Source organism: Pristiophorus japonicus, chromosome 2 (genome assembly GCF_044704955.1).
Source record: "Pristiophorus japonicus isolate sPriJap1 chromosome 2, sPriJap1.hap1, whole genome shotgun sequence".
Classification (NCBI taxonomy): Eukaryota; Metazoa; Chordata; class Chondrichthyes; family Pristiophoridae; genus Pristiophorus; species Pristiophorus japonicus.
This window is the reverse complement of record NC_091978.1, coordinates 6,608,082-6,679,933: the sequence shown is the minus strand read 5'-3', so window position 1 is coordinate 6,679,933 and position 71,852 is coordinate 6,608,082. Positions and strand designations below refer to the sequence as shown.

General features: G+C 47.6%; 1 protein-coding gene across 1 annotated transcript; it reads right to left on the bottom strand.

Moving 5' to 3' along the window:
- Positions 1 to 16,222: 16,222 nt before the first annotated feature.
- Positions 16,223 to 58,790, bottom strand: emx1 (empty spiracles homeobox 1). Its single transcript, XM_070861046.1, has 3 exons — positions 58,445 to 58,790; positions 50,481 to 50,665; positions 16,223 to 16,390 (listed from the first exon to the last, which is right to left on the bottom strand). Exons 1-3 carry the CDS (start codon positions 58,788 to 58,790, stop codon positions 16,223 to 16,225), a joined length of 699 nt encoding a protein of 232 aa, XP_070717147.1.
- Positions 58,791 to 71,852: the final 13,062 nt, after the last annotated feature.

Genomic DNA, 71,852 nt, shown 5'->3' with positions numbered 1-71,852 from the left:
GTCTCTGGGTACGGTGTGGGAGCAGTGATCAGTCTCTGGGTATGGTATGGGAGCAGTGATCAGTCTCTGGGTATGGTGTGGGAGCAGTGATCAGTCTCTGGGTATGGTGTGGGAGCAGTGATCAGTCTCTGGGTATGGTGTGGGAGCAGTGATCAGTCTCTGGGCATGGTGTGGGAGCAGTGATCAGTCTCTGGACATGGTGTGGGAGCAGTGATCAGTCTCTGGGTATGGTGTGGGAGCAGTGATCAGTCTCTGGGCATGGTGTGGGAGCAGTGATCAGTCTCTGGGTATGGTGTGGGAGCAGTGATCAGTCTCATGGTTTTGGAACAGTGAGCAGCCTTTTGGGTATGGTGTGGGAGCAGTGATCAGCCTCTGGGTACGGTGTGGGAGCAGTGATCAGCCTCATGGTGTGGGAGCAGTGATCAGTCTCTGGGTATGGTGTGGGAGCAGTGATCAGCCTCTGGGTATGGTGTGGGAGCAGTGATCAGCCTCTGGGCATGGTGTGGGAGCAGTGATCAGCCTCTGGGCATGGTGTGGGAGCAGTGATCAGTCTCATGGTGTGGGAGCAGTGATCAGTCTCTGGGTATGGTGTGGGAGCAGTGATCAGTCTCTGGGTATGGTGTGGGAGCAGTGATCAGCCTCTGGGCATGGTGTGGGAGCAGTGATCAGCCTCTGGGCATGGTGTGGGAGCAGTGATCAGTCTCATGGCGTGGGAGCAGTGACAAGCCTCATGGTGTGGGAGCAGTGATCAGTCTCTGGGTATGGTGTGGGAGCAGTCATCAGTCTCTGGGCATGGTGTGGGAGCAGTGATCAGTCTCTGGACATGGTGTGGGAGCAGTGATCAGTCTCTGGGTACGGTGTGGGAGCAGTGATCAGTCTCTGGGTATGGTGTGGGAGCAGTGATCAGGCTCTGGACATGGTGTGGGAGCAGTGATCAGTCTCATGGTGTGGGAGCAGTGATCAGTCTCTGGGCATGGTGTGGGAGCAGTGATCAGTCTCTGGGTATGGTGTGGGAGCAGTGATCAGGCTCTGGACATGGTGTGGGAGCAGTGATCAGTCTCTGGGTATGGTGTGGGAGCAGTGATCAGTCTCTGGGTATGGTGTGGGAGCAGTGATCAGTCTCTGGGTATAGTGTGGGAGCAGTGATCAGTCTCTGGGTATGGTGTGGGAGCAGTGATCAATGTCTGGGCATGGTGTGGGAGCAGTGATCAGTCTCTGGGTATAGTGTGGGAGCAGTGATCAGTCTCTGGGCATGGTGTAGGAGCAGTGATCAGTCTCTGGGTACGGTGTGGGAGCAGTGATTTGTCTCTGGGCATGGTGTGGGAGCAGTGATCAGTCTCTGGGTATAGTGTGGGAGCAGTGATCAGTCTCTGGGTATGGTGTGGGAGCAGTGATCAGTCTCTGGGTATGGTGTGGGAGCAGTGATCAGTCTCTGGATATGGTGTAGCAGCAGTGATCAGTCTCTGGGTATGGTGTAGGAGCAGTGATCAGTCTCTGGGTATGGTGTGGGAGCAGTGATCAGTCTCTGGGTATGGTGTGGGAGCAGTGATCAATCTCTGGGTATGGTGTTGCAGCAGTGATCAGTCTCTGGGCATGGTGTGGGAGCAGTGATCAGTCTCATGGTGTGGGAGCAGTGATCAGTCTCATGGTGAGGGAGCAGTGATCAGTCTCATGGTGTGGGAGCAGTGATCAGCCTGATGGTGTGGGAGCAATGATCAGCCTCATTGTGTGGGAGCAGTGATCAGTCTCTGGGCATGGTGTGGGAGCAGTGATCAGTCTCTGGGTATGGTGTGGGAGCAGTGATCATTCTCTGGGTATGGTGTGGGAGCAGTGATCAGTCTCATGGTGTGGGAGCAGTGATCAGCCTCATGGTGTGGGATCAGTGATCAGTCTCTGGGTATGGTGTGGGAGCAGTGATCAGTCTCTGGGCATGGTGTGGGAGCAGTGATCAGTCTCTGGGTATGGTGTGGGAGCAGTGATCAGTCTCTGGGTATGGTGTGGGAGCAGTGATCAGTCTCTGGGTATGGTGTGGGAGCAGTGATCAGCCTCTGGACATGGTGTGGGAGCAGTGATCAGCCTCTGGACATGGTGTGGGAGCAGTGATCAGCCTCTGGGTATGGTGTGGGAGCAGTGAACAGTCTCTGGACATGGTGTGGGAGCAGTGATCAGTCTCTGGGTATGGTGTGGGAGCAGTGATCAGCCTCTGGGTATGGTGTGGGAGCAGTGATCAGTCTCTGGGTATGGTGTGGGAGCAATGATCAGTCTCTGGGCACGGTGTGGGAGCAGTGATCAGCCTCTGGGTATGGTGTAGGAGCAGTGATCAGTCTCTGGGTATGGTATGGGAGCAGTGATCAGCCTCTCGACATGGTGTGGGAGCAGTGATCAGTCTCTGGGTATGGTGTGGGAGCAGGGAGCAGCCTCTGGGTATGGTGTGGGAGCAGTGATCAGTCTCTGGGTATGGTGTGGGAGCAGTGATCAGTCTCTGGGTATGGTGTGGGAGCAGTGATCAGTCTCTGGGTATGGTGTGGGAGCAGTGATCAGTCTCATGGTGTGGGAGCAGTGATCAGTCTCTGGGTACGGTGTGGGAGCAGTGATCAGTCTCTGGGTATGGTGTGGGAGCAGTGATCAGCCTCTGAGTACGGTGTGGGAGCAGTGATCAGTCTCTGGGTACGGTGTGGGAGCAGTGATCAGCCTCTGGGTATGGTGTGGGAGCAGTGATCAGTCTCTGGGTGTGGTGTGGGAGCAGTGATCAGTCTCATGGTGTGGGAGCAGTGATCAGTCTCTGGGTACGGTGTGGGAGCAGTGATCAGTCTCTGGGTATGGTGTGGGAGCAGTGATCAGCCTCTGAGTACGGTGTGGGAGCAGTGATCAGTCTCTGGGTACGGTGTGGGAGCAGTGATCAGCCTCTGGGTATGGTGTGGGAGCAGTGATCAGTCTCTGGGTATGGTGTGGGAGCAGTGATCAGTCTCTGGGTATGGTGTGGGAGCAGTGATCAGCCTCTGTGTATGGTGTGGGAGCAGTGATCATTGTCATGGTGTGGGAGCAGTGGTCAGTCTCAGGGTGTGGTGTGGGAGCAGTGATCAGTCTCTGGGTATGGTGTGGGAGCAGTGATCAGTCTCTGGGTATGGTGAGGGAGCAGTGATCAGTCTCTGGGTATGGTGTGCGAGCAGTGATCAGTCTCTGGGTATGGTGTGGGAGCAGTGATCAGTCTCTGGGTATGGTGTGGGAGCAGTGATCAGCCTCTGGGTACGGTGTGGGAGCAGTGATCAGTCTCTGGGTATGGTGTGGGAGCAGTGATCAGTCTCTGGGTATAGTGTGGGAGCAGTGATCAGTCTCATGGTGTGGGAGCAGTGATCAGTCTCTGGGTATGGTGTGGGAGCAGTGATCAGTCTCTGGGTATGGTATGGGAGCAGTGATCAGTCTCTGGGTATAGTGTGGGAGCAGTGATCAGTCTCTGGGTATGGTGTGGGAGCAGTGATCAGTCTCTGGGCATGGTGTGGGAGCAGTGATCAGTCTCTGTGTATGGTATGGGAGCAATGATCAGTCTCTGGGTATGGTGTGGGAGCAGTGATCAGTCTCTGGGTATGGTGTGGGAGCAGTGATCAGTCTCTGGGCATGGTGTGGGAGCAGTGATCAGTCTCTGGGCATGGTGTGGGAGCAGTGATCAGTCTCTGGGTATGGTGTGGGAGCAGTGATCAGTCTCTGGGTATGGTGTGGGAGCAGTGATCAGTCTCTGGGTATGGTATGGGAGCAGTGATCAGTCTCTGGGTACGGTGTGGGAGCAGTGATCAGTCTCTGGGCATGGTGTGGGAGCAGTGATCAGTCTCTGGGTATGGTATGGGAGCAGTGATCAGTCTCTGGGTATAGTGTGTGCGCAGTGATCAGTCTCTGGGTATGGTGTGGGAGCAGTGATCCGTCTCTGGGTATGGTGTGGGAGCAGTGATCAGTCTCTGGGTATGGTGTGGGAGCAGTGATCAGTCTCTGGGTATGGTGTGGGAGCAGTGATCAGTCTCTGGGTATGGTATGGGAGCAGTGATCAGTCTCTGGGTACGGTGTGGGAGCAGTGATCAGTCTCTGGGTATGGTATGGGAGCAGTGATCAGTCTCTGGGTATAGTGTGGGAGCAGTGATCAGTCTCTGGGTATGGTGTGGGAGCAGTGATCGGTCTCTGGGTACGGTGTGGGAGCAGTGATCAGTCTCTGGGTACGGTGTGGGAGCAGTGATCAGTCTCATGGTGTGGGAGCAGTGATCAGTCTCATGGTGTGGGAGCAGTGATCAGTCTCATGGTGTGGGAGCAGTGATCAGCCTCTGGACATGGTGTGGGAGCAGTGATCAGTCTCTGGGTATGGTGTGGGAGCAGTGATCAGTCTCTGGGCATGGTGTGGGAGCAGTGATCATTCTCATGGTGTGGGAGTAGTGATCAGTCTCATGGTGTGGGAGCAGTGATCAGCCTCTGGACATGGTGTGGGAGCAGTGATCAGTCTCTGGGTATGGTGTAGGAGCAGTGATCAGTCTCTGGGTACGGTGTGGGAGCAGTGATCAGTCTCTGGGTATGGTGTGGGAGCAGTGATCAGTCTGTGGGTATGGTGTGGTTCAGTGATCAGTCTCTGGATATGGTGTAGGAGCAGTGATCAGTCTCTGGGTATGGTGTAGGAGCAGTGATCAGTCTCTGGGTATGGTGTGGGAGCAGTGATCAGTCTCTGGGTATGGTGTAGGAGCAGTGATCAGTCTCTGGGTACGGTGTGGGAGCAGTGATCAGTCTCTGGGTACGGTGTGGGAGCAGTGATCAGTCTCTGGGTATGGTGTGGGAGCAGTAATCAGTCTCTGGGTATGGTGTGGGAGCAGTGATCAGTCTCATGGTGTGGGAGCAGTGATCAGTCTCTGGGTATGGTATGGGAGCAGTGATCAGCCTCTCGACATGGTGTGGGAGCAGTGATCAGTCTCTGGGTATGGTGTGGGAGCAGGGAGCAGGCTCTGGGTATGGTGTGGGAGCAGTGATCAGTCTCTGGGTATGGTGTGGGAGCAGCGATCAGTCTCTGGGTATGGTGTGGGAGCAGTGATCAGTCTCTGGGTATGGTGTGGGAGCAGTGATCAGTCTCATGGTGTGGGAGCAGTGATCAGTCTCTGGGTACGGTGTGGGAGCAGTGATCAGTCTCTGGGTATGGTGTGGGAGCAGTGATCAGCCTCTGAGTACGGCGTGGGAGCAGTGATCAGTCTCTGGGTACGGTGTGGGAGCAGTGATCAGCCTCTGGGTATGGTGTGGGAGCAGTGATCAGTCTCTGGGTATGGTGTGGGAGCAGTGATCAGTCTCTGGGTATGGTGTGGGAGCAGTGATCAGCCTCTGTGTATGGTGTGGGAGCAGTGATCAGCCTCATGGTGTGGGAGCAGTGGTCAGTCTCTGGGTATGGTGTGGGAGCAGTGATCAGTCTCTGGGTATGGTGTGGGAGCAGTGATCAGTCTCTGGGTATGGTGAGGGAGCAGTGATCAGTCTCTGGGTATGGTGTGGGAGCAGTGATCAGTCTCTGGGTATGGTGTGGGAGCAGTGATCAGTCTCTGGGTATGGTGAGGGAGCAGTGATCAGTCTCTGGGTATGGTATGGGAGCAGTGATCAGTCTCTGGGTATAGTGTGGGAGCAGTGATCAGTCTCTGGGTATGGTGTGGGAGCAGTGATCAGTCTCTGGGCATGGTGTGGGAGCAGTGATCAGTCTCTGTGTATGGTATGGGAGCAGTGATCAGTCTCTGGGTATAGTGTGGGAGCAGTGATCAGTCTCTGGGTATGGTGTGGGAGCAGTGATCAGTCTCTGGGTATGGTGTGGGAGCAGTGATCAGTCTCTGGGCATGGTGTGGGAGCAGTGATCAGTTTCTGGGTATGGTATGGGAGCAGTGATCAGTCTCTGGGTACGGTGTGGGAGCAGTGATCAGTCTCTGGGCATGGTGTGGGAGCAGTGATCAGTCTCTGGGTATGGTATGGGAGCAGTGATCAGTCTCTGGGTATAGTGTGGGAGCAGTGATCCGTCTCTGGGTATGGTGTGGGAGCAGTGATCAGTCTCTGGGTATGGTGTGGGAGCAGTGATCAGTCTCTGGGTATGGTGTGGGAGCAGTGATCAGTCTCTGGGTATGGTATGGGAGCAGTGATCAGTTTCTGGGTACGGTGTGGGAGCAGTGATCAGTCTCTGGGTATGGTATGGGAGCAGTGATCAGTCTCTGGGTATAGTGTGGGAGCAGTGATCAGTCTCTGGGTATGGTGTGGGAGCAGTGATCAGTCTCTGGGTACGGTGTGGGAGCAGTGATCAGTCTCTGGGTACGGTGTGGGAGCAGTGATCAGTCTCATGGTGTGGGAGCAGTGATCAGTCTCATGGTGTGGGAGCAGTGATCAGCCTCTGGACATGGTGTGGGAGCAGTGATCAGTCTCTGGGTATGGTGTGGGAGCAGTGATCAGTCTCTGGGCATGGTGTGGGAGCAGTGATCATTCTCATGGTGTGGGAGTAGTGATCAGTCTCATGGTGTGGGAGCAGTGATCAGCCTCTGGACATGGTGTGGGAGCAGTGATCAGTCTCTGGGTATGGTGTAGGAGCAGTGATCAGTCTCTGGGTACGGTGTGGGAGCAGTGATCAGTCTCTGGGTATGGTGTGGGAGCAGTGATCAGTCTCTGGGTATGGTGTGGTTCAGTGATCAGTCTCTGGATATGGTGTAGGAGCAGTGATCAGTCTCTGGGTATGGTGTAGGAGCAGTGATCAGTCTCTGGGTATGGTGTGGGAGCAGTGATCAGTCTCTGGGTAAGTTGTGGGAGCAGTGATCAGTCTCTGGGTATGGTGTGGGAGCAGTGATCAGTCTCTGGGCATGGTCTGGGAGCAGTGATCAGTCTCATGGTGTGGGAGCAGTGATCAGTCTCTGGGTATGGTCTGGGAGCAGTGATCAGTCTCATGGTGTGGGAGCAGTGATCAGTCTCTGGGTACGGTGTGGGAGCAGTGATCAGTCTCTGGGTATGGTGTGGGAGCAGTGATCAGTCTCTGGGTACGGTGTGGGAGCAGTGATCAGTCTCTGGGTATGGTGTGGGAGCAGTGATCAGTCTCTGGGCATGGTGTGGGAGCAGTGATCAGTCTCTGGGTATGGTGTGGGAGCAGTGATCAGTCTCTGGGCATGGTGTGGGAGCAGTGATAAGTCTCTGGGTACGATGTGGGAGCAGTGATCAGTCTCTGGGCATGGTGTGGGAGCAGTGATCAGTCTCTGAGTACGGTGTGGGAGCAGTGATCAGTCTCTGAGTATGGTGTGGGAGCAGTGATCAGTCTCTGGGTATGGTGTGGGAGCAGTGATCAGTCTCTGGACATGGTGTGGGAGCAGTGATCAGTCTCTGGGTATGGTGTGGGAGCAGTGATCAGTCTCTGGGCATGGTGTGGGAGCAGTGATCAGTCTCTGAGTATGGTGTGGGAGCAGTGATCTGTCTCTGGACATGGTGTGGGAGCAGTGATCAGCCTCATGGTGAGGGAGCAGTGATCATTCTCTGGGTATGGTGTGGGAGCAGTGATCAGTCTCATGGTGTGGGAGCAGTGATCAGCCTCATGGTGTGGGAGCAGTGATCAGCCTCATGGTGTGGGAGCAGTGATCAGTCTCTGGGTATGATGTGGGAGCAGTGATCAGTCTCTGGGTATGGTGTGGGAGCAGTGATCAGTCTCTGGGCATGGTGTGGGAGCAGTGATCAGTCTCTGGGTATGGTGTGGGAGCAGTGATCAGCCTCATGGTGTGGGAGCAGTGATCAGTCTCTGGGAATGGTGAGGGAGCAGTGATCAGTATCTGGGTATGGTGTGGGAACAGTGTTCAGTCTCTGGGTATGGTGTGGGAGCAGTGATCAGTCTCTGGGTATGGTGTGGGAGCAGTGATCAGCCTCATGGTGTGGGAACAGTGATCAGTCTCTGGGCATGGTGTGGGAGCAGTGATCAGCCTCATGGTGTGGGAGCAGTGATCAGTCTCATGGTGTGGGAACAGTGATCAGTTTCTGGACACAGTGTGGGAGCAGTGATCAGTCTCTGGACACAGTGTGGGAGCAGTGATCAGTCTCTGGACATGGTGTGGGAGCAGTGATCAGTCTCTGGGTATGGTGTGGGAGCAGTGATCAGTCTCTGGGCATGGTGCGGGAGCAGTGATCAGTCTCTGGGTATGGTGTGGGAGCAGGGATCAGTCTCTGGGTATGGTGTGGGAGCAGTGATCAGTCTCTGGGTATGGTGTGGGAACAGTGATCAATCTCTGGGTATGGTGTGGGAGCAGTGATCAGTCTCTGGGTATGGTGTGGGAGCAGTGATCAGTCTCTGGGTATGGTGTGGGAGCAGTGATCAGTCTCTGGGTATGGTGTGGGAGCAGTGATCAGTCTCTGGGTATGGTGTGGGAGCAGTGATCAGCCTCATGGTGTGGGAGCAGTGATCAGTCTCTGGGTATGGTGTGGGAGCAGTGATCAGCCTCTGGGCATGGTGTGGGAGCAGTGATCAGTCTCTGGGTATGGTGTGGGAGCAGTGATCAGTCTCTGGGCATGGTGTGGGAGCAGTGATCAGTCTCTGGGTATGGTGTGGGAGCAGTGATCAGTCTCTGGGTATGGTGTGGGAGCAGTGATCAGTCTCTGGGCATGGTGTGGGAGCAGTGATCAGTCTCTGGGTATGGTGTGGGAGCAGTGATCAGTCTCATGGTGTGGGAGCAGTGATCAGTCTCTGGGTACGGTGTGGGAGCAGTGATCAGTCTCTGGGTATGGTGTGGGAGCAGTGATCAGTCTCTGGGTACGGTGTGGGAGCAGTGATCAGTCTCTGGGTATGGTGTGGGAGCAGTGATCAGTCTCTCGGCATGGTGTGGGAGCAGTGATCAGTCTCTGGGTATGGTGTGGGAGCAGTGATCAGTCTCTGGGCATGGTGTGGGAGCAGTGATCAGTCTCTGGGTACGATGTGGGAGCAGTGATCAGTCTGTGGGCATGGTGTGGGAGCAGTGATCAGTCTCTGAGTACGGTGTGGGAGCAGTGATCAGTCTCTGAGTATGGTGTGGGAGCAGTGATCTGTCTCTGGACATGGTGTGGGAGCAGTGATCAGCCTCATGGTGAGGGAGCAGTGATCATTCTCTGGGTATGGTGTGGGAGCAGTGATCAGCCTCATGGTGTGGGAGCAGTGATCAGCCTCATGGTGTGGGAGCAGTTATCAGTCTCTGGGTATGGTGTGGGAGCAGTGATCAGTCTCTGGGTATGGTGTGGGAGCAGTGATCAGTCTCTGGGCATGGTGTGGGAGCAGTGATCAGTCTCTGGGTATGGTGTGGGAGCAGTGATCAGCCTCATGGTGTGGGAGCAGTGATCAGTCTCTGGGAATGGTGTGGGAGCAGTGATCAGTATCTGGGTATGGTGTGGGAGCAGTGATCAGTCTCTGGGTATGGTGTGGGAGCAGTGATCAGTCTCTGGGTATGGTGTGGGAGCAGTGATCAGCCTCATGGTGTGGGGACAGTGATCAGTCTCTGGGCATGGTGTTGGAGCAGTGATCAGCCTCATGGTGTGGGAGCAGTGATCAGTCTCATGGTGTGGGAACAGTGATCAGTTTCTGGACACAGTGTGGGAGCAGTGATCAGTCTCTGGACACAGTGTGGGAGCAGTGATCAGTCTCTGGACATGGTGTGGGAGCAGTGATCAGTCTCTGGGTATGGTGTGGGAACAGTGATCAGTCTCTGGGTATGGTGTGGGAGCAGTGATCAGTCTCTGGGTATGGTGTGGGAGCAGTGATCAGTCTCTGGGTATGGTGTGGGAGCAGTGATCAGTCTCTGGGTATGGTGTGGGAGCAGTGATCAGTCTCTGGGTATGGTGTGGGAGCAGTGATCAGTCTCTGGGTATGGTGTGGGAGCAGTGATCAGTCTCTGGGTATGGTGTGGGAGCAGTGATCAGCCTCATGGTGTGGGAGCAGTGATCAGTCTCTGGGTATGGTGTGGGAGCAGTGATCAGCCTCTGGACATGGTGTGGGAGCAGTGATCAGCCTCATGGTGTGGGAGCAGTGATCAGCCATGTTATGAATGATGGGCAGGAAAGACTGGTTGTCTTTGCATCGCGTACGCTCAACAAAAGTGAACAAAATAAAGGTCAGATTGAGAAAGAGGTTTTGGTAATTATATTTGGTATTAAAAAATTTCACCAGTTTCTTTTGGGACGCCTATTCACGCTCCTTACAAACCGTTCCGAGTTATCCTCGGCCCAAAAGCGGCAATCCATCTTTGGCGGCTTCCAGGATGCAATGCTGGGCTATTTCATTGTCTCAGTACGGTTACAGAGTCGAGTATCACACGTCTAAGCAGAATGCACTGCTGGATGGCCTTTCAAGGTTGCCTCATGAAGATTCTGAAATTGGCCGCGAACAGTCAATCTTCACTCTAGATGTCGTCGATGAGGACTTTCCGATCACCGCCTCTGTTATTGCAGAGCACACACAGAAAGATGCCACGCTACAGCGGACCAATGAGCACACCCCAAGAGGGTGGTCTGAAGATCATTAGGATTTAGACAAGGGGATGAAGCCCTTTTATCATCATAGTCATGAACTATCATGTAAGCAGCCAAGATAGAGGCAGAGAGGTTGTTTCCGCTGGTCGGGGAGACTAGAACTAGGGGGCACAGCCTCAAAATACGGGGGAGCCAATTTAAAACCGAGTTGAGAAGGAATTTCTTCTCCCAGAGGGTTGTGAATCTGTGGAATTCTCTGCCCAAGGAAGCAGTTGAGGCTAGCTCATTGAATGTATTCAAGTCACAGATAGATAGATTTTTAACCAATAAGGGAATTAAGGGTTATGGGGAGCGGGCGGGTAAGTGGAGCTGAGTCCACGGCCAGATCAGCCATGATCTTGTTGAATGGCGGAGCAGGCTCGAGGGTCTAGATGGCCTACTCCTGTTCCTAATTTTTATGTTCTTATGTTCTTCTGTCTAAAATGGGGCCTGATAGTAGTTGTTTCCAGTGCCCTACAGACCAAAGTGTTGACGTAACTTCACAGTGTGCATACTGGCATCGTAGACATGAAAGCAGTGGCCCGAAGTTGTCTTTATTGGCCTGGGTTCGATAAAGACTTAGAAGCATTAGTAAATAAGTGTACAGGTTGACCCTCCCTCATCCGGTACTCTCGGGACCTGGCCTGGTCTGGATAAGGGATTCTTTCAGACAAGGGGTGGTCACGTTAAATTGGATGGTACAGGTACTGAGCAAGGGGATATCGGGGCTGGCTGGCTTGCGGCTGGGAGTGCGGCAGAGAGATCGGAGGTGGGGGTGGGGGTGGGTGTGGGGGCGGTGGATCGCGGGGTCAGGACAGCGATTGCAGAAGTCGGCAGTGAGGAAGGACTTCACTATGTTCATGTTGGAGTTCTGTACATGCGCCACCCGGTGGCCGGGAATGGTTCTGGATGAGGGGCGGTTCTGGATAAGGGAGTTCTGGATCAGGGAGGTTCAACCTGTAATATCTGTCAAGGCTGCAGGGCTGCTAAAATGCCGCTGCAAACATGGACTTGACCAACAAGACCATTGCAAAGAATACATAATGGGCCATAAATTGCAGCCTCTCTGGGCGCGTATGATGGGCGCACGTACCCGAAGAGGTCTCGCAAATGCCAGTTCTCAGCACGCGATGCCCATACACCGAGAACCGTCATTTGCGAGATTGCACACATCCACGGGAGAAGGACATTCACGCGCGGGAGAGGTGGGGACTATTTGCCCAGCGAATGTCTTACGGCTGGTAAAAGCAAGCGTATAGCCTACTTTTTCCAGCGTAAGAGTTTTAAAAGATAGAAAAATTAAATGTTATCACTAATTTTTATATTAAAAACCCTGTCCATTGAGGTAAGTTTATTTTTAACCCAATTAAAACATTTAAAAAAATTAGTGAAAAAATATTTTTTTTCTAAAACATTTAATTAATTCAATGTCAAGCAATTTTAAATATGTGAGGTGATTTGTTTTTATTTATTGTGTTATGTTTCTGTGTTTTTGGGGGTATCCTCATTGATAGTAATGGGAGCTGGTACAAACGGAGCTCCCATTATTATCAATGAGTTTACTGCATGTTGATTGGTGATCCAGGTCCATGTGATCCCAGGTTGCGGTTACGTTCCTGGGATGTGTGAGCCCATACGCTGGGCTGTGATTGGAGGCCTCGGACCGCAAGTATACGTTCCTCCGGGACCACCAGGTACTTTCGGATAAAAAATTTCGGTTGAAGGCGCCCGCCCGCAGGAAACCTCTGACCGCAATTTTCAGGTCATTGATTTTTCCGAGAGGGGGCCAGTGGAAATATTCTGGTTCTAATTGATAGCCATTCGAAATGGCTGGAGGTACGGCATATGGTGTCATCTAAGACCACAGAGCGTATTTTTGCGTGTCATGGCCGTCCGAAGAAATGGTGTCAGATAATGTGGCCGCAATTTCGGTCCACGTAATTTGTGAATGTTGCCAGACACAACGGCATCAAACACACCTTGGTAGCACCAAGTCATCCTGCTTGGAATGGTTGGGCTGAAAGGTCGGTCAGGATTGTCATGAAGGCTTTGCGAAAACAAATATTACAGACTGGATCGTCAGTGAGCATGAAGCATGGGTTAATGAATTTTCTTTTCAAATACAGAACTACGTCCCATTCTACCACACCTGCCGGATTATTGGTGAAACGTGGGCTGAGGATGCGGCTCAGTTTATTGCAACCGAACTTGTCTGACAAGGTAGAGAAGGCACAATCGGTGCAGAAACCTCATTACCGTTCAGGTATCAAAGAGCGGTGCTTTGAGAAGGGTGGTCAGGTCAAAGTGCTCAGTCCGTCGAAAAGGGCAAGTCCGTGCACATGGGACATTGGTACAATTATTTGGGTATGTGGCACCAAGCAGTACTTGGTCAAAATTGGTGAATACATCAGGAAGGTTCATGTCGATCAAAGCAAATGATGCACCTTCGGTCCCGTGAGTAGGTAATTCTGAGCCTGACATGAACAATGCTTGATGCTTTTCCTCCACTTTGAGCAGTGTTGGGCCAGCGATTCCCAAGAGTCAGTTGGGTTGTTACATTTTTTCAAGGAGGCTTTGGGGGTGTCCTTGAAGCATTTTCTCTGCCCTCCTAATTCTTATGTTCCTAATTCTTATGTTCTGTTCCTAATTCTTATGTTCTTGTTCCTAATTCTTATGTTCTTATTTACTCGTTGGAGTTCGGAAGGATGAGGGGTGATCTTACAGAAACATTTAAAATCATGAAAGGGATTGACAAGATAGAGGCAGGGAGGTTGTTTCCACTAGTCGGGGAGACTGGAACTAGGGGGCACAGCCTCAAAATACGGGGGAGCCAATTTAAAACCGAGTTGAGAAGGAATTTCTTCTCCCAGAGGGTTGTGAATCTGTGGCATTCTCTGCCCAAGGAAGCAGTTGAGGCTAGCTCATTGAATGTATTCAAGTCACAGATAGATAGATTTTTAACCAATAAGGGAATGAAGGGTTACGGGGAGAGGGCGGGTAAGTGGAGCTGAGTCCACGGCCAGATCAGCCATGATCTTGTTGAATGGCAGAGCAGGCTCGAGGGGCTAGATGGCCGACTCCTGTTCCTAATTCTTATGTTCTTATGTTCTTATGTTCTCCTGGGACCCGTTTGCCATGTCATGGCCCAGAGTAGAGCGCTTGTTTCGGCAGTCTAGCATCGGGCATGAGGACAATGTGGCCCGCCCACCGGAGCTGATCGAGCGTGGTCAGTGCTTCGATGCTGCGGGTGATCAGCCATGATCTTACTGAATGGTGGAGCAGGCTCGAGGGACCATATGGCCTACTCCTGCTCCTATTTCTTATGTTCTTATAATCGCTTCTGTGAAGTGCCTTGGAACGTTTTACTTTGTTAATGGCGCTATTGTTTTTGTTATAATGGAGGTCAACCACTGTCAGTGAAGTCTGCACCTCAGGAGAGGAGGAGAGAACTGACAGAAAGAAACACCTTAAGGCTACAGCAAATCACTCAAAACCAGTTTAGGAAATATCGCAAGCCTTTATTCATGTACTGAGGTGGCAAAGAATGCAGGGGAAGCAAAATAATATTTAACTTTCTGAAGCACACATCAATTCTTAAACCATCATACTACATCACAGATATTTACAGTCTGCTCGTGGAGAGGTGGGTGAGAGCCCGAATTCAGAGTTAATGGCCTCACCAGGGGTGTATTGGGCCTACACCTTCTCAGAAGGAGTTGAGCCTGTGGCAGGAGAACTCCCCACAGGGGCCAGAATAAAGAGACACAGCGCGGGGAATATCTCCACCGAGTCTCTTCCCCTCCCCAACACACAAAGCCCAGAGTCAACTAAATCCACTTCAGCAGCAGGCCCCATGGGTCTCGGCCTCAGTGGGCTGGGGAGAGGCGGAAATCAGCCAGGGCTCCCCACTCCTGATCACTGACCCAGCAGTACCTCGGTGAAAAGTTGACTTGCCAGTTTTGGTGTGTGTGTGTTACTGTGTGACAGTGTGTGCCAGAGTCTGTCTGTGTGAGTGAGTGCATGTATGTGTGAGTCTGTGTGTGTGCGTGTGTGAGAGACTGTGTCTGTGTGTGTATGTGTCTGTGTCTGTGTGTATGTGTGCGAGACTGTGTGAGTGTGAGTGTGTGTGTGAGAGTGTGTGTGTCAATGTGTGTGTGTGTGTGTGTCAATGTGTGTGTGTGTGTGTGTGTGTGTGTGTGAATGTTTATGTGTGTGTGACTGTGTGTCTGTGTGTATGTGCGTCGATGAGTGTATGCACATGTGTCTGTGTGAGTGTGAGTGTGAGTGTGTGTGTGTCTGTGTGTGTGAAAGTGTGTCTGTCTGTGTGTGTTTCTGTGTGTTTGTGTGCGTGTTTGTGTGGAGGTGGTGATGAGAGTGTGTGAGTGTGACACTGTGTGTGTGTGTCAATGTAGTATGTGTGTGTTTCAATATTTGTGTGTGTGAGTGTGTGTGTGTGAGAGACTGTGTGTCAATGAGTGTGAGTGTGTGTGTGCGTATCTGAATATGTGTGTGTGTGCGTGTGTGTGAGTATGTGAGTGTGTGTGAATGTGTGAGTGTGTGTGTGTGTGTGCATGTGTGTGTGTGTGTGAGTATGTGAGTGTGTGTGTGTGTGTGTATGATTGTGTGCGTGTGTGTGAATGTGTGAGTGTGTGTATGTGTGTGCGTGTGTGTGTGTGTGGGTGTGTGTGTGTGTGTGAGTGTGTATTTGAGTGTGTGTGTGCATGTGTGTGAATGTGTGTGTGAGTGTGTGTGTGAGTGTGTGAGTGTGTGTGTGTGTGTGGGTGTGTATTTGAGTGTGTGTGTGCATGTGTGTGAATGTGTGTGTGAGTGTGTGTGTGAGTGTGTGAGTGTGTGTGTGTGTGTGGGTGTGTGAGTGAGCTGAGTCCAGATCAGGCTGTCTCTCACTGTCAAACCTCAGACAGGTAGATTGACCACGTGGGTGAGTTGCTGGAAGGGGTTTGGTACCTGACGAACTGGGTCCCAGTGAGAGTCAGTGCCTTCAGGCGAGGAGTGGGGGGGGGTGGGGGGGTAGCCATTGTGAAGAGCTGCAGTTACTTGAGAAAACCGCTGACAGCTTCTACTCTTCTTGTGCGTTGACCTTTGACATCACTTACTCGTGACGCCATCATGATGCACCGATGATGTTGCTAAAAGCATTTATATCGGTGGAAGAGTCTCCAAAGCCTTCTCCTACAATAAATCTCCTTTGGAGTGCAGCGGGAAACAACAAGCTCACTCCCTGAACACGGCAACCGCCTCCCAATGCCTCCCCTTGTCAACCCGTTCATCGGAACACCCTCAAAAAACATATCCACCTCCCGAGGGGACAAACACTGCGAACCTTCGCCGCCTCCGTCCCTTCGTGGCAAGTCGAAGAGTCACCATTTGCAAAAAAAAGGAACGTTAAATAAATAAAAAAAAGTTTATTCTTTCAGATAATTTTTAATATAATATATATATATTTACAGCGGATGCTTAAATGTCACTGGAGAAGTGTAACTTTCTTCCAACTACATCCTGCAGTGCATATTCTTTTTCAGATTCAGTCTCCACAAAGTCTTGTACAAGGTTTCCCATGATTGTCGATGTGTTCTTTGTCGTTTTGTCCTCCAAACTGTCGCGAAGGTTCCCCATCCTCTGTCCGTGCTTTCTTGTCATCCCTTGAGATGACCCTCCCACCTTCCTTCCCTTCCTCCATTCTTCCCTCTCCTCCCCACACCTCTCCCGTTCTCCCTCGCTAGTCTTCCGAGGTGACGTCAATGTCCTCGGGACTGGATTGCTTGGTGGCCAGCCTCCACCGGTTGACATGGTGAGAGCCTTTCTTTTTCTGATGGGAGTCGGGCCCCTCTTCCTCCAACTTCTGGCGCTTGTATTTCGTCCTGCGATTCTGGAACCAGACCTTCACCTGGAATAGAGAACAACAGGCGGGCTCAGAGTTACATAACATAAGACATAGGAGCAGGAGTAGGCCATACGGCCCCTCGAGCCTGCTCCGCCATTTAATACAATCATGGCTGATCCGATACAGTAGCTACCTTAAGTCGCTGGAGAAATACCACCAACGATGTCCCCGCAAGATCCTACAAATCCCCTGGGAGGACAGGCGCACCAACGTTAGCGTCCTCGACCAGGCCAACATCCCCAGCATTGAAGCACTGACCACACTTGATCAGCTCCGCTGGGCAGGCCACATTGTTCGCATGCCAGACACGGGACTCTCAAGGCAAGCGCTCTAGTCGGAACTCCTTCACGGCAAACGAGCCAAAGGTGGGCAGAGGAAACATTCCAGGGGCACCCTCAAAGCCTCCCTGATAAAGTGCAACATCCCCACTGACACCTGGGAGTCCCTGGCCAAAGACCGCCCTAAATGGAGGAAGTGCATCTGGGAGGGCGCTGAGCACCTTGAGACTCATCGTCGAGAGCATGCAGAAACCAAGCGCAGGCAGCGGAAGGAGTGTGCGGCAAACCAGTCTCACCCTCCCCTTCCCTCCAACCATTGTCTGTCCCACCTGTGACAGGGACTGTGGTTCTCGTATTGGACTGTTCAACTACCTAACCAAACTGGAAGCAATACGGTGGAGGAGGATTTCCTGGAGTGCATAAGGGATGGTTTTCCAGACCAATATGTCGAGGAACCAACTAGGGGGGAGGCCATCTTAGACTGGGTGTTGTGTAATGAGAGAGGATTAATTAGCAATCTCATTGTGCGAGGCCCCTTGGGGAAGAGTGACCATAATATGGTGGAATTCTACATTAGGATGGAGAATGAAACAGTTAATTCAGAGACCATGGTCCAGAACTTAAAGAAGGGTAACTTTGAAGGTATGAGGCGTGAATTGGCTAGGATAGATTGGCGAATGATACTTAAGGGGTTGACAGTGGATGGGCAATGGCAGACATTTAGAGACCGCATGGATGAACTACAACAATTGTACATCCCTGTCTGGTGTAAAAATAAAAAAGGGAAGGTGGCTCAACCGTGGTTATCAAGGGAAATCAGGAATAGTATTAAAGCCAAGGAAGTGCCATACAAATTGGCCATAAATAGCAGCGAACCCAGGGACTAGGAGAAATTTAGAACTCAGCAGAGAAGGACAAAGGGTTTGATTAGGGCAGGGAAAATAGAGTACAAGAGGAAGTTTGCAGGGAACATTAAGACGGACTGCAAAAGCTTTGATAGCTATGTAAAGAGAAAAAGGTTAGTAAAGACAAACGTAGGTCCCCTGCAGTCAGAATCAGGGGAAGTCCTAACGGGGAACAAAGAAATGGCAGACCAATTGAACAAGTACTTTGGTTCGGTATTCACTAAGGAGGATACAAACAACCTTCCGGATATAAAAGGGGTCAGAGGGTCTAGTAAGAAGGAGGAACTGAGGGAAATCCTTATTAGTCGGGAAATTGTGTTGGGGAAATTGATGGGATTGAAGGCCGAAAAATCCCCAGGGCCTGATGGACTGCATCCCAGAGTACTTAAGGAGGTGGCCTTGGAAATAGCAGATGCATTGACAGTCATTTTCCAACATTCCATCGACTCTGGATCAGTTCCTATGGAGTGGAGGGTAGCCAATGTAACCCCATTTTTAAAAAAGGAGGGAGAGAGAAAACAGGGAATTATAGACCGGTCAGCCTGACATCGGTAGTGGGTAAAATGATGGAATCAATTATTAAGGATGTCATAGCAGCGCATTTGGAAAGAGGTGACATGATAGGTCCAAGTCAGCATGGGTTTGTGAAAGGGAAATCATGCTTGACAAATCTTCTGGAATTTTTTGAGGATGTTTCCAGTAGAGTGGACAAGGGAGAACCAGTTGATGTGGTGTATTTGGACTTTCAGAAGGCTTTTGACAAGGTCCCACACAAGAGATTAATGTGCAAAGTTAAAGCACATGGGATTGGGGGTAGTGTGCTGACATGGATTGAGAACTGGTTGGCAGACAGGAAGCAAAGAGTAGGAGTAAATGGGTACTTTTCAGAATGGCAGGCAGTGACTAGTGAGGTACCGCAAGGTTCTGTGCTGGGGCCCCAGCTGTTTACATTGTACATTAAAAGCAGCTAAGGTAACGCCTCTGTTCAAAAAAGGGGGCAGACAAAAGGCAGGTAACTATAGGCCGGTTAGTTTAACATCTGTAGTGGGAAAAATGCTTGAAACTATCATTAAGGAAGAAATAACAGGACATCTAGATAGGAATAGTGCAATCAAGCAGAGGCAGCATGGATTCATGAAGGGGAAATCATGTTTAACTAATTTACTGGAATTCTTTGAGGATATAACGAGCATGGTGGATAGAGGTGTACCGATGGATGTGGTGTATTTAGATTTCCAAAAGGCATTCGATAAGGTGCCACACAAAAGGTTACTGCAGAAGATAGAGGTACGTGGAGTCAGAGGAAATGTATTAGCATGGATAGAGAATTGGCTGGCGAACAGAAAGCAGAGAGTCGGGATAAATGGGTCCTTTTCGGGTTGGAAATCGGTGGTTAGTGGTGTGCCACAGGGATCGGTGCTGGGACCACAACTGTTTACAATATACATAGATGACCTGGAAGAGGGGACAGAGTGTAGTGTAACAAAATTTGCAGATGACACAAAGATTAGTGGGAAAGCGGGTTGTGTCGAGGACACAGAAAGGCTGCAAAGAGATTTGGATAGGTTAAGCGAATGGGCTAAGGTTTGGCAGATGGAATACAATGTCGGAAAGTGTGAAGTCATCCACCTTGGGAAAAAAAACAGTAAAAAGGAATATTATTTGAATGGGGAGAAATTGCAACATGCTGCGGTGCAGAGGGACCTGGGGGTCCTTGTGCATGAATCCCAAAAAGTTAGTTTGTAGGTGCAGCAGGTAATCAGGAAGGCGAATGGAATGTTGGCCTTCATTGCAAGAGGGATGGAGTACAAAAGCAGGGAGGTCCTGCTGCAACTGTACAGGGTATTGGTGAGGCCGCACCTGGAGTACTGCGTGCAGTTTTGGTCACCTTACGTAAGGAAGGATATACTAGCTTTGGAGGGGGTACAGAGACGATTCACGAGGCTGATTCCGGAGATGAGGGGGTTACCTTATGATGATAGATTGAGTAGACTGGGTCTTTACTCGTTGGAGTTCAGAAGGATGAGGGGTGATCTTATAGAAACATTTAAAATAATGAAAGGGATAGACAAGATAGAGGCGGAGAGGTTGTTTCCACTGGTCGGGGAGACTGGAACTAGGGGGCACAGCCTCAAAATACGAGGGAGACAATTTAAAACCGAGTTGAGAAGGAATTTCTTCTCCCAGAGGGTTGTGAATCTGTGGAATTCTCTGCCCAAGGAAGCAGTTGAGGCTAGCTCATTGAATGTATTCAAGTCACAGATAGATAGATTTTTAACCAATTAGAAAATTAAGGGTTATGGGGAGCGGGCAGGTAAGTGGAGCTGAGTCCACGGCCAGATCAGCCATGATCTTATTGAATGGCGGAGCAGGCTCGAGGAGCTAGATGGCCTACTCCTGTTCCTAATTCTTATGTTCTTATGTTCTTATTAATGATTTAGATGAGGGGATTAAATGTAGTATCTCCAAATTTGCGGATGACACTAAGTTGGGTGGCAATGTGAGCTGCGAGGAGGATGCTATGAGGCTGCAGAGTGACTTGGATAGGTTAGGTGAGTGGGCAAATGCATGGCAGATGAAGTATAATGTGGATAAATGTGAGGTTATCCACTTTGGTGGTAAAAACAGAGAGACAGACTATTATCTGAATGGTGACGGATTAGGAAAAGGGGAGGTGCAACGAGACCTGGGTGTCATGGTACATCAGTCATTGAAGGTTGGCATGAAGGTACAGCAGGCGGTTAAGAAAGCAAATGGCATGTTGGCCTTCATAGCGAGGGGATTTGAGTACAGGGGTAGGGAGGTGTTACTACAGTTGTACAGGGCCTTGGTGAGGCCACACCTGGAGTATTGTGTACAGTTTTGGTCTCCTAACTTGAAGAAGGACATTCTTGCTATTGAGGGAGTGCAGCGAAGGTTCACCAGACTGATTCCCGGGATGGCGGGACTGACATATCAAGAAAGATTGGATCAACTGGGCTTGTATTCACTGGAGTTCAGAAGAATGAGAGGGAATCTCATAGAAACGTTTAAAATTCTGACGGGTTTCGACAGGTTAGATGCAGGAAGAATGTTCCCAATGTTGGGAAGTCCAGAACCAGGGGTCACAGTCTAAGGATAAAGGGTAAGCCATTTAGGACCGAGATGAGGAGAAACTTCTTCACCCAGAGAGTGGTGAACCTGTGGAATTCTCTATCACAAAAGGTTGTTGAGGCCAATTCACTAAATTTATTCAAAAAGGAGTTAGATGTAGTCCTTACTACTAGGGGGATCAAGGGGTATGGCGAGAAAGCAGGAATGGGGTACTGAAGTTGCATGTTCAGCCATGAACTCATTGAATGGGGGTGCAGGCTCGAAGGGCTGAATGGTCTACTCCTGCACCTAGTTTCTATGTTTCTATGTTTTAAAAGTGGAAGCAAGTCTTCCTCGATTCCGAGGGACTGCCTATGATGATGATAATAATGATGGTTGATTTGATCATGGACTCAGGTCCACTTCCCTGCCCGCTCCCCATAACCCCTTAATCCCTTATCGGTTAAGAAACTGTCTATCTCTGTCTTAAATTTATTCAATGACCCAGCCTCCACTGCTCTCTGAGGCAGCAAATTCCACAGATTTACAACCCTTTGAGAGAAGAAATTTGTCCTCATCTCAGTTTTAAATGGGCAGCCCCTTATTCTAAGATTATGCCCTCTAGTTCTAGTCTCTCCCATCAGTGGAAATATCCTCTCTATCCACCTTGTCAAGCCCCCTCATAATCTTATACGTTTCGATACGATCACCTCTCATACTTCTGAATTGCAATGAGTGGAGGCCCAACCTCCTCAACCTTTCCTCATAAGGCATCTCCGGAATCAACCTAGAGAACCAAGGACACCGTGAGATGCAGCATACTGCACCATCACCGGATGCAACAACAACTTGCATTTATATCGTGCCTTTAATGTAATTAAACGGCTGACACAGCGCTGTTATGTATTGATGTGTGTATCGTCCCAGTACCTTAAATGTAATGTAAGTACTATGCCACACCACAGAGGGCGCTGTGGTGGGAAACCTGGAAGTACCTGCAACAGGCACTATATAAGGCTGACCACCACACCTGAGAGGCACTCTGGATCTGAACAATAAAGGACGAAGGTCACAGCAGTTAGACTTACACCAGACCGTGTGGAGTCAGTGATTTGTGTGCTGGATACACCACATTGGCGACTAGGAAGCGGACGAACTCCACGCAACCATGGCTACTCTGGGCTCGCTAAAGGATTTTACCGTGGGCAATGATTGGGAGGCCTTTACGGAAAGGCTCGAGTACTACTTCACAGCAAATGACCTGACGGAGGACACATACGCAATGAGAGAGAAGTGTAAGGCGATATTGCTCTCCAGTTGTGGCGATGAGGTTTACTGTCTCGTCAGGGATTTGCTGGCACCTGGGAGCGCCAGGGACAAGTCATATGAGGAGCTGACTGAACTCATTCATGACCAGTTGAAACCGAAGGAGAGCATCCTCATGGCCAGATACAAATTTTACCATCACTGCAGACCTGAGGGCCAGGATGTCACCAAATATGCTGCAGACCTCAGGAGACTCGCGGCACCGTGTGATTTTGGCACACACCTTGACGAGGCGTTACGGGACGTTTTTGTCATGGAAATTGGCCACGAGGGCCTCCTTCACAAGCTGCTGGCCACGGAACCCACAGTCACTCTGACAAAGGCCATCACCATCAGCCGGGCACATATGACCTCGACTTGCAGCACCAAGCAAATGATCCACACAGTCTCGAACCCGGCAGGCACTGTCCACAGGATAGCGCCCACCACGGACAAAACTGCAGAACATGGCTCTGCCCGGGGCAGAGAGCACGGACCTCGGAATCCTGGGACTCAGAGTACGCTGAGGGGGGCCAATCGAGCAGCACCATGCTGGCGCTGTGGAGGAAGCCATGGGGCTCACCGGTGCAGGTTTGCGGAGTACACGTGCAATACCTGCCACGTTAAAGGCCACCTTCAGCGTATGTGTAAAAGAAATCGGACTCACCATGTGGCTGAGGAGATGAGGGATGATCTACTGTTCAGCGAGGAGCAGGTAGAAGAAGATGAGGTGCTTGGACTGTATACGTGCACCGACGATTCGCCCCCAGTGATAAGGGAAGTAAAAATCAACGGAGTCCCAGTGAGTATGGAAGTGGACACGGGCTCGGGTCCGTCGTTGATGAGTCGGAGAACTTTTGATAAACTGTGGATTAACCCAGCTGCACGGCCCAAGCTGGTCCTGGTCACGGCGAAGCTGTGTACCTACACCAGGGAACTGATACCTGTTCTCGGCAGAGCGATGGTGCAGGTATCCCACGGGGACGAGACGCACGCTTTACCTCTGTGGGTTGTTGCAGGCGATGGGCCCACACTCCTCGGCCGGAGGTGGATGGGGACGGTCCGTGGGAGCTGGGAAGACTTCACCACTCCCCGGGGTGCTGCTCCCCGGGGTGCTGCCGTGCCCCGGGTCCCCAGAGAGCAGCGCCGACCGAGCTGGAGCTGCAGCCTCAATCCACCCACAGGCAAGCCCCAGGCCCGGATCTCAAGCCACAGAGATCCTGCAGCCTCAGCCCCCACAGGCAAGCAGCCCGGCAGAGAGGGGCCTAGTGGGGGGGCGGGGTGGGGGGGGTGAGCCGGCGGGGCGCTGCGGGCGGGGTGCGAAGGATCCAGGACGGATCGGAGGGGCCCACGCAGAGGGAGAGTCAGGCGGCGGCAGCAACTGGAGAGGCCACGACGGCCGCAGGGGAGGCGGCAAGTCAGGTGGCAGCGGAGGGGAGCGGAGGCTGCGATGGCCGAGGGCATTCGGAGCGGCGGAGAGCAAGGTGGCGGCGGCATCGTGTCCAGAGCAGCAGAGCATCAAAGATGGCGGCGCCCAAGGAGAAGCCTCGTGGAATCCTCCTGCATCAAAGATGGTGCCTTAAAAAGGAAATGCACCCGGGAGTCTTAAAAGGGCCTTACCAAGAGGTGGTCCCCACAAAGGACTTCTGTAAGGCAGCGCGAGTCTAAAATTAGCTATGTTAATGTGAGATGGTGAATTTATAATAAGAATTAATTTTTTAATATTGAATGGCCACTGTATTTGTGTTTAATAATGGATATGAAGTACAATTAATGATAAGGGCTAACAAGGAAATCAGGGATCCGTTACCAGTCAATAACTAGTTGATGTACCAGATAACATGTACCATACTAACGCACTGTCTATGTCTACCTGCCTTCCGTTGGCCAAGTGTGATGTGATGTAATGATGTATGTGTCGTTGTCCTGCGTCCTGGTTGGGAGGGGGAAGGTGATGTTATGTAATGATGTGAGTATCGTCCTGGTACCTTAAATGTAATGCAAGCACTATGCCACACCACAGAGGGCGCTGTGGTGGGAAACCTGGAAGTACTTGCAACAGGCACTATAAAAGGCTGACCACCACACCTGAGAGGCACTCTGGAGCTGAACAATAAAGGACGAAGGTCACAGCAGTTAGATTTACACCAGACCGTGTGGAGTCAGTGATTTGTGTGCTATATACACCACAAGCGCCACATAAGTAAATGAGAAGGACACAAAAAAATTAGCAAAAGGACATAGGCAGGCTAAGTGAGTGGGCAAAAATTTGGCAGATAGAGTATAATGTTGAGGTTATGCACTTTGGCAGAAAGAAAATCAAAGAACAAGTTGTTATTTAAATGGAGAAAGATTGCAAAGTGCTGCAGTACAGCGGAACCTGAGGGTACTTGTGCATGAAACACAAAAGGTTTGTATGCAGGTACAGCAAGTGATCAGGAAGGCCAATGGTATCTTGGCCTTTATTGCAAAGGGCAGTCTTGCTACAGTTATACAGGATATTGGTGAGGCCACATCTGGAATACTGCGTGCAGTTTTGGTTTCCATATTTACGAGAGGATATACTCGATTTGGAGGCAGTTCAGAGAAGGTTCACTAGGTTTATTCCGGGGATGAGGGGGTTGACTTATGAGCAAAGGCTGAGTGGGTTGGGCCTCTACTCATTGGAATTCAGAAGAATGAGAGGTGATCTTATCAAAAGGTATAAGATTATGAGGGGGCTTGACAAGGTGGATGCAGAGAGGATGTTTCCACTGATGGGGGAGATTAGAACTAGGGGGCATAATCTTAGAATATGGGGCCGCCTATTTAAAACTGAGATGAGGAGTAATTTCTTCTCTCAGAGGGTTGTAAATCTGTGTAATTCACTGCCTCAGAGAGCTGAGGAAGCTGGGACATTGAATACATTTAAGACAGAAATAGACAATTTCTTAAACGATAAGGGGTTATGGGGAGCGGGCAGGGAAGTGGACCACTCCGAATGGCCTACTCCTGCTCCTATTTCTTATGTTCTTATGTTCTTAGATATTAGGGCAGGTGACCCAAAATTTGGTCAAAGAGGTAGAGACTGATTGCTGGGATGGCAGGATTGTTGTATGAGGAGAGATTGGGACGACTAGGCCTGTATTCACTAGAGTTTAAAAGAATGAGAGGGGATCTCATTGAAACGTATAAAATTCTGACTGGGTGTGGGGAGCATGTTTCCCCTGGCTGGGAAGTCTAGAACAAGGGGTCACAGTCTCAGGATACGGGGTAGGAAATTTAGGACCGAGATGAGGAGAGATTTTCTCACTCAGAGGGTGGTGAACCTGTGGAATTCTCTACCACAGAAGGCTGTGGAGGCCAAGTCACTGAATATATTTAAGAGGGAGATAGATAGATTTCTAGACACAAAAGGCATCAAGGGGTATGGGAAGAAAGCTGGAATATGATGTTGAGATAGAGGATCAGCCATGATCATATTGAATGGTGGTGCAGACTTGAAGGGCCGAATGGCCCACTACTGCTCCTATTTTCAATGTTTCTATGTTTAAGGAGCGTCTTGAAGGAGGAAAGTGAGGTAAAGAGGTGGAGAGGTTTAGGGAGGGGGCTCCAGAGCTTAGGGCCTAGCAGCTGTCTTCTTAATTTAACCCTTTTAGCCCCAGTATCATTCTGGTGAATCTGGGCTCCAAGGCCAATATATCTTTCCTGAGGGGCGGGGCCCAGAACTGAACGCAGTAAATGCAAACGGGTTGTGACCAGAGCTCAGTACAGCTGAAGCATAGCTTCCTCTGCTTTGTATTCCAGCACCGCTTGAAGTAAAAGCCAACATTCCATTGGCCTTTTTGATGACCTTTTATACCTGTGCACTAACCTTTCGTGATTTGTGTGCACAGACCCCGAAATCCCTTTGCTCCATCACAGTTCCTAATCCCTGATTTAGAAAATATTCTGGTTTGCCTTTGCGAGATTCAAAGTGGATGACCTCACACCTCCCCATGTTGAACTGCATCTGCCACAGATTTGCCCACTCTCCGAATCTTTCTTTGCTCCTTTGTAATCTTCTGCTTCCCTCCACACAGCTTACTCTGCCTCCTAACTTAGAGTCATCTGCAAACTTGGATAGACAACCTTCGATTCCTTTATCCAAGTCATTGATAAATATGGTGAAAGGCTGAGGCCCCAGTATAGATCCCTGGAGGAACATCTCTTGTCACATCCCTCCAATCAGCAAACATTCCCTTTATCCCTGCTCTCTGTCTCCTGTCAGCCATGGCTCAGTGGGCAGTACACTCCTCTGAGTCAGAAGGTTGTGGGTTCAAGTCCCACTCCAGAGAATTGAGCACATAAATCTAGGCTGACACTCCCAGTGCAGTGCTGAGGGAGTGCTGCACTACCGGAGGTGCCTTTCAGATGAGACGTTAAACTGAGGCCCCGTCTGCTCTCTCAAGTGGATGTAAAAGATCCCATGGCACTATTTCAAAGAAGAACAAGGGAGTTATCCCTGGTGTCCTGGGCCAATATTTATCATCACAAAAACAGAATTCCGGAGCTTAGGGCCTAGGTAGCTGATGGTGCAGTGATTAAAATCGGGGATGCTCAAGAGGCCAGAATTGAAGGAGTGCAGAGATCTCGGGGGGTTGTGGGGCTGGAGGAGTTTCATCATCATAGGCGGTCCCTCGTATCGAGGATGACTTGCTTCCACGCCAAAAAGGGATGAGTTCACAGGTGTTTCAGTGAAGGACCTAATATTCCAGATCCCGACCTACATCCTGAAGGGTGGAAGATGCCTGTGCGTGGATTTTTTAACGTGTGGTGGCCGTTGCACACCAGCCACCACACGGGCTTGACAGAGCTCGGTCTTGGTCCAGTGGTAAGGATTATCCAAGATTACTGGAGACCTGCTCTGCTGCACGGACCTAGTGCGCACACACATCGCAGTGTGGGCTGGCCCGTGCTGCCCCTGGGCCTTTGCCTCTTCTGGGCCCCGAACTCGCGATTCTCCTGGGCCCCGATCACATGGCTCAATGAACTCTCGCCGCTCCTTCGCCCCGACCTCGCCGCTCCTGCTGTGCCAGCCCACGCTCCAATCAGCGACCTGGATTTGGGTGACGTCAAATCCAGTCGCCCTCCTGCAGCAGCACGTGCTGTACCTTAAAAGAGCGTGGAAGGTGGCACGCCACTACAAGGTGCCAACTATAACTTGATAGACACAACAATTTTGAAATAGGCTCGAGGGGAGGGGGGAATGTAGGGCCTGGTTGATTACCACAGAAGGAAAAGCCAAAGGATTTGGTTGAGATTACAGAGATAGGGAGGGGGCGAGGCCAATGGAAGGATTTGAAAACGATGATGAGAATTTTAAAATCGAGGCATTGCCAGACCGGGAGCCAATGTAAGTCAGCAAGCACAGGGGGTAATGGGTGAACGGAACTTGGTGCAAGTTAGGACACGGGCAGCCGAGTTTTGGAAGAGTTCAAGTTCATGGAGGGTGCAAGGGGTGGGAGGCCGGCCAGGAGTGCGTTGGAATAGTCAAGTCTAGAGGTAACAAAGGATTGGATGAGGGTTTCAGCAGCGGATGAGCCGGAGGCAAGGGCGGAGACGGGCGATGTTACGGAGGTGGAAATAGGCGGTCTTAGTTAAGCTGCGGATATGAGGTCGTGAGCTCATCTCAGGTTTAAATCGGTCGCCAAGAATGAAAACAGTCTGGTTCACCTTCAGACAGGGGCCAGGGAGAGGGGTGGAATCAATGGCTGGGGAACGGAGTTTGTGGAGGGGACCGAAGACAATGGCTGGCTTCGATCTCCCCAATATTTCGTTGGAGGACATTTCTGCTCATCGATGACTTGATGTCGGGCAAGCAACATGACAAATTAGAGGCAGTGGGAAGGGTTGTGGGAAGAGGTGGTGAGGTGGAGTTAGGTGTCATCAGCGTACATGTGGAAACTGACGTTGTTATTTCAGATGATGTCGCCGAGGGGCAACATGTGGATGAGCGATAGCGTGTTACATTTTTATATGGCACCATAAGCCCTCTTATCCGAAGGGGAATTACAGTGAGTTACTTTGATAGACAGCTCCTTATCCCCTCTCAGTATCCAAAATGTTTTAAGATAAAGAATAGAGAAGGATATAAGTACGACAAAGACCAAAGTAATAAATTGGGAAATAGCTGATTTAAGGGGATGAGAATGGAACTAGATAAAATAAACTCGAGAAATTTACTGACAATTAGAAACAGAACAGCAGGGGGAAACATTTCAAGCGGTGATCAATAGAGTCCACGAGAAATATATCCCACTGAAAGAAGAGAAAAAGCTAGCCAGTAATAGCACACTATGGATGAATAAAGAAATAAGGGAAACATTGGGGCCAAGTTTCCACCGACCCTTAGAATGGCTCACCTCCGTGAGGTCCGCTGACTTTCTGGAACAAACAGCACATCTAATCCTTACCGTGATATTTTCCACGCTCATCAGGCCTCCTTCGGACTCGACGGAGCGCAGCAGAACCAGAGGGGGGTGGAGCCAGGTCCCGGCACATCTGCACATGCGCGCTAGAGTGTGCGCGCATGTGCAGTAGCTCCTCGCCCCCAGATTCTGTGTGCGTGTGCTGCAGGCTGTGTGGGAAAAGCCCGAAGCACGCTGTCCCTAGCCCTGGCCGAATGGGCTCCCTGCCGTGACTTGCGAGGGAACTTGGCCCCTCAGTGTTGTGTTTATTACCGTTTTCAATGAATCCAGCGCGATAAGTCATCAAACAAGAAAGATGGGTAAAGACTTGGATGTTCTTGCAGTTCATGTCTTCATAGTGTTGAGGGAAATAGCCCTTTCAATAAGGAAGTGATGGCTAGCATATATCCTTCTGATTTTCTCCTCTTGCTACTCTCCTGAGTTACAATGGATATTGTTCCACAGTGCCAGGCACCTTCCACTAACTTGCCAAAAGTCAAGATGTGAGTAGGATGGGACCTGGGCAGGCTCGTCTGTTTAACGTTGACCCCCCACCTTCCTCTCCCCTCCCCATTCCACTCCCCCCCTTCCTCTCCCCCCGTTTTTCCCCCCTCCTCTCCTCCTCCCCCCTCCTCTCCTCCTCCCCCCTCTCCTCCTCCACTCTCTCCTCCTCCCCTCTCCCTCATCGGCGGCCCGCTGCTTCCCTTCAAATAAAGGGAGGACTTCTATTTTTTATTTGTGATTGATTGATTGATTGCTTATTACTTTGATCTTGGTGCTTTAGGTACAGGGTTCTTTCTGTTTTTTATTTGTTAATTAATTGTTAGTGCTTTGGAAAATCCTCGAACTTACCTTCACTCCCCCGCCCCACATCTCTGGCTACCTGCGCTGATTTCTTAAGTCTCTGCAAGGTTTTTCTGAGCATACAAAAGTGGACACATACATAGAAACATAGAAACATAGAAAATAGGTGCAGGAGTAGGCCATTCGGCCCTTCGAGCCTGCACCACCATTCAATATGATCATGGCTGATCATTCCCTCAATGCCCCTTTCCTGCTTTCTCTCCATACCCTGATCCCTTTAGCCATAAGGGCCATATCTAACTCCATCTTGAATATATCCAATGAACTGGCATCAACAACTCTCTGCGGCAGGGAATTCCACAGGTTAACAACTCTGAGTGAAGAAGTTTCTCCTCATCTCAGTCCTAAATGGCTTCCCCTTATCCTAAGACTGTGTCCCCTGGTTCTGGACTTCCCCAATATCGGGAACAATCTACCCGCATCTAACCTGTCCCGTCCCGTCAGAATCTTGTTTGTTTCTATGAGATCCACTCTCATCCTTCTAAATTCCAATGCATAAAGGCCCAGTTGATCCAGTTTCTCCTCATATGTCAGTCCGGCTATCCCGGGAATCAGTCTGGTGAACCTTCGCTGCATTCCCTCAATAGCAAGAATGTCCTTCCTCAGATTAGGAGACCAAAACTGAACACAATATTCCAGGTGAGGCCTCACCAAGACCCTGTACAACTGCAGTAAGACCTCCCTGCTCCTATACTCAAATCCCCGAGCTATGAAGGGCAACATACCATTTGCCTTCTTCACCACCTTATGTACCTGTATGCCAACTTTCAATGACTGATGAACCATGACACCAAGGTCTCATTGCACCTCTCCTTTTCCTAATCTGCCACCATTCAGATAATATTCTGTCTTCGCGTTTTTGCCCCCAAAGTGGATAACCTCACATTTATCCACATTATACTGCATCTGCCATGCATTTGCCCACTCATCTAACCTGTCCAAGTCACCCTGCAGCCTCTTAGCGTCCATCCCGACTCCATCCTGCAGCATGTGACCCGCCACGACCTCAGTGACACTCCAACGCCACATGAGGTAGGAAAAGCCATAAGACAGCTCAAGAACAACAAGGCTACGGCAGCGGATGGAATCCCTGCTGAGGCACTAAAGTATGGCGGAGAGGCGCTGTTGGCGCGGATACATGAGCTCTTCTCTCTCATCTGGAAGGAGGAGAGCATGCCAGGAGATCTCTGAAATGTATTGATTGTGACCATCTTTAAAAAAGGGGACAAGTCCGACTGTGGCAACTTCCTGCTATCAGCCACTGGGAAAGTTATCGCTGCCACTTATCAGCCCAAGCCTGAATGTCGTCCAGGTCCTGCTACACACGGGCATGGACTGCTCCACCCTCCAAGGAGCTGCGAATGCCACCGAACACCGCACAGTCATCAGCGAACAATCCCACTTCTGACTGGCCTAAGTTAGTTTGGAGTAACTTTTTGCCGTCTAAACTTGCTTAAATGGTCAAAAGTGGCTTGTGACGCCCCCTTTTGAAAAAAAAAACTAAAAAGAAACTGAACTAACTCACTTAAATTGGAGCAAACTAAATGGGGAGAATTGCGATTTTTAAGATAGACCAAAAAAAAACTAGTTGCTCAAAAAAAATAGGAGCAACTCCTGTGGAAACTTGTGCCCTAGAAACTAAAGAATAAGACATTCACTAAGTACAGAGACAGCAGAGGAGAGGATGACAAAAGGGAATTCAAAACGATTAGGAAAGAAGTCAAAAAATCAATTCCGTTGGCAAAGAGAAACTACAAGATTAAAGTATCAAGGAATATAGGAGGAGGCCATTCAGCCCCTCGAGCCTGTTATGCCATTCAGTGAGATCAGGGCTGATCTGTGACTTAACTCCATCCACCTGCCCTTTGGCCCATATCCCTTAATACCTTTGGTTAACAAAAATCTATCAAGCTCTGATTTAAAATTAACAACTGATCTAGCATCAGTTGCCATTTGCAGAAAAGAGTTCCAAACTTCTACCACTCATTTGTGTAGACGTGTTTCCTAACTTCACTCCTGAAAGGTCTAGCTCTAATTTTTAGACTATGTCCCCTAGTCTGAGAATCCCCAACCAATATCTCTCTATCTACCCTATCTGTTCCCTTAATATCTTGAAAACATTGATCAAATCACCCCTTAACCTTCTAAATTCCAGGGAATACAACCCTAATTTGTACAATCTCTCCTCGTAACTTAACCCCTGGAGTCTGAGTATCACTCTGGTAAACCTACGCTGCACTCCCTCCGAGGCCAATATATCCTCCCGAAGGTGAAGAAGGCAAATGGCGTGTTGGCCTTCATAGCTAGGCGATTTGAGTATAGGAGCAGGGAGGTCTTACTGCAGTTGTACAGGGCCTTGGTGAGGCCTCACTTGGAATATTGTGTTCAGTTTTGGTCTCCTAATCTGAGGAAGGACGTTCTTGCTATTGAGGGAGTGCAGCGAAGGTTCACCAGACTGATTCCAGGGATGGCTGGACTGACATATAAGGAGAGTCTGGATCAACTGGGCCTTTATACACTGGAGTTTAGAAGGATGAGAGCAGGTCTCATAGAAACATATAAGATTCTGATGGGACTGGACAGGTTAGATGCGGGTAGAATATTCCCAGTGTTGGGGAAGTCCAGAACCAGGGGACACAGTCTTAGGATAAGGGGTAGGCCATTTAGGACTGAGATGAGGAGAAACTTCTTCACTCAGAGAGTTGTTAACCTGTGGAATTCCCTGCCGCAGAGAGTTGTTGATGCCAGTTCATTGGATATATTCAAGAGGGAGTTAGATATGGCCCTTTTGGCTAAGGGGATCAAGGGGTATGGAGAGAAAGCAGGAAAGGGGGACTGAGGGAATGATCAGCCATGATCTTATTGAATGGTGGTGCAGGCTCGAAGGGCCGAATGGCCGACTCCTGCACCTATTTTCTATGTTTCTATGTTTTGATGTATGGTGCCCAGAACTGCTCACAGTACTCCAATGTGGTCTAACCAGAGCTTTGTCTAACCAGCTGCAGCATAACTTCTACCCACTCTGGACATAAAAAGAAAAGATATTCTACAGACATGTAAACAAACAAAAAAATCAGGATGGGGCAAGGATCACGAAGGGATACACACGACAAACTCACAGGTAATGACAGTGGAATGGCAGAAATATGGAATAATTACTTTGCCTTTGTAACTAACATGGTGGACATGGCATTAGAAGAAGAGGTCAAAAAGATATAAATACATTTAAGATAGAAAGGCGGAGATAATTGATAAATGGATCAACTTTAGAACGGATAAACCCCCTGGTCCAGATGGATTGCAGCCACGCATATTAAAAGACATTAGGGAAGAGATAGCAGAAGTACTGTTACATGCATATAAAAATTCATTAGAACAGGGAATAGTGCCAGAAGACTGGTGGACAGCTAATGTGATTCCCATATTTCAAAAGAACAAGTCCAGGTAATTATAGACCAATTGGCTCCGGTTGGGGTGGAATGTTGAATGTTTTAGTGTAAGGAGTGTCGCAGTTGTGTAGGGCGGACTGGTTGGGCTGGGTGCTCTTTGCCTTTCCGTCATTGTTCATATTCAGGGCTGCTGACCGAGGGCCGTGCGGCTCTTTGTCGGCCAGCGCGGACACGATGGGCCGAGATGGCCTCCTTCTGCGCTGTAAATTTCTATATTTCTATGTTTCTAATTGGCTTAAAGTCGGTGATAGGAAAGATAATGGAATCCCGACTCAAAGATGAAAATATAATATAGTCAGCATGGATTCCAAAGGGGGAGGTCATGCTTGACGAACCTTATTGAATTCTTTGAAGATGTAAAAGAAAGGGTAGATAAGGGTAATGTAGTCGATGTAATATATTTGGATTTCCAAAAGGCCTTCAATAAGGTCAATACTTCCTAATAATCTCATGACTTGGTCAGAACGTGTGGAGTCAGGGGACAAGTAGCAGAATAGATAGCAAGCTGGCTACAAAACAGAAAACAGAGAGTAGGGGTTAAAAGTCGTTACTCGGACTGGCAAATGGTGGGAAGTGGTGTTCCACAAGGATCGGAGCTGGGACCACAGCTGTTCACTATTTACTTAAACGACTTGGAATCGGAAGCACAATTTCAACATTTGTGGATGACACTAAATTCGGGGGTGGGGATGGGGGCAAGGGGGTATAGTTAATGCAGAGGAGGACTGTGACAAAATGCAGGAAGACATTAATAGCTTTGCAGAACGGGCGTGTAATTGGCAAATGAACTTTAATATAGTTACGTGTGAGGTGGTACATTTTTGGTAGGAAGAATATGGAGGCTACATACTCCTTGCAAAATGTGTTTTAAATGGGGTAGAGGAATAGAGGGATCTGGGGGGTGCAGATACACTGAGCACTAAAAGCAGCGACACAGGTTAGCAAGGCCATAAAAAGCAAATCCAGCACCGGAGATCATTTCTAGACAGATAGAATTGTCAAGCAGAGAAGCTATGTTAAGCTGGTATTGAACCTTGGTTAGACCACACTTGGAGCACTGTGCACAGTTCTGGTCTCCATATTGTAAAAAGGATATAGAGGCACTGGAGAAGGTGCAAAAAAGATTTCCGAGAATGATAGCAGAACGGAGAGGTTCCACCTTTCAGGAAAGATTGAACAGGCTGGTACTCTTTCCTCTAAAAAAAGAGAACACTGAGGGATGACCTGATAGAGGTCATAAGAACATAAGAAATAGGAGCAGGAGTAGGCCATAAGGCCCATTCAATAAGATCATGACTGATCATTGATCTTAACTCCACTTTCCAACCCAGTCCCTTGATTCCCCTCGAGTCCAAAAATGTATTAATCTCAGCCTTGAATATAGTTAATTCGTCTTCCGGATGAAACGTTAAATTGAGCCTTCATCTTTTTCAAAGAAGAGCAGGGGAGTTCTCCCCAGTGTCCTGGGCCAATATTTATCCCTCAATCAACAAAACAAAAACAGATCATCGGGTCATTATCACATTGCTGTTTGTGGGAGCTTGCTGTGTGCAATATGGCTGCCGTGTTTCCCACATTACAACAGTGACTACACTCCAAAAGTACTTAATTGGCTGTATAGCGCTTTGAGATATCTGGTGGTTGTGAAAGGCGCTATATAAATATAAATCTTCAACGACATTCATATCCATCGCCGTTTGGGGTAGAGAATTCCAAAGATTCACAGCCCTCTGAGTGAAGGAATTTCTCCTCATCTCAGTCCTAAATGGCCGACCCCTTATCCTGAGACTGTGACCCCTTGTTCTAGACTCTCCAGCCAGAGGGAAACCTCCTCTCAGCATCTACCCTGTCAATCCCCTTCAGAATCTTGTATGAGATTTAAGATTTTGAAAGGGTTTGATAAAATAAAGAAACAGACTTGCATTTCTGTCGCACCTTTCACGACCACCAGACGTCCCAAAGTGCTTTACAGTCAATGAATTACTTTTTGAATTACTATCTTAGATCTGGTCCTGTGTAATGAGACAGGAATAATAAACGATCTCCTAGTAAAAGATCCTCTCAGAATGAGTGATCACAGTATGGTTGAATTTGTAATACAGATTGAGGGTGAGGAAGTAGTGTCTCAAACGAGCGTACTATGCTTAAACAAAGGGGACTACAGTGGGATGAGGGCAGAGTTGGCTAAAGTGGACTGGAAACACAGACTAAACGGTGGCACAATTGGGGAACAGTGGAGGACTTTTAAGAAGCTCTTTCATAGTGCTCAACAAAAATATATTCCAGTGAAAAAGAAGGGCGGTAAGAGAAGGGATAACCAGCCGTGGATAACCAAGGAAATAAAGGAGAGTATCAAATTAAAAACCAAAACCAAGGTGGCCAAGGTTAGTGGGAAACTAGAAGATTGGGAAAATTTTAAACGACAGCAAAGAATGACTAAGAAAGCAATAAAGAAAGGAAAGATAGATTACGAAAGTAAACTTGCGCAAAACATAAAAATAGACATTAAAAGCTTTTATCGATATATAAAACGGAAAAGAGTGACAAAAGTAAATGTTGGTCCCTTAGAAGATGAGAAGGGGGATTTAATAATGGGAAATGTGGAAATGGGGGTTGAGACCTTAAACAATTATTTTGCTTCGGTCTTCACAGTGGAAGACACAAAAACCATGCCAAAAATTGCTGGTCACGGGAATATGGGAAGGGAGGACCTTGAGATAATCACTATCACTAAGGGGGTAGTGCTGGACAGGCTAATGGGACTCAAGGTAGACAAGTCCCCTGGTCCAGATGAAATGCATCCCAGGGTATTAAAAGAGATGGCGGAAGTTATAGCAGATGCATTCGTTATAATCTACCAAAATTCTCTGGACTCTGGAGAGGTACCAGCGGATTGGAAAGCAGCTAATGTAATGCCTCTGTTTTAAAAAGGGGGCAGACAAAAGGCAGGTAACTATAGGCTGGTTAGTTTAACATCTGTAGTGGGGAAAATGCTTGAAACTATCATTAAGGAAGAAATAGCGGGACATCTAGATAGGAATAGTGCAATCAAGCAGACGCAACATGGATTCATGAAGGGGAAATCATGTTTAACTAATTTACTAGAATTCTTTGAGGATATAACGAGCATGGTGGATAGAGGTGTATCGATGATGTGGTGTATTTAGATTTCCAAAAGGCATTCGATAAGGTGCCACACAAAAGGTTACTGCAGAAGATAAAGGTACGCAGAGTCAGAGGAAATGTATTAGCATGGATAGAGAATTGACTGGCTAACAGAAAGCAGAGAGTCGGGATAAATGGGTCCTTTTCGGGTTGGAAATCGGTGGTTAGTGGTGTGCCACAGGGATCGGTGCTGGGACCACAACTGTTTACAATATACATAGATGACCTGAAAGAGGGGACAGAGTGTAGTGTAACAAAATTTGCAGATGACACAAAGATTAGTGGGAAAGCGGGTTGTGTAGAGGACACAGAGAGGCTGCAAAGAGATTTAGATAGGTTAAGCGAATGGGCTAAGGTTTGGCAGATGGAATACAATGTCGGAAAATGTGAGGTCATCCACCTTGGGAAAAAAAACAGTAAAAGGGAATATTATTTGAATGGGGAGAAATTACAACATGCTGCGGTGCAGCGGGACCTGGGGGTCCTTGTGCATGAATCACAAAAGGTTAGTTTGCAGGTGCAGCAGGTAATCAGGAAGGTGAATGGAATGTTGGCCTTCATTGCGAGAGGGATGGAGTACAAAAGCAGGGAGGTCTTGCTGCAACTGTATAAGGTATTGGTGAGGCCGTACCTGGAGCACTGCGTGCAGTTTTGGTCACCTTACTTAAGGAAGGATATACTAGCTTTGGAGGGGGTACAGAGACGATTCACTAGGCTGATTCTGGAGATGAGAGGGTTACCTTGTGATGATAGATTGAGTAGATTGGGTCTTTGCTCGTTGGAGTTCAGAAGGATGAGGGGTGATCTTATAGAAACATTTAAAATAATGAAAGGGATAGACAAGATAGAGGCAGAGAGGTTGTTTCCACTGGTCGGGGAGACTAGAACTAGGGGGCACAGCCTCAAAATACGGGGGAGCCAATTTAAAACCAAGTTGAGAAGGAATTTCTTCTCCTAGAGGGTTGTGAATCTGTGGAATTCTCTGCCCAAGGAAGCAGTTGAGGCTAGCTCATTGAATGTATTCAAGTCACAGATAGATAGATTTTTAACCAATAAGGGAATTAAGGGTTATGGGGAGCAGGCGGGTAAGTGGAGCTGAGTCCACGACCAGATGGCGGAGCAGGCTCGAGGGGCTAGATGGCCTACTCCTGTTCCTAATTCTTATGTTCTTATTATGTTCTTATTGAAGTGTCGTCACTGTGGTAATGTAGGAAAATAAATTAGATGTAGAGAAGATGTTTCCACTTGTGGATGAGACCAGAACTAGGAGCCATCAATATAAGATTTATTTTTATTCATTCCTGGAATGTGGGCATCGCTAGCAAGGCCAGCATTTATTGCCCATCCCTAAATGCCCTTGAGAAGGTGAGTCGTGCTTAGTCCCACATCCCTGCTTTTTGTCCGTAACCCTATAAGTTCCTCATCCTGCAGTACATAAGAACATAAGAACATAAGAAATGGGAGCAGGAGTCGACCATATGGCCCCTCGAGCCTGTTCAGCCATTTAATACAATCATGGCTGATCCGATCATGGACTCAGGTCCACTTCCCCGCCCGCTCCCCATAACCGCTTATTACCTTATCGGTTAAGAAACTGTCTATCTCTGTCTTAAATTTATTCAATGTCTCAGCTTCCACAGCTCTCTGAGGCAGTGAATTCCACAGATTTACAACCCTCTGAGAGAAGAAATTCCTCCTCATCTCAGTTTTAAATGGCCGGCCACTTATTCTAAGATTATGTCCTCTAGTTCTAGTCTCCCCTATTAGTGGAAACATCCTCTCTGCATCCACCTTGTCAAGCTCCCTCATAACCTTATACATTTCGATAAGATCACCTCTCATTTTTCTGAACTCCAATGAGTAGAGGCCCAACCTACTCAATCTTTCCTCATAAGTCAACCCCCTCATCTCTGAAATCAACCTTGTGAACCTTCCCTGAACTACGTCCAAAGCAAGTATATCCTTTCTTAAATATGGAAACCAAAACTGTACGCAGTATTCCAGGTGTGGCCTCACCAATTCCTTATATAGCTGCAGCAAGACTTCCCTGTTTTTATACTCCATCCCCCTTTGCAATAAAGACCAAGACTCCATTGGCCAACCTGATCACTTGCTGTACCTGCATACTAACCTTTTGTGTTTCATGCACAAGGACCTCCCAGGTCCCGCTGTACTGCAGCACTGTGCAATCTTTCTCCATTTAAATAATAACTCGCTCTTTAATGGTTTCTACCAAAGTGCACAACCTCAACATTATATCTCCATCTGCCAAATTTTTTCCTGTACCTGTCCAACTCCCTGTTAAAATTATTGATGAAATCAGCTTGCAGCATCTTTTCAGGCAGAGCATTCCAGATCTCGACAATTCTCTGATTGAAAGAAAAATCTCCACATCTCCCCTCCAGGGGCCAAAATTGGTGGATGCGTAAGGTCCGCCCATTTCTCGGCGGTATGCCAGCGGTGCGTCGTTTCACATCACCGGCATACCGCCGAGACTGAAGAGGACAAAATTGGTCAAACTTTTTTTGGCGGTATATCGGCGGTCTACATCGGGCAGTATGTAACCTAGGAGTCGAACCAGATCGACTTTCTGTTCGATGGGCAGTGTGGCACAGAACTGCGCATGTGAGAATTTTATGTTCTTTCCCGTTTTTTTTTACACAAGCGTTTTACCCACAATTTCGGGGGTCAGGGGTCACTCGCGCATGCACAGTGAGTTGAAGAGGAGGCAGAGAGAGTGAGAAGGAGCAGCAAGCTAGTCGATGGCCAGTTACTTGAAAAATACATAACACAGTGCAAATATATTCCCAATAACTAATAATTCTTCAGTTTGTAGACTAAAAAGAGATATTGAACCAGGCAAAAATCATACAAAGAGAAAAATTATGGCAATGTTAAAAATGAAATCCAAGTGCAGGAACGTCAAAGGAGGGGAGGTTGAGAGCGCCCGCCTTTGGTGAGACGGAGTTACCTGCCCTTCTGGAGAACATAACAGAGAGGTACTCCGAGCTAACCAAGGGTGGTCATGGAAAGCCCCCACCAAAGGAGTACAACAGGATATGGGATGAGATCGGAGAGGCTGTGTCCTCATCAAGTACCATGGTGCCATAAGAGGTGGAACGACCTGGTGAGGGTAGCATGAGGAAGTAATGATTTTATTTAGGCACCCTCCATGTGCCATATACCATGTCAATGTAGGTTCAGTGTCACACGAATTATATTATTTATCTTAAGGTTACGACGATGTATTCGTGCTTTCAGGCAATGACAAGAGGAACAATGCAGTGTTTTGTGTGTGTGTGTGTGTGTGTGACCCTGTGTGTGTGTGTGTGTGTGTGTGTGAGTGACCCTGTGTGTGTGTGTGTGTGTGTGTGTGAGTGACCCTGTGTGTGTGTGTGAGTGACCCTGTGTGTGTGTGTGTGTGTGTGTGTGTGTGTGAGTGACCCTGTGTGTGTGTGTGAGTGACCGTGTGTGTGTGTGTGTGAGTGACCCTGTGTGTGTGTGTGTGTGTGTGTGTGTGTGTGAGTGATCCTGTGTGTGTGTGTGTGAGTGACCCTGTGTGTGTGTGTGTGTGTGTGTGTGTGTGTGTGAGTGACCCTGTGTGTGTGTGAGTGACCGTGTGTGTGTGTGTGTGTGTGAGTGACCCTGTGTGTGTGTGTGTGTGTGTGTGTGTGTGAGTGACCCTGTGTGTGTGTGTGTGTGTGTGTGTGTGAGTGACCCTGTGTGTGTGTGTGTGTGTGAGTGACCCTGTGTGTGTGTGTGTGTGTGTGTGTGTGTGTGTGAGTGACCCTGTGTGTGTGTGTGTGTATGTGTGTGTGTGTGTGTGTGACCCTGTGTGTGTGTGTGTGTGTGTGTGTGTGTGTGAGTGACCCTGTGTGTGTGTGTGTGTGTGTGTGTGAGTGACCCTGTGTGTGTGTGTGTGTGTGTGACTCTGTGTGTGTGTGTGTGTGTGTGTATGTGAGAGTGTGTGTGTGTGTGTGTGAGTGACCCTGTGTGTGTGCGATGTTAAATGGATTGAAGATTTTCACTTTGATTTACTTTACTTTCTGCAGAAGAAGACACCTGCAATAGCAGCCGATCAGCGGCGTACGGGGGGAGGACCCACAACCCAGGAGCCTCTGACTGACATCGAGATCCATGTTCTGTCCCTGGTCGGGGATAGCAACCGTGCCACCACCGGCATTGGAGCTGACCCACTCACACAGGCTGGTCAGTTGAATAAAATGCAGTCTGTGTTGCGGTCCTGTCATGTAATGTAACTGTAATGTTGGCCTAATATAATGTAAGTTTATTGCACTGTAATGTTGGTCTCATGTGATGCACTGCAATGTTGGGGGCGTGTAATGCAATGCATATATGTAATGCCTGTCTGCGATATATAATGCAGTACTGCAGCAGTGGTGGACATTTAAGTAAGACTGCGATAATTCACTGTACTATTCACCCCTTCCCTACTGCAAGCTTTTTTAAAAGACCACAGTGACACCAACGACAGGCCCACTGCCTCCACCTCTGATTTCACCCAGCCCTCTCCTGACATAGAAATATGGAAACATAGAAAATAATTACAGGAGCAGGCCATTCGGCTATTCGAGCCTGCACCACCATTCAATAAGATCATGGCTGATCATGCAACTTCAGTACCCCACTCCTGCTTTCTCTCCATACCCCTTGATCCCTTTAGCCATAAGGGCCACATCTAACTCCCTCTTGAATATATCCAACGAACTGGCATCAACAACTTTCTGTGGTAGAGAATTCCACAGGTTCACCACTCTCTGGGTGAAAAGGTTTCTCCTCATCTCGGTCCTAAATGGCTTGCCCCTTATCCTTAGACTGTGTCCCCTGGTTCTGGACTTCCCCAACATCGGGAACATTCTTCCTGCATCTAACCTGTCCCGTCCCGTCAGAATCTTATATGTTTCTATGAGATTCCCTCTCATTTTTCTAAACTCCAGTGAGTATAAGCCTAGCCGATCCAGTCTCTCCTCATATGTCAGTCCTGCCATCCCGGGAATCAGTCTGGTGAACCTTCGCTGCACTCCCTCAATAGCAAGGACGTTCTTCCTCAGATTAGGAGACCAAAACTGCACACAATATTCCAGGTGAGGAAGAGGAAGAGAAACAGGAAGAGCCGCTGATCCTGGAGCCAGTGGATGTGGAGCTGGGAGTGGAGACGGAGGAGGATACACCAGCTCCATGTGGGCCAGCTGGGACATCCTTCACCACCACGGAGTCTGTATTCAGGGGATTCCCCCAATGGCTCCTCTGATTCTGCTGGACCAAGCTGTGCGCAGCAAGGCACCCCCAGTGCTGCAGTGCCTTTGCCGCAGCGGCGGAGGTTGGTGCAGGAAAGGTCGCTGCTGTCGGCGTGTACCAGGACATGGTGCTTCTGTCACAGGCCAGTGTCGACATAGGTCAAGAACTGCTCAAGGCCATGACTACAATAGCCACAAACATCGCGGCTCTATCAGAGCGGCAGTCAGAGGAAAGGTTGCGTACGATCGCCGCGATGGAGCGAACCGCCAACGCCGTCAAAGCCATGCGGCAATCGAAGGGATTGGGACATGACACGGAAATCCCCCCCCCATGCCATAGTAGTCAGGTCGACAGCGCCTGAGGGGGGAGAGCTGACATCATCTTCCAGGCCCTGACGCCGTGCCTTCCACATCGCGAGCTTCTCCGGAGGACCCATTCATTGCGCCTGCAATGTCTGACCCCCAATGACAGCAACAGCACTCGGGGTGCGGTGCTGCACGCCGGCTTGGTACCAGCACGGGAAGGTCCATGCCCAGGGGCACTGGGAAAGGGAACGGCAGGAATAAGAAAGGGAGGAATAGTCCCAAGGGTAGCGTGGCACATGGGCGTGGACAGGGTAGAGATCGTGGCCAGGAAAAGTAATGGGTCTTTTTGTTGTAATTGAAGTTTGATTTGTAAAAGTTTGTTAAAGTTGTAAAAGTTTTGTTAAAGTTGTTAAAAAAGTTGTTAAAGTTTTGTTAAATTTGTTATTAAAGTTGTTACAGTTGTTTTATAGTTATAAGTTTTACAAAGTTTTAAAATTGTTGTATTTTTTTACATTTTTACATAAACGTTTCAATTGATTTTAAGCATTCTTGTACAGTGTCAAATTTTTGGGGTAACATTTATCAGGGTCCCAAAACGCAGCTCTCCACATTCAAGCAAAGTGTTCATTTATGAGCTGCTGATGTAACAATTTTGCAGTGGCATACACTCCGCGTGCTCTCCACTGTGGTGTTGATGGGGGGGGGAGGGAGGGGGGCTGTGGTGCCATGGGTTCATTTGCAAGCTCCTCGTCATCCTCCTGCCCTTCATTGTCCTCTTCTTCCTCCTCCGTCTCCTTCACTCTCTCCTCAGGTGGTCCCCGCATGATTGCTAAATTATGCAACATGCAGCACACGACTGTGAACTGAGCAACCTGCTGAGGGTGGTATTGCAGCCTGCCTCCCGAGTGGTCCAAGTATCGAAAGCGCTGTTTCAGCACTCCAATTGTCTTTTCGACAATATTATGTGTGGCTATATAGCTCTTATTGTATCGTTGCTCAGGTTCTGTCTGAGGGTTCCGAAGGGGGGGTCAAGAGCTAGGTGGCGAGGCCGTACCCTTTGTACCCCAGCATCCAGCATTTACCTTGTGGCTCAGACTTCAACAGGTCAGACACAGTGCTCTCACGCAAGATGTGCGCATCATGGATGCTCCCTGGACAGTAGGCATTCACTGCCATGATGCGCTGTGTATGGTCGCAGACGAACTGCACGTTGAGGGAGTGGAATCCCTAATGGTTTCGGTACACCTCCGCCTCCTGTAATGGTGCTCGCAGGGTAAAATGAATACAGTCAATAGCACCCTGCACCTTGGGGAAGCCAGCTATGCATGCAAATCCCAAAGCCCTGTCACTCTGAGCCTCCCTGGTCATTGGGAAGTTTATAAATTCCATCCGGCGTGCATACAGTGCTTCAGTTACCTGTTGAATGCACCGATGAGTAGCGTGCTGAGAAATACAACATATATCCCCAGCTGATGCCTGAAAAGAGTCACATGCATAGAAGGAAAGTGCCACAGTCACCTTCATCTCCACAGAAAATGCAGTAATGTTGGTGGTACTGGGCTGCAGGTCTGCCTTAAAGAGCTGGCAAATCTCATTGATCACCTCTTTTCGGAAGATCAGCCTTCGAACACACTGTCGATCGGTCGGGTCCAAGTATGAACGCTTCTCTCTGAAAATCCTTTGCATGTAAGGCCTCCTCCTCCTCCTCCTCAGTTTGCGACCTCCTCCATTACCCTTTTAACTCTGCTCAATGAACGTTCTCACATCTGGTTCCTCCATCAGACAGGTTGTCAGCAATACAGGCTGAGATAGTACAGGCCCCATTCTTTTGAAACCTTCACAATATTTTTCGATGAAAAAAATATAACTAAAATGCCTTCCGTCTTAATAAGTTACTCAGTAACAATAAAAATACCTTTCCCACTGTAAATCGCACTGTAAAGTCGCTGTTCACCTCAGAGATACAGAGGTGCTGCTTTAGCTGACAGTTCCCGATTTCCAAAATGGCGTCACCGAACACTACCGCCCATTCCAGCCCACTTAAGATCGAGTAAAACCACCTTTTCCAGGACGGTATGCAGCTCCGGTGATTTGTCGACGGTATGCGATGTAAATCGGACTCTTTGGGCGGTATGCGAGTTGTTCTGCATGGCAGACGGTGTACTTGCCGCTCAGCGGTATGTCAATGATGAATCTTCCGCCGAGCGGTATGTCGGCAGTATGTAGGTGTTTTTTGACCAAAATCGCATTTTTGGGCGGTACGCTGGTGCTACGCGGGGCGCTAGGGGGCAGTATATCGACCAATTTCAGGCCCGAGATCTTTTGCCAAATCATTGAAGGTGGCAGGGCAAGTTGAGAAAGTGGTTAAAAAAGCATACGGGATTCTGGGCTTCATAAATAGAGGCACAGAGTACAAAAGCAAGGAAATTATGTTAAACCTGTATAAAACACTGGCTCGGCCGCCACTGGAGTATTGTGTCCATTCTGAGCATCGCACTTCAGGAAGGATGTGAAGGCCTTAGAGAGGGTGCAGAAAAGATTTATGAGAATGGTTCCAGGGATGAGGGACTTCAGTTACGTGGATAGACCGGAGAAGCTGGGGTTGTTCTCCTTGGAGCAGAGAAGGTTGAGAGGAAATTTGATCGAGGTGTTCAAAATCATGAGGGGTCTGGACAGAGTAGAGAGAGAGAAACTGTTCCCATTGGTGGAAGGGTCGAGAACCAGAGGGCACAGATTTAAGGCGATTGGCAGAAGAACCAAAGGTGACATGAGGAAAAACTTTATTACGCAGCGAGTGGTTAGGATCTGGAATGCAAGGCCTGAGAGGGTGGTGGAGGCAGACTCAATTGCGGCTTTCAAAAGAGAATTGGATGAGTTGCTGAAGGAAATAAACTTTCAGGGCTACGGGGAAAGGGCGGGGGAGTGGGACTGGCTGAAGTGCTCTTGCAGAGAGCCGGCACGGGCCCGACGGGCCGAATGGCCTCCTTCTGTGCTGTAACCATGCCATGATTCTATATCCCGGGATATTACAGTGTGTTGTATAGATATCTCGGGACATCACTGTGTGTTCGATCCTGAGCGCAGCAAGAGAAGGCCATTCACGTGGGGGGAGTATAAAGGAATGTGGTTGTGGTAGGTGACAGTATAGTCAGGAGGAATAGATACTGTTTTCTAAAGCCGCGACAGGGAGTACAAAAGGCAGCATTACCTACCCGGTGCCAGGGTTAAAGACATCTCACAGCTGGAGAAGAACTTGGAGTGGGAAGAGGAGGATCCAGTTGTCGTGGTCCATGTAGGAACCAACGACAGAGGTAGAATGAGAAATTAGGTTCTGCTGAGAGCGTTTGAGGAGTTGGGGTCCAAATTAAAAAGTAGAATCTCAAAGGTAATAATCTCTGGATTGTTACCTGAGCCACGCGCCAATTGGCGTAGGGATAAGCAGATTAGATGGTCAATGCGTGGCTCAAACAGTGGTGTGGGAGGCCGGGGTTTTGCTTGGTGGGGCACTGGCACCAGTACTGGGGAAAGAGGGACCTGTTCTCTTTGGGACGGGCTCCACTTGAACCAGGCTGGAACCAGTGTTCTGGTGAATCAAATAACTAGGGCAGTAGACAGGGCTTTAAACCAATGAAGGGGAAGAGGGGCATTGCGAGGATTCAGGAAAGTACATTTAAAAGCAGCAAGAGAAATGCCAAGGCTCTAGAGCAGAGTAGAGTTTCAGATAAAAATAAGCCGAGTGGGTCAGGAAGGGACAGAGAGTAACAAAGGACATAGGGTATCACGGACTGCAGTGACATCAGGGAACAATAGGAAAAAGTCAAAGCTAAAGGCACGTATCTGAAAATGCGAAGCATTCACAGCAAAATATATGAATTAACAGCTCAGATAGAAATGAATAGATTTGATCCAATAGCTATTACCGAGAGGTGGTTGCAAAGTGACCAAGGTTGAGAACTAAATATTCCAGGATATTTAACTTTTAGAAGAGATAGGTAAAATGGAGAAGGAGGCGGGGTAGCCCTGATAATAAAGGATGGGATAAAGACAGTAGAGAGAAAGGATCTTAGCTCGGAAAATCAAGAAGTAAAATCATTTTGGGTGGAGCTAAGAAACAGCAAGGGGCAGAAAACATTGGGGGAAGTTGTTTATAGGCCCCCAAACAGTAGTGGTAATGTAGGGCAGACTATAAATCAGGAAATTAGAGGTGCATATAACCAGAGTAATACAGTAATCATGGGGGACTTTAATCTATAGATAGACTTGACAAATCAAACTTTCAGTAATAGTGTGGAGGACAAACTCATGGAACGTATACAAGATGGTTTTCTAGATCAGTATGTTGAGGAACCAACTGTGGAACAGGCTATTTTAGATCTAGTATTGTGCAACGAGAAAGGGTTAATTAATAACCTTGTATTAAGGATGCTTTTAGGAAAGAGTGACATTAATAAGATAGAATTTTATATTGAGTTTGAAAGTGATTTAGTTAATTCCAAAACTAGGGTCTTAAATCTAAACAAAGTAAACTACGTAGGTATGAGGGGCGAGTTGGCTAAGTTAGATTGGGAAACTACATTAAAAGGTATGACGGTAGACAAGCAATGGATAGCATTTAAAGAATGAATACATAATTTGCAACAAATACACATTTTATTAATGCACAAAAACCCCACAGGAAAAGTGGTCCAACCGTGGCCAACAAGAGAAGGCAAAGATAGTATTAGATCAAAGGAAGAGGCTTTTAACGTTGCCAAAGAAAGTAGTAAGCCCGAGGATTGGGAGGATTTTAGAAGTCAGCAAAGGAGGACCAAGATAAGGAAAGAGGAAAAAGAATGAGAGTTAATTAGCAAGAGACTTAAAAACAAATTGTAAATGTTTCTATGGGTATGTAAATAGAAAGAGATTAATGAAAGTAAATGTGGGCCCGTTAGAGGCAGAGACAGGAGAAATTATAATGGGCAATAAGTAAATGGCAGAGACATTAAACAAATACTTTGTATCAGTCTTCATGGTAGAAGACACAAAAAACATTGTGGAAACAATGAGGAACCATAGTACTGGAGACAGTAATGGGACTAAGTAGCGACAAGTCCCCTAGACCCGATGACCTGCATCCTATGATTTTAAAAGAGGTAGCTGCAGAGATAGTGAATGCACTGGTAATAATCTTCCAGAATTCCCTAGATTTAAGAACAGTCCTCACGGATTGGATAGTAACAAACATAACCCCACTATTTAAGAAAGGAGGAAGAGAAAAATGGGGAACTTTTGTCCATTTAACTTAATATCAGTAGCAGGCAAAATGCGAGAATCTATTATTAGGGAGGGTGTAACAGGGCACTTAGAAAATCACAATATAATTAGGCAGAGGTCAACATGTTTTTTTTGAAAGGGAAAACGTGTTTGACAAATCTGTTAAAGTTTTCTGAAGATGTAACTAATAGGATGGATAAGGGGGAACCAGTGGATGTGGTATATTTGGTTTTTCAAAAAGCATTCGATAAGGTGCCACAAAAGAGGTTATTAAACAAAATTAGGACTCATGGGATTGGGGATAATATATTAGCATGGATTGAGGATTGATTAACGGAGATAAACAGAAGATTAGGAATAAACAACAAATTTTTCGGGTTGGCAGGCGGGGTACCACCAGGATCAGTGCTTCGGCCTCTGCTATTAACAATCTATATTAATGACTTAGATGAAGGGACTGAGTGTAACATATCCAAGTTTGCTGATGATACAAAGTTAGGTGGGAATGTAAACTGTGAGGAGGACACAAAGAAGCTGCAGAGAGATATAGACAGGTTGATTGAGTGAGTAAGAAAATGATAATTGGAATATTATATGGGGAAGTGTGAAGGTGTCAACTTTGGTAGAATAAACAGAAAAGCTGAATATTTATTGAATGGTTAGAGATTGGGAAATGTTGGTGTTCAGAGGGACCTGGGTGTCCTTGTTCATGAATCACTGAAAGGTAACATGCAGGTACAGCAAGCAGTTAGGAAAGCAAATGGTATGTTAACTTTTGTTACAAAGGGATTAGAGTATAAGAGTAAATAAGCCTTACTACAATTATACAGGACATTGGTAAGGCCACACTTGGAGTATTGTGTACAGTTCTGGTCTCCTTATCTAAGGAAAGACATACTTGCCTTAGAGGGAGTATGATAAAGGTTCACCAGACTGATTCTTCGAATGAGGGGATTGACCTATGAGGTGAGATTGAGTAGACTAGGCCTATATTCTCTAGAGTATAGAAGAATGAGAGGTGATCTCATTGAAACATATAAAAATTTTAAGTGGCTTGACAGAGTAGATGCTGGGAAGATGATTCCCCTGGTTGATGAATCTAGAATACGGGGTCACAGTCTCAGAATAAGCTTCAGGCCATTTAGGACTGAGATGAGGAGAAATGTCTTCACTCAGAGGGGGGTGAATCTTTGGAATTCTCTGCCCCATAGGGCTGTGGATGCTCAGTCATTGAGTATATTCAAGACAGGTCAATACATTTTGGGAACTAAGGGAATTAAGGCATTATAGGAATAGTGCAGGAAAGCGGAATTAAGGTAGAAGATCAACCATGTTGAATTGAGGAGCAGGCTCGAGGGGCCGAATGGCCTACTTCAGCAGCTATTTGTTATGCTCTTATATTCTATAGATATCCCGAGATATTACTCTGTATTATAGAGATATCCGAGGATATCACTGTGTGTTATAAAGATATCCCAGTGTGAAACTCGGTGTGAGAGGCAACCTGTACCCGGGTGTGTGAGAGTGTACCTGGGTGTGTGAGGATGTACCCGGGTGTGTGAGGGTGTACCTGGGTGTGTGAGGGTGTACCTGGGTGTGTGAGGGTGTACCCGGGTGTGTGAGGGTGTACCTGGGTGTGTGAGAGTGTACCTGGGTGTGTGAGGGTGTACCCGGGTGTGTGAGGGTGTACCTGGGTGTGTGAGGGTGTACCCGGGTGTGTGAGGGTGTACCTGGGTGTGTGAGAGTGTACCTGGGTGTGTGAGGGTGTACCCGGGTGTGTGAGAGTGTACCTGGGTGTGTGAGGGTATACCCGGGTGTGTGAGGGTGTACCTGGGTGCGTGAGAGTGTACCTGGGTGTGTGAGGGGGTACCCGGGTGTGTGAGGGTGTACCTGGGTGTGTGAGAGTGTACCTGGCTGTGTGAGAGTGTACCTGGGTGTGTGAGGGTGTACCCAGGTGTGTGAGAGTGTACCGGGTGTGTGAGGGTGTACCCGGGTGTGTGAGGGTGTACCTGGGTGTGTGAGAGTGTACCTGGGTGTGTGAGGGTGTACCCAGGTGTGTGAGGGTGTACCAGGTGTGTGAGGGTGTACCCGGGTGTGTGAGGGTGTACCTGGGTGTGTGAGGGTGTACCCAGGTGTGCGAGGATTTACCCAGGTGTGTGAGTGGGTGTACCCGGATGTGTGAGGGTGTACCCGGGTGTGTGAAGGTATACCCTGGATGTGTCAGTGACCATGTACCCCGCTGTGTGGACCATGTCCCCGTGTGTGTGAGAGTGTCCCCGCGTGTGTGAGATTGTACCCCGCTGTGTGGACCATGTCCCCGGGTGTGTGAGAGTGTCCCCGCGTGTGTGAGAGTGTACCCGGGTGTGTGAGAGTGTACCTGGGTATGTGAGATTGTACCCCGCTGTGTGGACCATGTCCCCGCGTGTGTGAGAGTGTACCCGGGTGTGTGAGATTGTACCCTGCTATGTGGACCATGTACCCGGGTGTGTGAAGGTATACCCTGGATGTGTCAGTGACCATGTACCCCGCTGTGTGGACCATGTCCCCGTGTGTGTGAGAGTGTCCCCGCGTGTGTGAGATTGTACCCCGCTGTGTGGACCATGTCCCCGGGTGTGTGAGAGTGTCCCCGCGTGTGTGAGAGTGTACCCGGGTGTGTGAGAGTGTACCTGGGTATGTGAGATTGTACCCCGCTGTGTGGACCATGTCCCCGCGTGTGTGAGAGTGTACCCGGGTGTGTGAGATTGTACCCTGCTATGTGGACCATGTCCCCGGGTGTGTGAGATTGTACTCGGGTGTGTGAGAGTGTACCCGGGGGTGTGAGAGTGTACCCCAATGTGTGGACCTTGTCTCTGGGTGTGTGAGCGTGTACCCCGCTGTGTGGAGCATGTCCCCGGGTGTGTGAGAGTGTACCCGGGTGTGTGAGAGTGTATCCCGCTGTATGGACCATGTCTCTGGGTGTGTGAGGGTGTACCCAGGTGTGTGAGAGTGTACCCCACTGCGTGGACCATGTACCCGGGTGTGTGAGGGTGTACCCGGGTGTGTGAAGGTGCAACCCGGGTGTGTGAGGGTGTACACAGGTGTGTGAGGTTGTACCCGGGTGTGTGAGGGTGTACCCGGGTGTGTGTGGGTGTACCGGGTGTGTGAGGGCGTACCCTGGGTATGTGAGGGTGTACCCGGCTGTGTGAGGGTGTACCCGGGTGTGTGAGGGTGTACCCTGGGTGTGTGAGGGTGTACCCGGCTGTGTGAGGGTGTACACAGGTGTGTGAGGGTGTACACAGGTGTGTGAGGGTGTACCCGGGTGTGTGAGGGTGTACCCGGCTGTGTGAGGGTGTACACAGGTGTGTGAGGGTGTACACAGGTGTGTGAGGGTGTACCCGGGTGTGTGAGGGTGTACCCTGGGTGTGTGAGGGTGTACCGGGTGTGTGAGGGTGTACCCTGGGTATGTGAGGGTGTACCCGGCTGTGTGAGGGTGTACACAGGTGTGTGAGGGTGTACCCGGGTGTGTGAGGGTGTACCCTGGGTGTGTGAGGGTGTACCGGGTGTGTGAGGGTGTACCCTGGGTATGTGAGGGTGTACCTGGGTATGTGAGGGTGTACCTGGGTGTGTGAGGGTATACCTGGGTATGTGAGGGTGTACCCGGCTGTGTGAGGGTGTACCCTGGGTGTGTCAGTGACCATGTACCCCGCTGTGTGGACCATGCCCCCGGGCGTGTGACCATGTACCCCCTGTGTGGACCATGTGCCCCGGGTGTGTGTATATGAGAGGGACCCAGCGCTCTCTCTCTCTCTCTCGCTCTCTGGGAGCATTTACCTGGGTTTCTGACAGGCTCAGACTGCTGGCTAGCTGCTTCCTCTCGGCTCCCACCACGTAGTGATTCTTCTCAAAGGCTCTCTCCAGCCGGAGCAGCTGGGACGGCGAGAAGGCGGTGCGGATCCGCTTGGGCTTGCGGGCGAACGGGCCGTGCAGCAACATGGTCTCATGGGCAGCGTCGGTGCCTGGCGGGGAGAGAGGGGCAGAGTGAGAGAGAGCAGGCTTGGCCCGGGTAACCCCGGGACCTTACCCGCGGGGAGTGGAGCATCTTTACCTGCAGTAACACCACAGCCGCATCTCACCGTCTGCTCTTCTCTCTCTCATCCTCATCTCTTCATCTCTTCATTTATCTTTCTGTTTCCTTCCCCCATCACAACAGTGACCACACTCCAAAAGTACTTCATTGGCTGTAAAGCGCTGAGGTGGTCGTGAAAGGCGCTATATAAATTCTTTATTTCTATTCGTTTTTCTTTCTAGCTCTCGCTTTTCTTCATCCCTCTCTTTCGTCCTTTCTCTTTCGTTTTATTCTCTGTCCTATATGTCTTTATTTCCCCCTATTTCACTCGTCTCTCTCTCTCTCTCTCTCTCTCTTTCTATCTCTCGCTTTCTTCCTTTCCCCCTCTTTCCGTTCCCTTCGCTTGGAGATTAATTTTCAATCTCGGGCGGATTGTGTTACACCCACAGACCTGGCAGTGAAGACCCGCAGCGGTGGAAGTTGCCCATTGAGAGGGTGTTTAAGCTGCCCGTGTCTCGGCTAAAGAGCCGCTGTAAACACCCGCTGTAACCTGGTCAGACCACCCACACCCACCCGGCGGGTGTCGCCCTGTAAAGCCCCTGCCAGCGGGGGTTGGGGTCTTTTGCTCTGAACCTGATATATCTGGGACGATGCGGCGCTGAGCCGAGACACAGAGCGAACCCCCACCCCCCCACCTTAGACTGGCGGAATATTGGAGGAACCCCGCCTTTGAAAAAAAAATCTGAGCCAATATTGGAAGTCGCCCATCAGTCTGTAAAAGTCACTATTTGTATGTCTATCTATATCCGTGCGGGCCTCTATCTAACTTTACTTGTGTCTATAACTGTCTATTTCTATAACTGTCCATGTAGATGGAGAGAGAGATGGAGAGAGAGATGGAGGATCCAGGCAATACTGTGTGCCCTTGGTGAAATATTAATCTCTCCATGATACTTTCTCACACAGGCCGGTCTACAAAGCCGTCGCGCCGGCCCGTTAATATGCAACACTTTGCTCCAACCCAGAAACCTGGGCGATCGTGACTTCCACAGGGCCTTATCTTATCGTGGGATCCAATTGGGGACAGTGTTTTACACAGGAAACATAGACATAGACACAGACCATTCGGCCCAACCAATCCATGCCTCCTTTATGCTCCACTCGAGCCTCCTGTCTTTCCTCATCCAACTCTATCAGCATAACCCTCTAGTCCCTTCTCTCTTATATGGGTCGGAGAGGAGTTTTCACAGATTTTTTCTCCCTAAATTGACCTGGATTTTTATCCGTTTTCAGCCTCTCCCAGGAGATCACATGGGTATGAAGTTGCATGATCAGCCATGATCATATTGAATGGTGGTGCAGGCTCGAAGGGCCGAATAGCCTACTCCTGCACCTATTTTCTATTTTTCTATGTTTCTATCACATGACTCCGGTTGGGGTGGAGTGTAGCATGTTTTAGTGCAAGGGGTGTCGCAGTTGTGTGGGGTGGACTGGTTGGGCTGAGTGCTCTTTGCCTTTCCGTCATTGTTTGTCTGTAACCTTCAGGGCTGCTGACCGAGGGCCGTGCGGCTCTTTGTCGGCCGGCGCGGACACGATGGGCCGAAATGGCCTCCTTCTGCACTGTAAGTTACTATGTTTCTAAGCTTGTCTAGCCTCCCCTTAAATACATCGATACTATTTGCCTCAGCCATTCCCTGTGGCAGTGAGTTCCACATTCTCACCACTATCTGGGTAAAGAAGTTTCTTCTGAATTCCCCATTGGATTTCTTGGTGACTATCTTATATCGATGGCCTCTAGTTATGCTCTTCCCCACAAGTGGAAACACTCCCTCTGTATCCACTCGATCAAAGTAAGGGTTGGGGATGGGGCGGGACGATTCTGGGTCAGCTCACTGCCTCAGCCCCTGTGCAAATTTTCCATTTACAAAGTGAGTTCAGTGGAAATAATTCACTCCTTTTTCTCTTACTCTTACAATTCTCCTATAGTACTGTGTCCAGTTCTGCGCACCGCACTTGAGGACGGATGTGAAGGCTTTGGAGAGGGTGCAGAAGAGATTTACAAGAATGGTTCCAGAATTGAAGGATTAGTTACACGGATAGACTGGAGAAGCTGGGGTTGCTCTCCTTGGAGCAGCAAGGCTAAGAAGAGATTTAATAGAGGTGTTTAAAATCATGAAGGATTTAGACAGAGTAAATAGAGAGAGACTGTTCCCAGTGGCAGAAGGGCCAGGAACCATAGGACACAGATTTAAGGCGATTGGCAAAAGAACCAGAGGCCACATGAGGGAAAACCTTTTTATGCAGCAAGTGGTTAGGATCTGGAAGTCGCTGCCTGATAGGGAGCTGGAGGTAGACTCAATGGTGGCTTTCAAAAGGGAATTGGATTAACTTGAAGGAGATAAAATGGCAGGGATATGGGGAAAGAGCTGGGAGTGGCTTCGATCGAACCAGAGCAGACTCGATGGGCTGAATGGTCTCCTGTGCTGTACTAGTACTATGAGTCTGTGATTCTGCTCCTGTGTAACCTGCCCTGACACAATTTCAGCAATCTAACCACTCATGTTCCTTGTCCGTCAAACAGATATAGCCCAAAGCCAAGGCAGAGAATTTAATTTTTTTCCCCTCTAAGAATTAGAGAAGCTTTGATGGTCCCGGGCAGATTCTCTCCACCTGTCTCTCATATTTGCAACTATTTCAACAACAAAAAATCCTTTAATGACTGGGAGTCAGTGCGCACGGAGACCTCTCCCTTCAACAGAATGAATTTTAGTTCAAAGTTTATTTCAGATGAGATTCACTGGCAGGTCTGTTAACTGCCCAAAGCATTTCCTCCCGCACCGACTGAGTCCTTACCTTCTCTCTCGCTTTCTCTCTGCCTTTCTTCATTCTCGACTTTTGTTTTCAGTCTTTTATCCTTTTTTCTCTTTCATTTTTTTTCATTTCGTCCATTGCTATGTCCCTCTCTCTCTCTCTCTCTCACTCCGCCTCTCTCCCAAGCCCTCTTCCTCGCTATCACTCCCTCGCTCACCCACACCCTTTCACTCTCTGGATCATTCACTCACTCTTTTTTACTCCATTTCTCATTCACTCACTATCGCACTCTCTCCCTCACTTTCTCTTTCTCACTCCCTGTCACACTCTCTCCCTCACTTTCTCTTTCTCGCTTTCTCCCTCTTCATCGCTCTCTCTCTCTCGCTTTCTCCCTCACTCCCTTTCTCCCTCTTCGTTTCTCTCTCTCTCCCTCACTTTCTCTTTCTCCCCCTCACTATCACTCCCCTATCACTCCCTCCCTAACCTCCTCACTTTCTCTCCCTCACTATCACTCTCCTATCACTCCCACCCTACCTCCTCATTTTCTCTCCCTCACTGTCACTCCCCTACCACTCCCTCCCTATCCCCTCACTTTCTCTCTCCCTCACTATCACTCCCTATCACTCTCTCCCTATCGCCTCACTTTCTCTTTCTCGCTTTGTCGCTCTCTATCACTCTCTCCCTCACTTTCTTTCTCGCTTTCTCCCTCTTCATCGCTCTCTCCCTCTCTCTCGCTTTCTCCCTCACTCCCTTTCTCCCTCTTCGTTTCTCTCTCTCTCCCTCACTTTCTCTTTCTCCCCCTCACTATCACTCCCCTATCACTCCCTCCCTAACCTCCTCACTTTCTCTCCCTCACTATCACTCTCCTATCACTCCCACCCTACCTCCTCATTTTCTCTCCCTCACTGTCACTCCCCTACCACTCCCTCCCTATCCCCTCACTTTCTCTCTCCCTCACTATCACTCCCTATCACTCTCTCCCTATCGCCTCACTTTCTCTTTCTCGCTTTGTCGCTCTCTATCACTCTCTCCCTCACTTTCTTTCTCGCTTTCTCCCTCTTCATCGCTCTCTCCCTCTCTCTCGCTTTCTCCCTCACTCCCTTTCTCCCTCTTCGTTTCTCTCTCTCTCTCTCTCACACTCTCTTTTTCGCTCACTCCCTTTCTCATGAACTGGAAATATTTGAGGAATTGCCTGCACTCGTCCGTTTCATATCGAAATGTCTCGTAGACCTTGGAGGGGGGGATGAAATATTCCAGACTTTTAAAAGATCTATTCTTTTCTCAATTAACAATTTATAATTTGTTTTTTTTGTTCAATCATTTTTCTCACATTCAAATAACCGAAATGACCCAGTTCCGGATTAACATCGCTCTCTCCAGCTGCCTGCCCTCCTATTTATTCTTGTGAAATAAGGTTTATCGGTAACCTGGGAGTTATGAACGAGCCTCGGCTAACACCGACTTAATAAACAATAACGTGAACCAGGCATTAAAAGATGATTTGTTTTAAGTATTTGACTCATTTTTTGAGGTTTACAAATAAAGCGGTCACGACCTTCATTCCACAACCGCCGTTCCTCCCTCGCTTAGACCCTGTGCATATTAACAAATTAACCCAGATCACAAAATACACCCTCAAAATCCAAATTAAATTCCCGGGCATTTAAATGTGAGACACTGAGTGAGCGGCAATTGAACGGGGCTAAAATCGATGTGTTTATTTGTTATCAACATGTAATTTAAAAACAAATGCAAAAAACACAAAATGTTATTTGAGTAAATAAGGCAACTGGTTTTGTGTGATCTTTTAAAAGTCTGTTTCATCCACCTCCTACCAAGGTCTACAAGACATTTCGATATGAAGCGGGCGAGTGCAGGCAATTCCTAAAATGTTTCGAGTTCATGAGAGAGAAAGCGAGTGAGGCAAAGCGAGGGACAGGCGGTTATTTGCTTCCATCAGCGCCCGCATCAGACAGTAATTGTGACAACTCTAGTCCCCTCAGCCCTTCCCTCTCTACACATCCCCAGTCCGCCCCTGTTACCAGGACAATTCCAATTAATACTCATACCATTGAGATTATATATATAATATATATTTACACATGTATTCCCTATTCCCGAGAGCTTGACGGTTTCCCAATTTCCAATTCAGCCATAGTCATTCAAAAGCAATCACTTTACCCCCAATAGGTTATACATTGTAAAAATAATACAGGAACAGGAGGAGGCCATTCAGCCCCTCGAGCCTGTTACACAGGAACAGGAGGAGGCCATTCAGCCCCTCGAGCCTGTTACACAGGAACAGGAGGAGGCCATTCAGCCCCTCGAGCCTGTTACACAGGAACAGGAGGAGGCCATTCAGCTCCTCCAACCTGTTACACAGGAACAGGAGGCGGCCATTCAGCCCCTCGAGCCTGTTACACAGGAACAGGAGGAGGCCATTCAGCCCCTCGAGCCTGTTACAGAGGAACAGGAGGAGGCCATTCAGTCCCTCGAGCCTGTTACACAGGAACAGGAGGAGGCCATTCAGTCCCTCGAGCCTGTTGCACAGGAACAGGAGGAGGCCATTCAGCCCCTCGAGCCTGTTACACAGGAACAGGAGGAGGCCATTCAGCTCCTCGAGACTGTCCCGCCATTCAATTAGATCATGGCTGAACTGTACCTGAACTCCATCTGTCCGCCTTTGCTCCAAATCCCTTACCAACAAATTTTATCCATCTCAGTGCTGCAAATGTCAATTGACCCCCAGCCTCGACAGATTTTTTTGGGGGGGATAGTTCCAGATTTCCAATACCCTCTGTGTAAAGAAGTATCCTATAATCCGCTTACCCAACAAAATCGATCAATCTCAGTTTTGACATTTTCAATTGACTCTCAGTATCCACAGGCTTTTGGGGGAAGAGATTTCCAGATTCCCACTGCCCTTTGTGTGTGAAAAAGTGCTTCCTCACATCACCCTGAACGACCTGGCTCTAATTTTAAGATTGTGCCCCACTTGTTCGGGACTCTCACCCCACCAGAGGAAACAGTTTATCTCCGTCTACCCTATCCAAGCCCTTTATCACTTTCAACAGCTCGATTAGATCAGCCCTCAAAAATTGTGACCGACTCCACAAATGTGAGGTTTTATTAAATCACGAATTAAACCGAGGCTCAATAACACGGTGTAAGCGATTCTCTGAACGGCAGGTTGTCTGATAATCCAGTGTCATTCCCTCTTTCCCCGCTGTCACTGTTGTAGGATTTCTGTGGCTGTGATTAAGAGTTTTTGTTGAGTATCTGGTTCGGAGCGGGTTTAAACCCGCTCTCAATAAACTGTCCTCTCTCCCCCTGTGTTTAAAGGAAGTTTATAGAAATATGGTCTGAAGGTGCGTCTATTCTTAGAGGGATCATTGTATCTAAACCCCCGCACATCTAACTACTCCAGGGAACACATTGGAATTCAAGTAGTTTGGTGCACTCTTCTGTCTAAAAGCGATTTATTCGCCCATGCTATTTAGTTGTCTCAGAATTACTTCAAATTAATTTAACACTAGCTCATTCTACACTGACAAGTAAAAGATTGCACTTTCTGGTTCGAATTACGTCGTTGCGTATAAGGTGTTTTTAAATAAAATTCATTGCTGCTCGCATTTTGATACAGTTTAAACAAATCGTTTTTTGTCGCCGTTAATCGGAAAGCGAGCTCAATTATTTGCTGCGAATTCAGCTCGCACAGTTTGTACTGAAACACGATTCCTTTCCCACTCCGAATCAAAGATATATTCGTTAGACAGCGAGCTTCGCAAAGGAGATATTCAACTGTATGAATTCATCCCTAACTAAATATATATGTATTCATATACATTATACATTTATATATACACGCACATAATCACATCCGTGTATATGAACACACTTACACATTAATACAAATACACACGCGCATTTAGATTGCTATATAAACGGAATTATTAGTGTAAAAGTTACACTTATTTATATTAACAAAATTATATTATTCTTATTACAATTATTTACATTGATTGTATATTTATAGATATACAACATTGTTATATCACAATTACATATGAATGCAATTAGAAATAGAAGTTACAATTTATATTATCAAACCTTATACAATCGCTACAATTAAATTTTCATGGATATCAAATAATGTGATATATATGAACATATTTAACCTGTATTTTGAAACTATCTACATTTGAATCTGTATATATTATAATTCATATATACACTGTAGTTTCTAAGTATAGTAGCTTCTACACATATAGCTATATATTGTAGTTCTATATATTATGGTTTATATATTAGTTTGTATGTGTGATAATTCATATTAATTTATATACTTTTTAAAGCTCTTGTATTTACAGCTCCAATCTATATAATATATCGCCTATATATATGAATCATCTATTATCGTTTCTACATATAATTGATATATATTATAGTTTATATATTGCAGTTTCTATACATTAATGTATATACATATTATAGTTGTATATATCCTATTTGTATTTTATATATTTCTGTATATAATTCATGTATATTATCGTTTATTTATTAGCCTATATACATTACGACTCCTATTTATAAATTAGATTGTTCATATATATATATATATATAATTCATATATTGTCGTTTCTATATATAATTCATGTATATTATAGTTTATTTATTACCGTCTCTATACATTACAACTCCTATTTATATATATATTGTTTATATATAAAATTCATGTATTGCCGTTTCTATATATAATTCGTGCATATTATAGTTTATTTATTACAATCTCTATACATTAATTTCTATAATTATTATAGTTCTGGTATATATTGGGTCCGATCTCTATGGTTCCCATGTGTTGTAGTTGCTAATGTGTTGGGGACGAGTGAATCTTTACCTGAACATTCCCCTTACCTTGAAATCTGTGGCCAAAGAAGCGATTCCTTAAGACCCAGGGGTAGAAGTTAAGCGGGTCCCTGTGCTGCGGGGCGAAGAAGGGGTGAGGGCTTTGCAGGTGGTGAGCCCCGAGCTGGTGAGGGTGAACGGGCAGCGAGGGGTGACTGACCGCTTCCTGGAACATCAGATCGGGCCCGGAATACAGCGAGCGCCCGGCCGTCTGGAAAGTATTGGCGAAGGCATCGGCGGAGGGCGGGTAGCTGAGAGCGGTGGGACGGAGCGGTTCCTCGGGGGAAAGGGAGCTGTTATCCTTCGCTACCAGGGACTCGATGGTGAAACAGCGCTTGGCCGCTGAGTGGAACATGGTTTTGGTCTTTAAACCCAACTTGAAGGTACAAAGTCTGCAATTATTTTCTCAAAGCAACGGTTGGTAGGCGAGGTGCAGTATAAGGTGGAGGAGAGCTATTGGGAGCGTAACCCAGGACACACAGCCATTCATCGAGTCTCCTCGGCTCCCAGATGGAAGTGCTCACGAGTCCAGAACCTCATTAGAAGCAAGTGTTTGCACTGTGTTGTGTTTTGAGAGAGGAGGGCAGGAGGAGGAGGAGACGGAGGGGAGGAACGGGGAGGGGAAGCTGGGTGGAATCTGTTGCGAGGCTGGCTGTGGGATTGGTGGACAGATCTTCACCTGCCCTGTTTGGGGTGGGGGGAGTTGGAGAAGACACCTGGATCCTGGGAGTGCGCTAGAAAACGCGGAGTCAACTTGGAGAGCCGACCGGAGCGAGCTACCAAGTAGGCTTTGGGGGCAGGTTTGCAGACCAGGGGTCGGGGTGAAGGCAGAACGTCCATCTACCCTCACCTCCCTCCGTAACTGTCCTGATCCCCAGAGAGTGAGCAGATATTCAACCAACACATTGCAGTCTGATATATATATGTGTATATTGAACTTCGAATTCGCCTGTGAAATACTGGGGACCAGGATGGTTGTTCTGATGTGTGCGTGTAATATTGATCAAGTAGCATGGGCTCGTACTAAATATTTCCAATCTGTGTTTTATGTGACCGTGAAAGATGTTTATTGCGCATTATATCGATTCTAACCCCCCCGCCATTCGTTTATTATTATTCATTTCTGCAAAGCCCCAAGTAAAGGGACAAAGCCCACGGGACAGGAGATCACCTGGATTACACAGGAAGTCAAGCAGCATTGGGCGATAAATGGACGCCAAGATTGAGTTTAAAGGTTGTAAGGGAGAAAGATGGGGATAGTTGGAGCAGTAGATGATCAGGTGAGCTTTGGGTTCCTGAGGAGGGAGGGGTGGCAGTGTGAGGAGGGGAGTTGGAGATCAGTAAGAACAGGAGCGGAAAACTAAATATATATATATATATTTGTGTGTGTGTGTGAATCTTATTATCAATACGTGTGTGAATATTGTTATATATGTATACATGCAAACCAGTCCCACCCACCCTTTCCTTCAACCACTGTCTGTCCCACCTGTGACAGAGACTGTAATTCCCATATTGGACTGTTCAGTCACCTGAGAACTCACTTTTAGAGTGGAAGCAAGTCTTCCTCGATTTCGAGGGACTGCCTATGATGATGATGATATGTATATAGATGTATGAATATTGTTACATATATATATGTGAATATTAGTATAAATATGTGTACGTGTGTGAATATTGTTATACATATATGTGTGTGAAAATTGTTACATATGTATATAGATGTGTGAATATTGTTTTATATATATATATATATATGTGTGTGTGTGTGTGTGTGTGTGTGAATATTAGTATAAATATATGTGTGTGTGTAAATATTGTTATATGTGTGTGAGAGAGAGAGAGAGAGAAGGTTGCAGGTTCAAGTCTCGCTCCAGAGACTCGAGCACAAAAATCTAAGCTGACACTTCAGTGCCGTACTGAGGGAGTGCCGCACTGTCGGATGTGTGCCCCTCTTTCGGGTGAGACATTAAAACTGCTCTCTCAGGTGGACATAAAATATCCCACACTACTGTTTGGAGGAAGAGCAGGGGAGTTATCACTGGTGTCCTGCCAATACTTATCCCTCAATCAACATCACTAAAACAGATTATCTGGTCATTATCATATTGCTGTTTGTGGGAGCGTGCTGTGCGCAAGTTGGCTACAGGGTTTCCCATATCACAACAGTGACTAGACTTCAAAAAGTACTTCATTCGTTCTAAAGTGCTTTGCAACATCCGGTGGTGTGAAAGGCACTATAGAAATGAAAGTCTTTTTCTCTGCGAGAAGATTGTTACATTAGATATATGTATGTGAATATTACATATGTGTGTCTGTGTGTCTGTGAAGATTATACTAAATGCGTGTGCATGAAGATTGTATTATAGGTGTGTGTGTATAGATCATATTATATGTGTGTGTGTGAAGATTATTATCTGTGCGTCAAGATTGTATTATATATGCCCAGGGAGGACAGACGCACCAACATTAGCAACCTTGACCAGGCCAACATCCCCAGCATTGAAGCACTGACCACACTTGATCAGCTCCGCTGGGCAGGCCACATTGTCCGCATGCCAGACACGAGACCCCCAAAGCAAGTGCTCTACTCAGAACTCCTTCACGGCAAACGAGCCAAAGGTGGGCAGAGGAAACGTTACAAGGACACCCTCAAAGCTTCCCTGATAAAGTGCAACATCCCCACCGACACCTGGGAGTCCCTGACCGCCCTAAATGGAGGAAGTGCATCCGGGAGAGCGCTGAGCACCTCGAGTCTCATCGCCGGGAGCATGCAGAAATCAAGCACAGGCAGCGGAAGGAGCGTCTGGCAAACCAGTCCCACCCTCCCTTTCCCTCAACCACTGTCTGTCCCACCAGGATTGTTCAGTCACCTAAGGACTCATTTTAAGAGTGGAAGCAAGTCTTCCTCGATTCTGAGGGACAGCCTATGATGATGATGTATTTTATGCGTGAGTTTGAAGATTGTGTTATATGTGTGTGTGAGGATTGTAATGTGCGTGTGTGTGAAGATTGTATTATGTGTGTGAGTGAAGATTGTAATTATGTGTGTGTGTGAAGATTGTAATTGTGTGTGTGTGAAGATTGTGTTATATGTGTGTGTGATGATCGTATTAAATATGTGCGTGAAGACTATTATATGAGTGTGAGTGAAGATTATTATATGAGTGTGAGTGAAGATTGTATTATATGAGTGTGAGTGAAGATTGTATTATATATGTGAGTGTGAAGATTGTGTTATATGAGTGTGAGTGAAGATTGTATTATATATGTGAGTGTGAAGATTGTGTTATATGAGTGTGAGTGAAGATTGTATTATATGAGTGTGAGTGAAGATTGTATTATATGAGTGTGAGTGAAGATTGTATTATATGAGTGTGAGTGAAGATTGTATTATATATGTGAGTGTGAAGATTGTGTTATATGAGTGTGAGTGAAGATTGTATTATATATGTGAGTGTGAAGATTGTGTTATATGAGTGTGAGTGAAGATTGTATTATATATGTGAGTGTGAAGATTGTATTATATATGTGAGTGTGAAGATTGTGTTATATGAGTGTGAGTGAAGATTGTATTATATGAGTGTGAGTGAAGATTATATTATATGAGTGTGAGTGAAGATTGTATTATATGAGTGTGAGTGAAGATTGTATTATATATGTGAGTGTGAAGATTGTGTTATATGAGTGTGAGTGAAGATTGTATTATATGAGTGTGAGTGAAGATTGTATTATATGAGTGTAAGTGAAGATTGTATTATATATGTGAGTGTGAAGATTGTGTTATATGGGTCGGTGTATTTATTAAAAAAGGGGACAAGTTTGACTGCGGCAACTACAGAGGAATTTCCCTGCTATCAGCCACTGGGAAAGTCATTGCTAGAATCCTCCTCAACTGTCTTCTCCCTGTGGCTGAGAAGCTCCTCCCGGAGTCACAATGCGATTTCATCCACTACGGGGTACAACGGACATGATCTTTATGGCGTGACAGCTGCACTAAAAATGCAGGGAACAGCGCCAACCCTTGTACATGGCCTTCATTGACCTCACAAAGGCCTTTGACACTGTCAACCGCGAGCGACTATGGAGTGTCCTCCTCCATTTTGGCTTCCCCCAAAAGATTGTCACCATCTTTCGCCTGCTCCATGACGATATGCAGGCCGTGATCCTGACCAACGGATCCATCTCAGACCCATTCCACATCCAGACCGGAGTCAAGCAGGGCTGCATCATCGCGCCAATCTCTTCTCGATCTTCCTCGCTGCCATGCTTCACATCACATTCAACAAGCTCCCCGCTGGAGTGGAACTAAACTACAAAACCAGTGGGAACCTGTTCAACCTTCGTCGTCTCCAGGCCAGGTCCAAGACTGTCCCAACCTCTGTCGTTGAACTACGGTATGCAGACGATGCTTGCATCTGCGCACATTCAGAGACTGAACTCCAAGTCATAGTCAACATCTTCACTGAGGCGTTCAAAAGCATGGGCCTTACACTAAACATCCACAAGACAAAGGTCCTCCAACAACCTAACCCCGCCACACAGCACTGCCCCTCCCCCCCAGTCATCAAGATCCACGGCGCGACTCTGGACAATGTGGACCACTTTCCATACCTCGGGAGCCTATTATCAGCAAGGGCAGATATCGACAACGAAGTTCAACACTGCCTCCAGTGCACCAGCGCAGCCTTCAGTCGCCTGAGGAAGAGTGTTCGAAGATCAGTCCCTCAAATCTGCCACGAAGCTCATGGTCTACAGGGCTGTAGTAATACCCCAACCTTCTGCATGGCTCAGAGACATGGACTATATACAGTAGACACCTCAAATTGCTGGAGAAATACCACCAACGATGTCTCCGCAAGATCCTGCAAATCCCCTGGGAGGACAGACGCATCAACGTTAGCGTCCTCGATCAGGCCAACATGCCCAGCATCAAAGCACTGACCACACTCGACCAGCTCCGTTGGGTGGGGCACATTGCTCGCATGCCTGACACAATACTCCCAAAGCAAGCGCTCTACTCGGAGCTCCTACATAGCAAGCGAGCCCCAGGTGGGCAGAGGAAACATTTCAAGGACACACTCAAAGCCTCCTTGATAACATGCAACATCCCAACTAACACCTGGGAATCCCTGGCCAAAGACCGTCCTAAGTGGAGGAAGAGCATCCAGGAGGGCACTGAGCACCTCGAGTCTCATCGCCGAGAGCATGCAGAAAACAAGCGCAGGCAGCGGAAGGAGCGTGCGGCAAACCAGACTCCCCACCCAACCTTTCCTTCAACCACTGTCTGTCCCACCTGTGACAGAGACTGCAATTCCTGTATTGGACTGTTCAGTCACCTAAGAACTCACTTTTAGAGTGGAAGCAAGTCTTCCTCGATTCCGAGGGGCTGCCTATGATGATGACTATATGTATGTGTGTGGAGATTGTATTAATGTGTATGTGTGAAGGTGTCAATAGAATATAAGAACATAAGAAATAGAAGCAGGAGTCGGCCATTTGGCCCCTCGAGCCTGCTCCACCATTCAATAAGATCATGGCTGATCTGATCATGGACTCAGCTCCACTCCTTTGCTCGCTCCCCAAAACCCCTTATTCCCTTATTGCTCAAAAACCTTGCTATCTCCATCTTAAATATATTCAATGACCTAGCCTCCACAGCTCTCTGGGGCAGAGAATTGCATAGATTTACAACCCTCTGAGAAAAAAAAATTCTCCTCATCTCAGTTTTAAATGGGCGGCTCCTTATTCTAAGACAATGGTCTAGACTTTGCACTTCTGTGCAAATCAGCCAAAAATGGGCGTGGGCGGAAAATATGGGTTTTGAGATCGCCGGATTATCGGCCATTTCCAAAACCCTAACTTTCCATTTTAAAAAATGGGCGTTACCTCGAGCGATCTAAAATGGGCGGTAGCATTAAAATTTTTTGACCTTCTGCCGTAAAGTGTCGCCACCATAGCAACGGCATGGCAACGCTCGTTTTCTGCGTTTTAGGAGGTCACGGGTCATCATTACATGCGCAGAATAGGAGACAGAGAGAGGCAGAGCAGAGAGGGACTGAAAGTGTGTAGTGTGTACTTGTTTGGCTGTTGTGGTAGGCAGGAGGGCGATTCACCAGCAGCAAACAGCCCAGGTGGTTGGCACTGAGGTTTGGTCCAACAAATAATATATAACATGGAAGGGATGGAGGAGGCCCTGGAGCTGTTAGCCAGGAACATTGGTGGCAGAGGCCACACCATTGATGTATGATCTGCACACCCAGCAGTGTTGCAGCTTTGTAAATACCACCAACGTTCTTTCAAGCAAAGCGCTCATTTATGAGCTGCTGACATAAGAGTCTTGCAGCAATGTAGCCACCATGGTCCCTTTCCTGTGATCTAGAGAGGGGGCGGGGTCATGGTTTCAGCGTCAGCCTGATTGTCTGGCCTGAGGTCAGCGTCCACCTCCTCGTCCTCCTTTTCCTCTCCTGAGGTGGACCGTTAGATCCTTCTGGCAATTCTTGTCCCCTCCTGATAGCCATGTTGTGCAGCATGGAGCACACCACCATGAATTGAGCTACACAGAAACATAAAAACAAAGAAAATAGGTGCAGGAGTAGGCCATTTGGCCCTTCGAGCCTGCACCACCATTCAATATGATCATGGCTGATCATGCAACTTCAGTACCCATTCCTGCTTTCTCTCCATACCCCTTGATCCCTTTAACCGTAAGGGCCACATCTAACTCCCTTTTTGAATATATCTAACGAACTGGCCTCAACAACGTTCTGTGGTAGAGAATTCCACAGGTTCACAATTTTCTGAGTGGAGAAGTTTCTCCTCATCTTGGTCCTAAATGGCTTACCCCTTATCCTTAGACTGTGACCCCTGGTTATGGACTTCCTCAACATCGGGAACATTCTTCCTGCATCTAACCTGTCCAATCCCATCAGAATGTTATATGTTTCTATGAGATCCCCTCTCATTCTTCTAAATTCCAGTGAATATAAGCCCAGTTGATCCAGTCTTTCTTCATATGTCAGTCCTGCCATCCCGGGAATCAGTCTGGTGAACCTTCGCTGCACTCGCTCAATAGCAAGAACATCCTTCCTCCGATTAGGAGACCAAAACTGCACACAATATTCAAGGTGTGGCCTCACCAAGGCCCTGTACAACTGCAATAAGAACTCCCTGCACCTATACTCAAATCCTCTCGCTATGAAGGCCAACATACCATTTGCCTTCTTCACTGCCTGCTGTACCTGCATGCCAACTTTCAATGACTGATGTACCATGACACCCAGGTCTCGTTGCACCTCCATTTTTTTTAATCTGCCACCATTCAGATAATATTCTGCCTTCCTGTTTTTGCCACCAAAGTGGATAACCTCACATTTATCTACATTATACTGCATTTGCCCACTCACCTAACCTGTCCAAGTCACCCTGCAGCCTCTTAACACCCTCCTCACAGCTCACACTGCCACCCAACTTAGTGTCATCTGCAAACTTGGAGATATTACATTCAATTCCTTCGTCTAAATCATTCATGTATATTGTAAATAGCTGGGGTCCCAGCACTGAACCTTGCGGTACCCCACTAGTCACTGCCTGCCATTCTGAAAAGGACCTGTTTATTCCAACTCTTTGCTTCCTGTCTGCCAACCAGTTCTCTATCTACGTCAGTGTATTACCCCCAATACCAAGTGCTTTAATTTTGCACACCAATCTCTTGTGTGGGACCTTGTCAAAAGCCTTTTGAAAGTCCAAATACACCACATCCACTGGTTCTCCCTTGTCCACTCTATTAGTTACATCCTCCTCAAAAAATACTAGAAGATTTGTCCAGCTTGATTTCCCTTTCATAAATCCATGCTGACTTGGACCGATCCTGTCACTGATTTCCAAATGCACTTCTATTACATCTTTAATAATTGATTCCAACATTTTCCCCACTACCGATGTCAGGCTAACCGGTCTATAATTTCCTGTTTTCTCTCTCCCTCCTTTTTTAAAAAGTGGGGTTACATTATCCACCCTCCAATCCATAGGAACTGATCCAAAGTCTATAGAATGTTGGAAAATGACCACCAATGCATCCACTATTTCTAGGGCCACTGGGAAGCAGACTATCAGGCCCTGGGGATTTATCAATCCCATCAAATTCCCTCACACAATTTCCTGACTAATAAGGATTTCCTTCAGTTCCTCCTTCTCGCTAGACCCTCAGTTCCCTAGTATTTCTGGAAGGTTATTTGTGTCTTCCTTAGTGAAGACAGAACCAAAGAATTTATTCAATTGATCTGCCATTTCTTTGTTCCCTATTATAAATTTACCTGATTCTGACTGCAAGGGACCTACATTTGTCTTCACTAATCTTTTTCTCTTCACATATCTATAGAAGCTATTGCAGTCAGTTTTTATGTTCCCTGCAAGCTTACTCTCATACTCTATTTTCCCCCTCCTAATTAAAACCTTTGTCCTCCTCTGCTGAATTCTAAATTTCTCCCAGTCCTCAGGTCTGCTGCTTTTTCTGGCAAATTTATATGCCTCTTCCTTGGATTTAACACTATCCCTAACTTCCCTTGTTAGCCACGGTTGAGCCACCTTCCCCGTTTTATTTTTACGCCAGACAGGGATGTACAATTGTTGAAGTTCATCCATGTGATCTTTAAATGTCTGCCATTGCCTATCCACCGTCAACCCTTTGAGTATCATTCGCCAGTCTATCCTAGACAATTCACGTCTCAAACCATCGAAGTTACCTTTCCTTAAGTTCAGGACCCTAGTCTCTGAATTAACTCTGTCACTCTCCATCTTAATGAAGAATTCTACCATATTATGGTCACTCTTCCCCAAGGGGCCTCGCACAACAAGATTGCTAATTAATCCTCTCTCATTACACAACACCCAGTCTAGGATGGCCAGCTCTCGAGTTGGTTCCTCGACATATTGGTTTAGAAAACCATCCCTTAAACACTCCAGGAAATCTCCTCTTCCGTATTGCAGTTTGGTTAGCCCAATCTATATGTAGATTAAAGTCATCCATGATAACTGTTATACCTTTATTGCATGCATCCCTAATTTCCTGTTTGATGCCATTCTCAACCTCACTACTACTATTTGGTGGTCTGTACACAACTCCCACAAGTGTTTTATGCCCGAGTTGTTCCACAACTCTACCCATACAGATTCCACATCATCCAAGCTAATGTCCTTCCTTACTATTGCATTAATCTCCTCTTTAACTAGTAACGCTACCCCACCTCCTTTTCCTTTCTGTCTATCCTTCCTGAATATTGAATACCTCTCGATGCTGAGTTTCCAGCCTTTGTCACCCTGGAGCCATGTCTCCGTAATCCCAATTACATCTTATCCGTTAACAGCTAACTGCGTAGTTAATTCATCCACCTTATTATGAATGCTCCTCGCATTGAGACAGAGAGCCTTCAGGCTTGTTTTTTTAACATTCTTTGTCCTTTTAGAATTATGTTGTAATGTGGCCCTTTTTAATTTTTGCCTTTGATTTCTCTGCCCTCCACTTTTCCTTATCTCCTTTCTACCTTTCTACCTGTTCAGGGTGGTATTGGAGCTCACCTCCTGAGTGGTCCAGGCATCTAAAGCGATGCTTCAGCACTCCAATGGTTTTCTCGACGATATTGCAAGTGGCTCTATGGCTCTCATTGTATCGCTTCTCAGCTTCGGTGTGGGTGTCACGCAGGGGGGTCATCAGCCAGGTGGCGAGGCCATATCCTTTGTCACCAAGCATCCAGCATTGACCTTGTGGCCGATTGTTAAACAAGTCAGATACAGTGCTCTCACGCAGGATGTGAAATCATGGATGCTGCCCGGAAATTTAGCATTCACTGCTATAATAATTTGCTGGTGGTCGACAACCAGTTGCACATTCAGGGAGTGGAATCCCTTGCGGTACTAAAAACCTCTGCTTGCTGAAAAGGTGCCCGCATCACGATGTGTGTATAGTCTATTGCTCACTGCACCCTGGGGAAGTTAGCAATTCGGTAGAATCCTAAAGCTCTCTCAGTCTGAGCCTCCCTGGTCATAGGGAAGCTGATAAAGTCCATCTTGCATGCATAAAGGGCTTCAGTGACCTGTCGAATGCAGCAATGTGTGGCACGCTGAGATATACCGCAAATGTCGCCAGCTGAGGCCTGAAAGGAAACCGACGTGTAGAACAAAAGTGCCGCGGTGACCTTGACCTTGACAGACAGTGTGGTGCTGATAGTGCTGGCAGGCTGCAGATCTCCCCTGATGAGCTGGCATATCTCACTGATAACCTCCTTGTGGAAGCGCAGTGTCCGAAAGCAGGTGGTGTCGGACAAGTTGAGGTAAGACAACTTCTCCCTGTAAGTGCGGGAGGTTTAATGTCTGGTCCTCCTCATCAGTCTGGCACGTCTTACATTGGGCACATGATGCTGTCGAATATAGCTTCTGCCATCTCGAGTCTGCAGCTTGTGCGTGGTCATCAAGAGAGGCTGAGAATGACAGGCCCCATTCCATTCCAATAGCAATCAGCATTACACCGATTGTTCACAAACAATAAATGTCCCCACTAAGACACATAAAGTAAATTCCAATCGTCCACATTATGAAAAGCTGCTTGTTCAGATGTTCACATCACCTTAAAAGACCTCCACAGTACCTCCAAACTCCCCCAAGGTTGAAGCAGAGCAGCCTTTTAAATGATGCGACCTGCGATTTAGAAAATGGTGACCATACCGTTGTGATTAGTTCAGGTCAGTTCAACTTTTTCACAGCGGTTTTCTCGGTGAGCAGTATTGTCGGCGAAATGTGTGCGAGGTGTCGAAAGTAACGCTGGGCGATTTTCTGGTCGTTAGTTTCGGTAAATGTGATCTTTACGACAAAAAACAGTGGCCGAGTGGTATTATTAAATCTCGGCATTAATTACATGCTGAAAGTAACGTTGGGCAATATTATGGACGTTGGTTTCGCCCATTCTGATCTTTCCGCCCTAAAAAAGTGGGCGAGCAGTATTATTTTTTATCGCCGTTACGTATATGCCGCAAGTAACACTTGGTGATAAGTGACCGAGAAATGGCTGTTACTTTCCATTTTGTGGCTAAATGGGCAATAACTGGGCGTTACACCTCATTTCAGCGTTAAAATGAATGTTAAGTGGGCGGTATGCATGCAAAAATAATGGAAAATCTAGCCCAATGTCCCCTAGTTTTAGTTTCCCCTATGAGTGGAAATATCCTCTCTGCATTCACCTTGTCAAGCCCCTTCATTATCTTATATTTCAATAAGATCACCTCTCATTCTTCTGAACTCCAATGTGTATAGCCCCAACCTACTCAACCTATCCTCATAAATCCTCATCTCCGGGATCAACTGAGTGAACCTTCTCTGAATAGCCTCCAATGGAAGTATATCCTTCCTTAAATACGGAGACCAAAACTGTACGCAGTACTCCAGGTGTGGCCTCACCAATACCCTGTACAGTTGTAGCAGGACTTCTCTGCTTTTATACTCTATCCCCTTACAATAAAGGTCAACATTCCATTTGCCTTCCTGATTACTTGCTGTACCTGCATACTAACTTTTTGTGTTTCATGCACAAGGACCCCCAGGTCCCTCTGTACTGCAGCACTTTGCAATTTTTCTCCATTTAAATTATAATTTGCTTTTCTATTATTTATGCCAAAGTGGATAACCTCATATTTTCCCACATTATATACCATCTGCCAAATGTTTGCTCACTCACTTAGCCTGTTTATATCCCTTTGCAGATTTTTTGTGTCCTCCTCACAATTTGCTTTCCCACCCATCTTTGTATCATCAGCAAACTTGGCTACATTACACTCAGTCCCTTCATCCAAGTCATTAATATAGATTGTAAATAGTTGAGGACCCAGCACCGATCCCTGCGGCACTCCACTAGTTACTGTTTGCCAAACGGAAAATGACCTATTTATCCCAACTCTCTGTTTTCTGTTAGTTAGCCAATCCTCTATCCATGCTAATATATTACCCCCAACCCCATGCAGTAAGCGTTGATGTGGCACCTTATCAAATGCCTTCTAGAAATCCAAATACACCACATCCACTGGTTCCCCTTTATCCAACCTGCTTGTTACATCCTCAAAGAACTCCAGCAAATTTGTCAAACATGATTTCCTTTTCATAAAACCATGCTAACTCTGCTTGATTGAATTATACTTTTTCAAATGTCCCGCTACTGCTTCTTTAATAATGGACTCCAGCATTTTCCCAACGACAGATGTTAGGCTAACTGGTCTATAGTTTCCTGCTTTTTGTCTGCCTCCTTTTTTAAATAGGGGCGTTACATTTGCAATTTTCCAGTCTGCTGAGACCGCCCCAGATTCCAGGGAATTTTGGTAGATTACAACCAATGCATTCACTATCCCTGCAGTCACTTCTCTTAAGACCCTAGGATGTAAGGCATCAGGTCCAGGGGACGTGTCCGCCTTTAGTCCCATTATTTTACCTAGCACTACTTCGTGAGTGATAGTGATTGTATTAAATTCCTCCCTACCCATAGTCCCTTGATTATCCACCATTGGGATGTTTTTAGTGACTTCTACCGTGAAGACCGAAACAAAATATTTGTTCAACGTCTCTGCCATTTCCCTGTTCTCCATTATTAATTCCCCAGTCTCATCCTACAGGAGACCAACATTTACTTTAGCCACTCTTTTCCTTTTTATGTACCTGTAAAAACTCTTACTATCTGTTTTTATATTTCGTTCTAGTTTACTTTCATAATCTATCTTCCCTCTCTTACTCATTTTTTTAGTCGTTCTCTGCTGGCTTTTAAAAGTTTCCCAATCCTCTGGCCTCCCACTAGCCTTGGCCACTTTGTATGCCCTTTGTTTTCAATTTGATACCCTCCCATATTTCCTTAGTTAGCCACGGATGGTTATCCCTTCTCTTACAGTCTTTCCTTCTCATTGGATATATTTATGTTGCGAGTTATGAAATATCTCCTTAAATGTCTGCCACTGCTCAACAATCTTGCCATACTTTGTCTATTTTCCCAGTCTACTTTAGCCAACTCTGCCCTCATACCTTTGTAGTCTCCTTTATTTAAGCTTAGGACCCTGGTTTGAGATCCAACTTTCTCACCCTCCAACTGAGTTTGAAATTCAACCATGTTATGGTCATTCATTACTAGAGGATCTTTTAATACGAGATCATTGATTAATCCTGTCTCATTACACAGTACTAGATCTAAGATAGCCTGCTCCCTGGTTGGTTCCGCAACGTACTGTTCAAGGAAACCATCCCGGATACACTCTATGAACTCCTCCTCAAGGCTACCCTGGCCAATTTGCTTTGTCCAATCAATATGAGAGTTAAAATCACCCATGATTATTGCCGTTCCTTTAATACAAGCCTCTATTATTTCATGATTTATACTCCGTCCAACTGTGTA

Excerpts from the sequence above, each read along its gene's own strand:
- emx1 (XM_070861046.1), bottom strand. The coding sequence starts at position 58,790 with ATGTTCCACTCAGCGGCCAAGCGCTGTTTCACCATCGAGTCCCTGGTA. Across the intron at positions 50,666-58,444 it reads CTTTGGCCACAGATTTCAAG|GCACCGACGCTGCCCATGAG; the intron begins GTAAGGGGAATG and ends TCTCCCCGCCAG. Across the intron at positions 16,391-50,480 it reads TGAGCCTGTCAGAAACCCAG|GTGAAGGTCTGGTTCCAGAA; the intron begins GTAAATGCTCCC and ends TCTCTATTCCAG.